Source organism: Centroberyx affinis, unplaced genomic scaffold (genome assembly GCF_046629955.1).
Source record: "Centroberyx affinis isolate AG114_WGS23_722 - 3 ecotype Tasmania unplaced genomic scaffold, CSIRO-AGI_Caff_v1 ptg002710l_1, whole genome shotgun sequence".
NCBI classification, from domain to species: domain Eukaryota; kingdom Metazoa; phylum Chordata; class Actinopteri; order Beryciformes; family Berycidae; genus Centroberyx; species Centroberyx affinis.
In genome coordinates, this window is record NW_027280884.1 from 47188 (window position 1) to 116041 (window position 68854).

The 68854-nt window shown below is 43.4% G+C and overlaps 6 protein-coding genes across 11 annotated transcripts in view; 1 reads left to right on the top strand and 5 right to left on the bottom strand.

The window, feature by feature from the left end:
- Positions 1-11729: 11729 nt before the first annotated feature.
- Positions 11730-15486, bottom strand: polr2c (RNA polymerase II subunit C). The gene is made up of 9 exons (XM_071535440.1): positions 15336-15486; positions 14280-14329; positions 13483-13551; positions 13316-13368; positions 13084-13212; positions 12871-12922; positions 12595-12763; positions 12423-12497; positions 11730-12327 (listed from the first exon to the last, which is right to left on the bottom strand). The coding sequence occupies exons 1-9, from the start codon at positions 15419-15421 to the stop codon at positions 12183-12185; spliced, it is 828 nt and encodes a 275-aa protein (XP_071391541.1). The 5' UTR covers positions 15422-15486; the 3' UTR covers positions 11730-12182.
- A 284-nt stretch (positions 15487-15770) lies between these two features.
- Positions 15771-22927, bottom strand: coq9 (coenzyme Q9 homolog (S. cerevisiae)). The gene is made up of 9 exons (XM_071535441.1): positions 22825-22927; positions 21597-21822; positions 21364-21499; positions 20982-21124; positions 20356-20440; positions 18036-18140; positions 17260-17415; positions 16540-16593; positions 15771-16444 (listed from the first exon to the last, which is right to left on the bottom strand). Exons 1-9 carry the CDS (start codon positions 22880-22882, stop codon positions 16409-16411), a joined length of 999 nt encoding a protein of 332 aa, XP_071391542.1. The 5' UTR covers positions 22883-22927; the 3' UTR covers positions 15771-16408.
- Positions 22928-23672: 745 nt separating this feature from the next.
- On the top strand, positions 23673-27706 carry ciapin1 (cytokine induced apoptosis inhibitor 1). Of its 2 annotated transcripts, none has more exons than XM_071535438.1 (9): positions 23673-23714; positions 25459-25621; positions 25794-25937; positions 26300-26379; positions 26577-26739; positions 26856-26932; positions 27042-27163; positions 27249-27330; positions 27466-27706. In XM_071535438.1, exons 2-9 carry the CDS (start codon positions 25465-25467, stop codon positions 27574-27576), a joined length of 936 nt encoding a protein of 311 aa, XP_071391539.1. In that variant the 5' UTR covers positions 23673-23714; positions 25459-25464; the 3' UTR covers positions 27577-27706. The 2 variants fall into 2 exon arrangements, with proteins under 2 accessions (XP_071391539.1, XP_071391538.1); XM_071535437.1 differs by having other exon boundaries at positions 23684-23850.
- A 498-nt stretch (positions 27707-28204) lies between these two features.
- Positions 28205-37538, bottom strand: prmt7 (protein arginine methyltransferase 7). The gene is made up of 17 exons (XM_071535434.1): positions 37365-37538; positions 36461-36497; positions 35984-36133; positions 35608-35716; positions 35223-35335; positions 34850-35079; positions 34579-34759; positions 34316-34443; positions 34059-34197; positions 33875-33958; positions 33705-33752; positions 32621-32710; positions 32373-32534; positions 32085-32159; positions 30964-31124; positions 30424-30520; positions 28205-29265 (listed from the first exon to the last, which is right to left on the bottom strand). The coding sequence occupies exons 1-17, from the start codon at positions 37457-37459 to the stop codon at positions 29107-29109; spliced, it is 2058 nt and encodes a 685-aa protein (XP_071391535.1). The 5' UTR covers positions 37460-37538; the 3' UTR covers positions 28205-29106.
- Positions 37539-37833: 295 nt separating this feature from the next.
- On the bottom strand, positions 37834-51107 carry exoc3l1 (exocyst complex component 3-like 1). Of its 3 annotated transcripts, none has more exons than XM_071535447.1 (15): positions 50964-51107; positions 48347-48519; positions 47969-48188; positions 46681-46902; positions 46317-46516; positions 45150-45368; positions 44718-44788; positions 44170-44287; positions 43544-43669; positions 42242-42348; positions 42003-42119; positions 41465-41735; positions 40473-40628; positions 39755-39888; positions 37834-39622 (listed from the first exon to the last, which is right to left on the bottom strand). In XM_071535447.1, the coding sequence occupies exons 1-15, from the start codon at positions 51004-51006 to the stop codon at positions 39436-39438; spliced, it is 2364 nt and encodes a 787-aa protein (XP_071391548.1). In that variant the 5' UTR covers positions 51007-51107; the 3' UTR covers positions 37834-39435. The 3 variants fall into 3 exon arrangements, with proteins under 3 accessions (XP_071391548.1, XP_071391547.1, XP_071391546.1); XM_071535446.1 differs by having other exon boundaries at positions 42248-42348; positions 48347-48525; positions 50964-51092; XM_071535445.1 differs by having other exon boundaries at positions 48347-48525; positions 50964-51092.
- A 4870-nt stretch (positions 51108-55977) lies between these two features.
- Positions 55978-68854, bottom strand: part of anln2 (anillin, actin binding protein 2) — a 16613-nt gene continuing 3736 nt past the window's right edge. Inside the window, exons 6-23 of one of the 3 annotated variants that reach the window (XM_071535443.1) lie at positions 68644-68736; positions 67064-67148; positions 63619-63959; positions 63299-63393; positions 62898-63027; positions 62002-62137; positions 61701-61889; positions 61412-61538; positions 61180-61228; positions 60976-61029; positions 60855-60887; positions 60730-60751; positions 60266-60372; positions 59402-59455; positions 58729-58815; positions 57760-57867; positions 57444-57592; positions 55978-57335 (exon numbers count right to left, since the gene is read on the bottom strand). In XM_071535443.1, coding sequence (XP_071391544.1) covers positions 57170-57335; positions 57444-57592; positions 57760-57867; positions 58729-58815; positions 59402-59455; positions 60266-60372; positions 60730-60751; positions 60855-60887; positions 60976-61029; positions 61180-61228; positions 61412-61538; positions 61701-61889; positions 62002-62137; positions 62898-63027; positions 63299-63393; positions 63619-63959; positions 67064-67148; positions 68644-68736 — 2025 coding nt within the window. In that variant the 3' untranslated portion in view covers positions 55978-57169. Of the gene's footprint in view, positions 57336-57443; positions 57593-57759; positions 57868-58728; positions 58816-59401; positions 59456-60265; positions 60373-60729; positions 60752-60854; positions 60888-60975; positions 61030-61179; positions 61229-61411; positions 61539-61700; positions 61890-62001; positions 62138-62897; positions 63028-63298; positions 63394-63618; positions 63960-67063; positions 67152-68643; positions 68737-68854 lie in introns of all 3 variants that reach the window. The other 2 variants (XM_071535442.1, XM_071535444.1) reach the window with 2 other exon arrangements.

Genomic DNA, 68854 nt, shown 5'->3' on the forward strand with positions numbered 1-68854 from the left:
GCCCACTTTACTAAGGCTACGGTCTCCATGGAATGCTGGCACACAGAACTAGGGCCAGTGGCTTTTATCTAGCGTTTAATATCTACTTTTATGAGAGGTAGATTTTATGAATATAAAATCTTTTCACAGCCTCAGTGTGACGATACAATATTGTATAAGTGAGAAGAATGAACAGTGCGTTTTAATGATGGGGCAGAGATAAGCCTAATGACAATTACTCAGTCTGTTGATTTTATTTTTGGATTATTTTCTACTATTTTTATCTTCAAGTTGTGTGCTTATACTCTACTGCCTTTTCCCCACTGAATCATGTTACTTTTCCTTTCATCTTATCTTAGAAAATATTCTGCTCTTGATCTGTCCATGTTGCATGTGATTGGTTATTTGTTCCAAATCCCGCCTCTTTCATGTGAGCATGCTCATAGCTGGATTGGTAAATCCTGGGTTGACAGAGCCAGTTAATGACCTCCTTCTCGAGACCGGTTAGATAGAATTGCTGAACTGAGAATATATTCATCATGAGGGACAGACAGAGGAGCATCATGGGTTTAGAGGCCATCAAGAAGGAAGGTGGACAGTCTATGATGCTGGGAGTAATCTACGCTCTGAATTTAGCATACCCAAAAGAGCTCAGATATTATTATGAATTTATTCAGAAGGTCCTTGTGCAAATGATATGTGAGAGTTCTTGGACTGAAGAACAAAATCAGTGTTGGTCTTTAAGTTTAGCCATATCACATTTAGCGGACTAAACCACTCAATAAGGCTCAATATAAACATCGACTGACATTTGTGTATAATTTAGACATTTGCAACCCTCTTGACACGTCTTGAACAAAGCACAGCATCTTTGTCTGGTATAAAATATGATATGTGACACATTGAACCTACAAGTTGACCAGAGAATCACTGAAGAACTCGTATGAGCATTGTGCATCTCTAATCCTGTGTACAAGGACATTGGGAAGGCTGTCATCATGTCACTGCTTTAAAGGGTAAAAACTACTAATAAGAACATTTCAGAGAGTAACAGAGAGTAACATTGACTTGTTTCACTCTTGTCTATCAAAACAACAATACTGTCAAATCTTGTAATTGATAAACAGAATCAAAGTATTACAAACTAGAAAAATTGGAAAATAATTCTGCACACTGCAAATAAAAGACTAGGACAAAAAAGCTTTTTTAGTTCAGAAAAACTAATTTATTGCTTAAACACCATAATGCCCAATACAGCCATGTCTCAGTAGCCATAGAACTCTATTTTATAAAAAAAAAAATATTAAAAACACGTCACAGAGCCATGCAATTGCTCTGGCAGCATATTTCATCATCGCGATGCACCGGTGCCGGCCGACTTTTTCCTCAAACAGATTAATAAGCCGGCTGTGGACACGTTTTCCATCTCAGGAAAGTAGTTCCGTAGCACTGAAAATAGTCCCCGGCGTAATGAAGAATTTGTTCCCATTAGAATTTGATTTGGTAATAACTACAATAGCCTGACTTTTTGTGGTAACAGTTAGCGATTTTTAAAAAAGAAACTATGTCTTTGTGAGCTGTATTTAAACGTTTTTAGCTTACAATTGGAGCCAATGACTTCCGTGGTGAAGGCTAAAAAGGGAACGTGGGAAGTTGGAAAGTAACGAGAGCAAACGCATTGTTTTTGTTGACGGTAAGAAATGCATTAAAAAAACACCAGTGTTATCCTTAAAGTGCCTAATTTAAAGGTGCAAGTGAAAAAAGAACTATGTACAAAAGAAGTAAAGTACGGTGGCCATTTTAGGACATCCTCAGCTGCCTTTGTCATTCGTAGATCTAATTGTCAAATTTAGATGGACTTGTGTCGGGTTTAGCTGTGTTTTGTCAGACTCAGATGGAGTTGTATCAGGTTTACATGTACTACTCCCGGCATTATAATCAAGCGCTTCCAATCCTTCCTTGATGAAGGATTGGAAGCGCTTGGTTGCAATGCCGGGATCGCCATCTAACTTTGACAAAGTACATCTAAACCTGATACAACTCCATCTAAGTCTGACAAAACACAGCTAAACCTGACACAATTCCATCTAAATCTCACAAAGTAGATCTACGAATGACAAAAGGCGGCTGAAGATGTCCTAAAACGGCCACCGTACTAAGGAGCAAACGGCTGGTGGTGGTGCGAACAGCTCCTGATGACTCCTGTTCCTGCTACAGAGGTGCAGGGTCCCCCTCACCTGCACCACTAGAGGAAAAGAGGACAAAGAAGACGGGGGCATTCACTCAATACTCTCTTACTTACAAGTTTGCTTGAAGGCTCAAACAGGCCGGTTCACTGATTCCTCTTGTAAGCAGTGAGGGCAAAGCCTTACCTGAGGACATAGAACAGGAGGTAAGCGGTGTCCTGTCTGCGCTTCAGGACCGCGGCCTCGTCTGTCCTCGTCACCCGGGAGTCATCCAGGGTCAGCCACTCCCCGCCGTGTCCCTCGATGACGTCACTGAGGTAGTGACCTGTGTGGGACACGCAAAACACAATGCAGATTAAACTTTATTTGGTGTGTTTGTTTATATGTGTGTGTGTGTGTGTGTGTGTCCCAGATCCATATTGATGTCTGATGTGTGTGACATTAATTACCGCAGTTGATGCTCCTCCCGAGGTGAGAGACGACTGCAGAGAGGCGGTAGCTGCTCTGGACACCGTGATCCTGCTGTAAAGAAACATGGTGAGTGATGAGGGGTTCATTTCCTTTTTAATAAGGCTCTTAAACTACTCTATCCATGAGTAACTATTCAGTACATTTTCTCTCAACAGTTCACTGAAAAATGACTGTTCTCTCTCTCTTATACATGTTTTCTTTCTCCATCTCTGCTGTCTCTCCCTATGTCTCTCTCACCACAGAAGCTCCCTGCTGAGATCTGTCTCTGTCTCCTGAGCTCTCCTGCTGATCGACTGATGCTGAGAGACACACCACAGAATCTTGTTTATTTGGAAACTTACAAACTAAAGTTGGGTGTTTCTAGTTAGATTCAATTGCACGATTTCTCTTACCTGTGCTCGGGAGGGGCTTTCCCTGGGGTGACACCTTGCTGCCTCCTGGGGAGCTTTGAATGAAAGAGCATCCATTTTGATTAATGTGATATTCAAGACAAATATATATAGGAAACTGTTTTCAGACATGACATAAGTGCACAGTAATAGGCAGGTGCTCATTCATGCTAGTAGACTATAGTTTCCTAAATCTATAAGTCCTGTATAAGCCAGTTTGACAGACAGCCATAAGCTCATTCAAAAGAACTAAAAGAGAAAAGCTTTTCAATCAAAGAAGTGAGAATAATCAATATAACTCCATTACATTGTTTAGAGTGGTTTTGGGTGGTATAACATGCATTTATGTTTATGTACATTAAATCATTTCATAGTTTCTACTTCTTGTGACATTACTCAGTAAATGTATATATAGTATGTTTGAAGTTATTATTGCAGTTGTTCCAATATGGAGTGTAATGAGTGTTTACCTCAGTACATCCCGCTGCTCCTCCAACAGGGAGGCCAGAGACAGGACTGGAGGGATGCAGACAGCATCATTCACTCTCCTCAGCTGTTTCCCATCGTAGCAGAAACGCTTCATGTGAAGCACTAGCACTCTATTAAAAGAGAGAGGACCATTAACACATACTATAGAAAGACAGTGTAGTTTACAACATCATGGGCAGGTTCATGTATGGGACTTACCTGGGTAGAGTGAGGAAGCCTCTGGACACTGTCGCCTGGTGGCCGTGGCACTGCCGGCAGGTGCACTCCAGTTCTGATGCCTAAGGAACGAGACACAGAGTCACTACGTTAGGTGTGTGTGTGTGTGTGTGTGTGTGTGTGTGTGTGTGTGTGTGTGTATGGAGAACTGAACTGATCCGCTGTATACTGACTTTGAAGTAGAGTGCCAGGCTGTCGGTCAGGCAGGAGGAGAGGTCCAGAGAGAGGTTGTTCTGCTCCTCCTCCTGGATGACTTTGTTACCACAGCTTTAAAAACAAACATGGAGGAGAAAAATACTTGAACTCAGATCATTGGACAGTTCTGTGAACCTCAGTGATAAGTGATGTACCTTGTTGTTTAATGTTTGATTCTGTGATTGTTCAAATAAAACATCATGAATATAGTAGATGCAGTTTGCTGTTGAGTTACCTGGAGCAGGTGCGGACAGACTGCAGCTTGAACTCAAAGTTCACAGTGGGACAGGTGTAGTCCGGTGTCCCCTGCTGCATCTCGCCCTGCATTTTCATGCCCATGAGGAAAAGCATGAGGAACTCATGGGCATCCTGTAAGAGATCAGCAAGCCATTCAAATATGTTTTTCACACAAATACTGCAGTAAAAAATAAATCATGAATGCTAGACTCATTTTTGTACCTGCTGAAAGTCACCCTCATACTCCTCATTGTACACGGCCAAGCTGCTCTTGACCGACCTCAGGAGGGTGCTCTTGCTGTGGAAGGAGCTGTCACCCTGCCTCGCCTTGTACAGCTCTCCAAAGTAGCTGGAGAACAGGAAATTGAGAGCAGAAGTATTTATGATTTACCTTTAATATCAAGGGAACAATCAGTCAAGCAATGAATCAGTGAAGATCTCTTGCTCTACTGTACCTCTGCAGCTTCAGGCTGGTTTTCTTGGGGCTCCACAGCGCCTCCTGCCCCATGACGTCAGCACAGAAGCTTGGGATGCTGTACAGGGCCTGAAGAGTGGCGTTCATGAAGCAGGTGTTGCCAACGTTTGGCAACCTGGTAGGAAAAGCACATCAATAAAAATAGAATAACTTTCTAATGTGTTCTGTTGCCCAAGGTGCATTTAGTGAACCTTGAAACCATGAAAATTCCTGGTTTGTAATGGCAGTGATATGACTGACTTATCTGAACCTCAGATATCCAAACTGTCCAGTCTACCAAATGGGCATGATGAACTAAATAGGCAGTGATGAGAAAATGAACTCTGCCAAGTCTTAGAGATGACCTCCGTCTAAAACGTTTTGCTTTTCCTATATGCTAATACTGCCAAGTGCAATTAGAATAATTACAATTTTCCTGCTTGGATTTCGCTTGCCTTGTACTAATTAAACCGGGAACGAATGAAGAGTCATGGGAGATCGATTTATTTTTTGTTTCATACCCCAGCATCTGCTTCTGGCCACTCTGGGTCCTGCTGGACCTGAAGGAGGATTTGCCTGGCCTGAAAGATGGAGGGAGAGAGAGAGAGAGAGAGAGAGAGAGAGAGAGAGAGAGAGAGGCTGGGTAAGAGAGAGGCAGACTAGCAGGGATGTGATCTGAGCAACACAAAAAAAGAATGGAGCCAGCACTGCAGGGATCACTTAAAACAAGCCACTTCAAGGGAAACCTTGACTTTTTGACTTGAAGAGTTATTTTTCTTCTTCAGCCAATGGACACAAAACAGGGAATCAACTAAACGCTTCAGTCAACTAAACAATGGCATGCTAGCATTGGCAGCATCATTCATGGAAAGTCATGAATGCTGACAGCTACCTCATTGGCTACCCTTGGCAACCAATTCCATAATGAATGAATGAAAGCAATGCCAACAAGCAGTATTTAGTGCGAACAAATATCACAGTGTCTCTTTAAGTTGGTTTGACCAAACAAATTGAATAATGGAAGGGAATGGAGCTCTCAGTGATGGTCGGATTCCTGCTGGACAGCCACAGTAAAAAATATATCATTAGCCTTAATTAGCCTGTGTCATATTCTACCTGTCGATGGAGCTGTTCTCCACACTCAGAGTGGTGGAGGTGGGAGAGGAGGAGGGAGAAGCAGTGGTGGAGAGGGGAGAGATGGCAGTTTTGAGGGAAGAGGTGGAGGCAGAGAGGGAAAAGATGGAGGCAAAGAGGGAAGAGATGGGGGTGGAGGAGGGAGAGACAGGGGTGGAGGGGAAAGAGGAGGAGGAAGAGGAAACAGTGGGGAAGGTGGAGGAGGAAACAGTGGTGGAGGGGGCAGAGGAGGAGGAGGAAGAAATAGCAGCGGAAAGGGGAGAGAGGGCAGTTTGAAGGGAAGAGATGCAGGCAGAGACGGAGAGGGGAGCGGAGGAGGGAGAAAAAGTGGAGGAGTGGGAAGAGGAGGGAGGGGAGAGGGGAGAAAGGCGGCGTCTCTTCCTAGGGGGAGAGGAGGAGGGAGAAAAAGCGGAAGAGGGGGAAGAGGAAGGAGAGGAGAGGGGAGAAAGGCGGCGTCTCTTCCTAGGGGGAGAGGAGGAGGGGGGAAAAGTGGAGGAGGGGGAAGAGGAGGGAGGGGAGAGGGGAGAAAGGCGGCGTCTCTTCCTAGGGGGAGAGGAGGGGGGAGAAAAAGTGGAGGAGGGGGAAGAGGAAGGAGAGGAGAGGGGAGAAAGGCGGCGTCTCTTCCCCACGGTGGATGAGGCATGGCCATCATCAACAGCCTGTTAGAAAGAACAAGGTGAATTTCAAACATACTGTAGTGTACCTGGGTACAATTATATGTAAAGACGAACAGAGAAGTCATTTGAATTTTAATCCTATTTTTGTTCAGTTGAAGAAAAAACACCTGTATTGTATTATACATTGTGTTGAAACACAAAATAAGTAATCACAGACAGAGTTACGGGCAGCAGAAAGTTTGCTTTTTAACATTGCTGCCAATGGTGAGAACCAAGTTATACCTTGCGGAAGTATGGAAGCCATGTTTGTGAAAAGGGCCTCGTAGGCTAATGAGAGACTTATTTGTTTGGTCTGGTATCGTTGCCCAAAGCAGACGGAATATGTAGATCTGTTTATGTCTCATTGGCCCAATGAATATTATCAAGGATTTAGTGCTTTCTAATGTTATTTGGAAGATTTTAGCTCTCTTAAACGAACAAATCACCCTTTTTTTTATTTTGTTATTATCTAATGACCCTCCTGTCAGCTGAAACACTGGTGAAGTTTGTATTTATAACACACGTCAAGCTAGCTAGCACAGCTCCATAGCAACTTTTTCCAAAACAACTGGAGTGAATAGAGATAGTTTATTTAGTTCCAAAAAGGTAAAAATGACCATAAATTAATCCAAACAGCATAATAGAAATGTTTTGAAGCCAAACCATTGCACTGTGGGTCCAAAAGTCCAATATTCAGGCCTAGTTTACTTTCTCTCACAGATTTTCCGCACTTCTTCTGCACCGCGCCAACCGTCACAACAGCAGCGAGCAGATGCTGCCTTCAAATACCGTCAGAAAATGTTTAATTGCGGGAAGAGCGCGCTTGAACGAGCCAATAAAATGATAAATACCAATGGGAAAGTCAAATATTACATGATAACCAAGAAGCCAAGGTGTGGCATTGTCACTTTTTGTTTAACTTCTGTTACTATGCATAACAACTATAGCTAATACACGTATTAAAAAATCAATTACAAAACTGTGAATATTCTCCTCTTCGTTCTGCTGTTGTAGCACAAAGTAGCTCTGTAGCATTTGGTTTCTAAAATAGTCACCAAAAAAGCTACTTTTGTTGCAGGGTCAATTTACTTATTTCTGACTGGAAAAGTATTTGAATACACACGGGATACATAGGCCTATAATAATTTACTGAGCCAAAGTTTCGCCCATGGTTTCCACACTATGTCTTCATCAGGGCATAATGTATGAATACACAGTTTTATATATAATATTTCACTGTATTATTAGATATTTTTCCTTCAGGTAGATTTAATTGGACGACTGAATGGAGGAAATGGATGCAGAATCATTAAGTTGTTATTAATTTTTAATTTAATTGTTAATTAAAAATCGTATAGTCACTTTTTACACACCTAACGCTAGTATTTACTAAATTGGAGTAAGAGTACTCAGGACAAAATTCATAATAGTCATAATAATATATTTCCTAATAAAGATACATTTTCGTTTAGGAATGGCCCCTGTTTAATAATAATGTCTAATTGTATGTCCTGTTTTATCCCTGTTGTCATTTTATGTGTCTCATTTTTTCTATTTTCATTTGTTTTTGTTTCTTTTTTTTATCTACTTTTACTGCAGCCTATGCTATCTATTTAATATCTTAATTATTTTGCAAAGACCTTTGTCTAAAACAAGTTTTTATTTATTTATTATCTAAACAGATAATATCGCTGGTCGTGGCTCTTGCAGCAGAAACCATTTTTTCGAAAAGGTCAAAAGCGTTCTGAAGTCAGAACAGCGGCTCGAGCTAAAGCGCGTGCTTCATTCAAACAATAACAAGTCCAGTGTCCGCGCGCAGTCGAGACGCTTATTGGGAAGCTCCGTGAACTAGCAACACTTTGACCTCACGGACCCATAAAATCCACAATAATTCATAATTGATGAAACAATAACTGTGTTTTACTCGGAACCGTCACATCTCAGTTGACACACGACATTTTTCTGAGCTGCATTTCACATCCTTCACAAAGTTTCTTACTTGTAGCTCAAGTTACACCGTGAAAACGCACAAGAAAGACAAATTTGTTCCACTACAAAGATGAAAATGAGTCAATCTTACCGGTTTGGAGAGGTTAGCCATGGTGCCGAGTCCCAGGTCCGGCTTTTGCGGTAAAAATTAAACAACAAACAACAAAAAACAAAAAACGAAAAAAAATTCGAACAATAACAAACAAAAAAGTCTACCAAAAAAGAACCAAATCAACGAATAAACGAACGAAGTGACAAAAAATGAACAAATGAAAGAATAAATGAATTAATCAGTGAATAAATGTATGTAGAAGTGAATGTAGTCGAGCGGTGTGAAGATGTCTCTTGAGTCGGAGCGTGCTCTCGGGTCAAGTCTGTGGGGACAAGTGATGCTTCTCGTTCCAAACAGCATTTAAACAGGGAATGTTGCTCTGTGGCATCACACGTGACTCAGCTGTTCTCTGACTCCAGAACTAGCAACACAGAACCATAAAATAACTACTGGACCTTTTTTTACAACAACGTCTCTTTTTCTGACACCTTTCATCTGTAAATATACTCACAATGGGCCTTTGGCGGTCTGGACTCATTTCTATAGGAGAGTAAACCACCTAAAGCCAGTTTGACCAACTTTATATTTGTGGAAGAGTTTACCCATTTTTTAAGGTGACAAAAATCTTCATGATATAAATTCATAGTTGGCCTGTAGTAAGTTGTATTAAACTTGTATAAAGGGGGGGGGGGTTTCTATATAGACTGGTAATTTTTTGTTTATTGTTATTGTTATTTTTATTTATTTATTTATTTTATTTGTTTATTTTTGACCAAACCACTAGGCCTCCATCACTGCTTACCTCCATCTATATATTTTACATGCTGATGATGTGACAGCATTTTCTTGCTCACATTTTCTACACTTGGTCACAAATCATTCATTCATTGTATTTTTGAAAATGACTCTTTGCAAAAATCAAGTCATCTTCCATGCTCAGAATCATTTCTTTTCATGCTCGGATGATCATGACAGGGAAATACCTTGATCTTTGTTACTTTGTTTACATGTATGTGTTTTTTCCTTCTTTCCAGACACTGATCCATTCCTCTCTACTGCTCAGCCAAAGACTCTCCTCTTTCCTGTTGGAGACACACACACACACACACACACACACACACACACACACACATAGCACACAGCATCATCATCAGCATCCTCTCCATCTCTCTCAGTCCAACTCTTTCTCTCTATCTGTGTCTCTTTCATAACGTAAATAAATCACACACACACACACACACACAGCAGCCAAGTTCCAGCAGACTGAGGAGCATTTTCACTGTCTGAGAACAGTTTGATTCATTGCTCCAGGCTTCACTTTTGTCAAAATCTCAAAGCACTGTCAAGTTTTCCTGTAATTACTGATGACACGTTTCTAATTTTGCAGGATTTTAACTGAAAAAATTGCAAGGTAATTTTTGTCCTGCAAGGACACACATCACCAACCCTGCCAATGGCCTGAAGGATGACAAGGATTTCATCGAGAGCAACAGGATGCACAGTGAGGAGAGTGTGCATATATGGAATCACACACACACACACACTTCTTTCATTGCTCCTATGTAGACAGTGAAATGAAACAAGGTATAATTAGAACATACGATTGCATCTCTTTGATAAAGAATTAGTGATTATTAATACTTTTCCAACTTTTTCCAGCTTTTCCAACCCAATCTATTTTAGGATGCCACTATGAGTCTTTGAAACAACTTTGAAACAACGTGGAATGAAGCTGATTTCTTTGCTGAAACAAACACATGATCTTTACAAAAATGCTTGAGTGATAATCTGGAAGTCCAGTATTTATCTTCAGTATCACGTAGACGGGGAACAGGCCTACTGCCGCCCAGGAGGAGACAACAGAACAGGCAGCTCATCTCCTGGCTCCACAGTTAACATCTCAAAATAGACTACATGACATTTATAGCTCTCACAGACTTCTGTGAAAATACACATAGAACATGTTTTACAAAACAACGCAATAAAATAGAATAGAGTTTACTTTCTCAAAGCACCATAATAAATAGGCTGGTAAAAACAACTCTAAAAATGGAAAAGCCTTCTACAAAATGAAGTGTAAAGGAAGGCAGTTAATATTGTAGCAATAGAGGAGGCATATCAGTGAAATAAATGGCATTGCTCCCTCTTTTAATTAAACTTCGGTACACACAGCACCCCAAAACTCTCAGTTCACTTATGTTACTGCAGATGAAAAGCAGTAACCTTTATGTCAGCCTTGCTCGGTGCAGGGGTTATGTTTTTATATTGGTGCATTATTGTCAAAATGCTACTTTAGTGAGCGAATGCCATTGTCTAGTCGTATTGCTTTCAGTAACACTGTTGTTCATGTGTAGACACAAAAGTTACCGCTATTCAGCACTGCAGGGGCTGCATATCAGCTACTGCACATGAAAAATGCTGTTTCCTAGGTCAGTGGTTCTCAACCAATGTTCATGAAAATAAATGACAAAATTTTCCCGTCATGGTAGATGAAGTGTGTTAAATTTCAGAATTTTATCTCAAAAACCAAATTTTTGACAGTATTTTGAATTGTGCCCTCATGTAAACTATTGCAGCCAATGGAAATAGAGCATCTTTAAACATCAGTTTTTGGCTTATGGAGCAATCAATCTTTGTAAAAAATTACATACATCTCTATGTTGTCTAGATGAAGTATGTAAATTCTCAGAATTTTGCCTTGAATACTGAGTATTTGACACTAGTTTGAAATCTGCCTGTAAATGCATGGACAGCTGTTATCCTGCACCCTGGTGGTTGGCTAAGTTCTAGTAAGAAGCCTCCTCTAATTATCCCACTTCTCAGGTAGTTCAACATGATCAACACTTGCTATTGGTGGCAAAGGTTATGAGTTCAATCCCTGGGTGCTGCAGAATTAACATGCTTATCAGGCATTGTGCTGTGTGGATAAGAGACTCATGATTTCAAAGATACTTCAAGGTTTAATGATAATTCTGGTCCGGACAGGTCTGCTGATGGACCCTCATGTATTTCTTATTTTTCCTCTTCCTCCTTCTTCTTCTTCTTCTTCCTCTACCTCCTCAAAATGCCCGGCCCCGACTCCCCGCTGCGCACCAGCTATAATCCTTCACTTGTCTTTGTCATCCATTTTGGGGTGAGCCCCATAGAATTAACTCCCCTCACCCAGTTTGTATTTTTTCCTCTTTTTTCAATATACATATAAAACAAATTCAAACTAATCTTGCACACTTTTTAAGCTTGGAATGAAAGGGAATTCATAAAAACGACAAAGAATTTCTTGAAAATGGATTTATTGTAAAAGCGAACATTTAACAAAATAATAATCTAATAGTCTTACGTGTTTCACTGACAGTAGCAAAATGAAATTCATAACAACTTGAGACAAACAAAGGAAAGGGCCAAACAACAGATTATCAGCAGAGGCCATTGGGACCAAGTGCTCTGTCCTGCTAGATGTATATTACAGAGTTAGTTCATTGCAGCAACACACCGAATGTTACAATGAATCAGTGCTGGTCTAGGATCAACTTTACCCTTCAGCTCATAATAGTAATTGAGACTGAGAATTAAATTTGATGTCATTTTGTATATGGAAATCTTGCCGGGTCAATGAAGTGTCGACCGGCGATCCTAGATCCAGCACTCCGGTGGTTAACAGGTGTTCGGTGAGGTGAGGAACGGGGGCCCCTTGGGTGGAAAAAAAAGACGGGACGGGACGGGACGGGACGGGCCCCCTCAGTTGATGGTGAGGACGTCGCTCTGGATCTCGTGGCTCAGCTGCGTCTGCAGGTCGCTCAGCTTCTTCTTGAGGACGGCCAGCGCCGACATGACGATGGTCTCCGGCCGCAGGGAGCCGCAGGACTCCACGTTGTAGTAGAACCTGCCGGGGGTGGGGGGGGGGGGGGGGTATTCAATTTAATACCATGTCATTAGCTATACAGTTTCCCCGTGCACGAAGCAGATTCCTTTCCTCACCTTTCCGGCTTTCCGTTGGGGTCGTAGGGAGCCTGGACCTCGTCCTCCTCGATCTCCGAGTACTCGCTCTTGGGCCTGGGAATCGAGACGGAAAAAACTCACTAAAACATCACGTCCGTGGGACTGCGAGGCTTTTCTATATATCATTCCGTCATTTTCAAAAAGCACGCACCACTCCTCGGGCCGCGGGTACACGGTGTGCCTCAGCGCGTTGTCCGGGTCGTACTCGAAGGACACGCCCGCCGTGGGGTTCCACTTGGCGTGCTCCTTGCCGAAGCCCTTCTTGGCGTAGGCCCTCAGCCGCAGCTCCTGGCCCTTGCGGAGCTTCACCACCAGGATGTCTGAGGTGCGTGAGAGGGGGGCGAAGGAGCGATAAAAGAAAAGAGTTGAACCAGTGTTTATTCGAAAAAGAAACACGCACCCAAGAAAACGAGGGGGTCGAACTTACCGTCCTGTTCGACGTAGTCGTTGGGGTCGTTGTCTCGACTCCTGGAGGTCACCTGGACAACACAAAGAAAACAAGGTCGGCTCTTTTCTGGTGGTGTAATCATGATATGAAACTGATTTTCCTGTTGACTGCAATGCTTTGAATATACAAGACAGGACAAGTGAGATCTTTCAGAGATTCTCCGTCCTACGCGGGGGGGAAGGAAGGACTCACCGGGATGACTCTGGGGTTGTTGGACAAGAGGTCGCGCGAGGTGACGTGGCGCGTCTGGTCCTCCGTGCACCGGACGTCCAGCGTCAGCTCGACGGAACACTCGGGACAGAAGTCATCGCAGGTGCAGTCCTGGAGGAGGAGGAGGAGGAGGATCGGATGGAAGGGGGTAAAAAAAACGAGGACTCTCACTGATAACTGTGATCAATTATGACTGAGGAGACGGTATACTTGCCCTGGAATACTGCATTTTGTCCACGATGTCGTCGCTGGTGAGAGGTATGAGGCCTGAGAACACACAAAAAAAAAAAACACCAACGTTGCTTCAGCAGGATTCAGAGGGATCCGGATTATATTCCAGCAGGTCAGATACAGAAGCCGTGCTGACTGAGCGGTACGTACCGACTCTGTGGGCGATGAACTCGTCATGAAGTACAGACGAGTTGGCGTCGATCTGGATCCAGTCGATAGCTGGAAGTGAAGTGACACAGGTGAAGTCAGTAGCTTCATCAAGTGCGGTCACACCGAACTCACAAACTCTCACAGATCCTTGTTCATTCATTCATTCATTGTCATCTTTACAAGCATGATGATGCTGTGCCATTCGTTCAGTTTGTTCATTTGTTCAGTTGCTAGTGTATGAGTTAGTAACTCCCTTGCTGTATTGGACTGAACGAAACATGTAGCCCCAAACTCATTTTTTACAAAGGTGAATCAAATGGACTGGAATTGATTCCCTATCGTCAGACAGGCAGAACTACTACTTTGTGCCATAAAGCAGTGATTCTCAACCTTTTTCATATCAAGGACCCCTTAATTTAGTCCACCTCGGGGCCACGGACCCCCATTTGATGAGATTTTGTCTCTTGGACCCAAATCTGTGAATATTTTTAATGTCAGATATGATTTTGTCCAGAATCCCATGACTATCTGTATTGTAGGCAGAGAGATAACAGAGAAACTATGATCAAAACAGTCATTCTTCTACATTCTCTAATTGTGTTAACTTCTTGTAAATGAAATAATGCTGAAGTTTAACATTTCATCAATTTGACTGGGGACCCCCTGGAACCCCCTCAAGGACCCCTGGTGGTCCCCGGACCCCACGTTGAGAACCACTGCGGTAAAGCAATCCAGTAGATTTCTCTCCAATTCCTTTAACTGTTGTCCAGTGTATGAAAGTGTGAAATGTCGCCTACCTATCGTGGCGACCTCTGACATGAAGACCCGTCGGATGGAGTTTGCGACCCTGGAGAGGACACAGCAATATATTGATAGAGCTATTTAACAAGACAAGTCAAGTTCACTCAAACAGCCATTAATGCTGCTGACAGATTAAATCACTTTTTGAAGGTTAAGCGTAGGGCTGGGCAATATATCGATATCTTGATATGAGACTAGATATCGTCAAGTGATGTCATTTTCTGAACTTACCAGACTGTTCTAACTGTTCTGTTATTTGCCTTTACCCACTTAGTCATTATATCCACATTACTGATCATTATTTATCAAAAATCTCATTGTGTAAATATTTTGTGAAAGCACCAATAGTCATCCCTACAATATTGTCGCAATATCGATATCGAGGTATTTGGTTAAAAAAAATATCGTGATATTTGATTTTGTCCATATCGTCCAGCCCTAGTTAATCGTCAGGTGTTTACAGGTGCACACTGCTTCACTCATAGTCCAATGTGACTACAGGTTTCTGGAAGTTACATTTAAGAGTTTTTGAGACTTTTTTCAATACCATTTTCACTTGGAATTAAGACTATCTTTAAGGCAGAATAACCCTGAAAGGTAAACAAAACAAGTAACGTCAGTGCACTGCGACATTTCACCTGCGACGTATCCAAGAAAGGCAACATTCAACTGAATTTACGACGTATTTAGATTATACTTAAGATAATTCACGTGTGTTTATAACATGTAGATATTTAACTGCGAACATTTCAAGATTTTTTGAGCAACCGCCTTCGTAATACAGAGTGCTGTATTATTTTCGGCTAGAGTCCCAGTAATGTACGTTACAGCTTACACTCAAGAGTACACACGACACAGAGTGCAATATTTTACGTTTCAGAAAAAGTCCTAGCTGCATATTTTTAAAGTGCTGGATAATTCATTGCTCGTGCAGTCAGTTAATTTAGCTATATCCTCGTCACATCACCGTGTGTTTTGGTACAGAGAGTAATGGCTGCTCTCTCATACAGCTACCGGTGAGTTGTTTAACAGACAACAGACTGAATACTCACGCCAAATCAGTGTTTTCAATGACAAACTTCACATTCTCGTCTGTCAGTTCTGTGATTTTCACCGTCGGTTGGTTAGCATACGGCATTATTAAAGACAAATAAGTACAATAAAGTACGTGCTAAAATCGTCCACACTCCACTACCGTGACTTCGACTTGAAGGCCTCCAAAGTAATATTTACCGACCGATGATTGGTCAGAAAATGTACATGCAATCAGTGATTGGCCACGATACAATAGGAGGCGGGTCTTTATTTAATATCCGGGTCACGGTTTACCTAGAAAGGCATTTCAAAATAAAAGCGCCGAATCTTATGACATTAGTGACTTGTGAACGGGAGGCAAGTTTGTGGTTTGCTATACCTTAACCTAAGTGAATTCACTTTTAATCTTCTAGTTTTTGGCATTATAATGAAGAATGAATAACAGACAAACAAAAATTGCAAGAAATTTATTTGGAAGCCATATCTTTAAAAACAAAATCACACCGGAGCATTCAGAACCAATGTTCCCTCTAAGCTGATAGTTTGGCGACCTACATCTAATAATTTATCACACTGACCAAATATATCTTTTCAGTCACCAGACATTTTGCTGATATAAGCGGGTGTGGAAGTTTTTATTACAAATAATGTCAGATGCAGGGACTTTGCCATAGCTTAGGGTTTCAAACCATTGAAATCTATTGAATGGCTATGATTTCATTTTTATCAGACATTACTAAACACAAACAAATGGTTAAATATACGGTAATGACCAGTTTATTGAAGTCTTTAACTGAACCAACAACAAAACTGCAGATCTTTACGTCCTTTCATACAAAGGGAAAAATGATCCGAACAGGGAAAGTGACATCTTGGAGGGGGAGAGAAACCAAAACAAAGCCTGGTCCTGCAACTGAATAGAAAGACAGACCTATGGCACACTAGACAGCCCTATCATGATGAATAACAGCTGCAAACCAACACATACAGTATCAGAAATAAGAAGAAATGCTGCAGCACCAGTGAGCAAAAAGGAAAAATTGATCTTCAGCTCGTCACACAAGCCGGTGGGACAGGATCAGTGTTTACATCATCGCCTCTGGTTCAGTCCTGTGAGGTTCTTCAGCTGTGAAACGAGGACCAAATGTGACGAGTCGGGTTTTAAAAAGGAGAATGCATGTAAATGATGAACATGACCACTGAGGAGGAAGAAAGACTCACCGTTACAGCGGCTCCCATCAGGCCTTGCACCACCGCCTCGCCGGTCGACTGCACCTACAGAACACAGTGGAACATGCAGGTTTTCAGCAGGTGATTTGGGTACGGGGACAAAACCTATTCAAAATCTGCAAATGATGAAGAAAGGTGAAGCTTCAAGCAATTCAAATTCTTCATTCTGAACCCCAAGTTTCTTCATGTTTCATTCTGAACTACCACTAATATTGGGGAAAGTGGGGGGAAAGCGAGCAAGAAGCTGATCCCAAATCAGCATTAAGCAAGGATAACAAACCTGAAGAAGAAACATGTCTAAAAACAACTTTCTGATGACCATACTTCATCTGTTCAACCCTTTAACACGACATGTTAGCACAGTGATTCTCAATCTTTTTCATATCAAGGACCCTAATTTAGTCCACATTAGAGTCACGGACCCCCATTTGATGAGATTTTGTCTCTTGGACCCAAATCTGAGAATATTTTTATTGTTACATATGATTTTGTCCAGAATTCCATGACTATCTGTATTGTAGGTAGAGAGATAACAGAGAAACTATGATCAAAACAGCCATTCTTCTACATTCTCTAATTGTGTTCACTTCTTGTAAATTAAATAATGTTGAAGTTTAGTTCAATTTGCTGGGGACCGCCTGGAATCCCCTCAAGGACACCCTGGTGGTCCCCGGACCCCATGTTGAGAACCACTGTGTTAGCGGACTCTACCTGTTTGGCCGTGCCGGCCATGTTGACTACGTCCTGGATGCGGTTGTCAAGGAAGTTCCAGGTGTCCTGGAAGTCTGGGGAGGAGTCCTGAACCATCACCAGCTCTGTGGTGTTGTAGATTCCCGTCAGTGCCGCCCGCTTGGTGTACCAGTTCAACTACGAAAGAGAGAGAGAGGGGATTATGGATTAGACCAATATACCTCCTCTGATATGATGGCTATGCTGCAGTTTGATTGATTATATATTTATTGTAGAATTGATCAATGCCAGACTCGACACAAGAATGCATGAATGTTAATTATCATTATTATCATAGCTTTCAATGGAGAGTTTTAGTGTCCCATGATGGTCTAACTGCTGTTTCAGAGGCTTTTCCACCTTGACAAGGATACAGTTCTGGGTGAAACACTGAATGCTTGTAATTTGTAACGGCCAAATTTAAAGATATCAAATATAAAATGCACAAAATATCGGCAGCTTCAGTCCAAAAGTATCAGCCTTCAAAAACCCATATCGGTCAAACTTTATTATACTATTAAGCATTTATTTAAAGAGCTGAATCACATCCTCAAGAGTGTAGAATGTGACGAGTGCTGAATGGAATAAGAAACAGAAAAGGCAAAGTAGTAGGGAGTGTGGGTGGGGAGGTGCCGGGGGGTGGGTAGAGGGGTAACCTGGGAAGTGGCGGGCCGGGCATTGTGGGGGTGGTGGTGAAGGGGGGACAGGAAGGTGCGAGTAGCAGAAGGGGGGGATCGAGGGTGACGGGACCCACTCACGTCTGTGGAGCGGTCCCCGGCGTAGTACCACATGTCGTCCACCAGGGTGGACAGGTGCTTCAGGCTGTCGGGGATGTTGTGGGGGAGGAGCAGGATGCTCATCGCCTGAGGAGAGAGGCACAGTCACGCTTCATCGCCACGTCCAGTTACATGTAGTGTGAGTTTTATGGGAGCGTATCTATGTTCCCAGGGTCCTATGTTCCCAGGGTCCTATGTTCCCAGGGTCTGAAGTTCCCAAGGTCCTAAGTTCCCAGGGTCCTAAGTTCCCACGGTCCTATGTTCCCAGGGTCCTATGTTCCCAGGGTCCTAAGTTCCCACGGTCTAAGTTCCCAGGGTCCTATGTTCCCAGGGTCCTAAGTTCCCAGGGTCCTAAGTTCCCACGGTCTAAGTTCCCAGGGTCCTATGTTCCCAGGATCCTAAGTTCCCAGGGTCCTAAGTTCCCACGGTCTAAGTTCCCAGGGTCCTAAGTTCCCAGGGTCCTATGTTCCCAGGGTCCTAAGTTCCCAAGGTCCTATGTTCCCAGGGTCCTAAGTTCCCAGGGTCCTAAGTCCCCACGGTCCTATGTTCCCAGGGTCCTATGTTCCCAGGGTCCTAAGTTCCCACGGTCTAAGTTCCCACGGTCCTATGTTCCCAGGGTCCTATGTTCCCAGGGTCCTAAGTTCCCACGGTCTAAGTTCCCAGGGTCCTATGTTCCCAGGATCCTAAGTTCCCAGGGTCCTAAGTTCCCACGGTCTAAGTTCCCAGGGTCCTATGTTCCCAGGGTCCTAAATTCCCAGGGTCCTAAGTTCCCAGGGTCCTATGTTCCCAGGGTCCTAAATTCCCAGGGTCCTAAATTCCCAGGGTCCTAAGTTCCCAAGGTCCTATGTTCCCAGGGTCCTAAGTTCCCAGGGTCCTAAGTTCCCACGGTCCTATGTTCCCAGGGTCCTATGTTCCCAGGGTCCTAAGTTCCCACGGTCTAAGTTCCCAGGGTCCTATGTTCCCAGGGTCCTATGTTCCCAGGGTCCTAAGTTCCCACGGTCTAAGTTCCCAGGGTCCTATGTTCCCAGGATCCTAAGTTCCCAGGGTCCTAAGTTCCCACGGTCTAAGTTCCCAGGGTCCTAAGTTCCCAGGGTCCTATGTTCCCAGGGTCCTAAGTTCCCAAGGTCCTATGTTCCCAGGGTCCTAAGTTCCCAGGGTCCTATGTTCCCAGGGTCCTATGTTCCCAGGGTCCTAAGTTCCCAGGGTCCTATGTTCCCAGGGTCCTATGTTAACATTAACATTAACCCTCCTATTGTGTTCGGGTCAAATGTGACCCATTTCAAGTTAAAATATTTCATAAATATTATCCAGTTTTTTTTATTGGAACAAGGCTTCAAAACAGCTATATAAATACAACAAAACCAATGATTATCATTTTATTTGATTTTGAAGGTCTCTAACCCTAACCCTAGAACTGGGGAACATAGGACCCTGGGAACATAGGAATGACTCCAGTTTTATTACATTAGTTAACACATATAATAGGGTTGGACCCATATATCGGTTTGCCGATACTGGCCTTTAATTAGAAATCTGATGTCTCTCCACCTCTGATGTGATGGATATGATACAGATCAATACTACACTGGTTGTCTATGGGAAGCTCTTAACCTGAATTGGTGCTAATGAAACATTTTGATCAGATTTTGCACAAGTATGCATGAATATGTTTTATTATTATCATTATCCTGGGATTTAGTGGAGAGTTTTAGTGTCCCATGATGGTCTAAATATTATATTAGAGATCTATCTATCTATATCTAAATATTATAATATTGTCAGCTCCAAAAAAATAAATAAATCTATTATCAGCCTTCAAAAACATAAATACAGAAAATACAGACACAATGCACAATGTACATCTAACCCTAACCTACCAAACCCTGTACCAGGTGATTCCACTTTACTGATTAACACCTTCAACCAGAGAGGAGGAACCAATCAGTGAAGTGAAATCAGCTGCTGTAGTGTTTGGAAGTGGTTGGAAGGAAAACCTGCACATTAGAGGGTCAAGTTCAGATGCATTACAAGCTTAAATGTCAAGAGGCAGAGATTAAATGAACTAGTTTAGAGATTATCTTAACACTCACATGGTGCACTGATGTCTAGGCAGAGTCACACACTGTTAGCTAGTGGATAAGGATGCACTGATACCACTTTTCCACTGCAGATACAGATTCTGGCTACTAAATGACTAATTCCTCAATTAGTATCGAGTAAAGTCTGTGATACCATATTTCACCCAGGTATCATCCCTCCCAACATGTAGCCACCCAGCATCATCATCATGCACACGCTGTACCTGAGGCCATGTTTCAATGTAGGGGATGTGCATCCTCAGTCTGGTCTCCACAGCGTCCCTCAGAAAGTCAGCAGTCTCCTTTGGTCTGCAACACATTCCACAGTTATCCCACTGTAAACCCAAAACCTGTGTAAATCCTGACATCTAATGGTAAAAAGCAAGCTACTGAAATCACAATCTGCTACTGGCTGATCTTTGGCGCAAAAGATCGGCCAATAGGCTTCTTTGATTGTCATTTTTGTTTTGTGGGGTATTTCACATTTTCACCATATATATAGCATTTTGTAAATACTTAATTAAAAAACACATTTCTTACCAACTTTTCAGTTATTCATCAGAATCAAACAGGAAAGTGCTTTCCTGACTTTATCCCCCAAGGAAAAAACAAGGGTTCAAACTGCAAATTCTCACATTTTTATGCAACGTTAGCTAATTTGAATATGTTAATGACCAAATAAATAAAAGTCATAATTCAAAAGGTGTTTGTATTTATGCCCATATTCAATTTAATTTTGATGGGATGAAATAATTTTTCCCCTCTATTGACTTGCAGTGCCTTGCCTGTAAGAAATAAGTGATATTTTACTTTTTTTTTAGCAGCATGGTGTGTGTGTGTGTGTACATACTCGGCCTGGCCCAGCTGGACCTGGTTGTGTTGCTCGGCCAGTATCTCGGTCAGCTGTGAGTTGCACTGGGCGATGAAATGTAGGACCAGGTCTCCGGCTCCGTTGTGGAACATCCCGGTGGAGGCGGAGGACAGGCCCAGTGTCTGGTACCAACACACACACACAGCAAATAAAGACCCAAGCAATACAGCAAAGTTAACACACACACACACACACACACTCTGAACTCTCCATTCACTCTCCAGACCCTTGTTTCACATTTTCCCTCTCATAAACGTCATATTTTTGACATTGCTCTACCGCCTTCTACTTTATTTCCTTTCCATTTTCTTTGCCGTTTCCTATTATTTTCACGTCACCCTCGTTGGTGACTCCGGCTCACCTCGGCCCCGGCAGCGATGGCCTCCATGGACCAGCCGTGCAGCGGGACGAACTCCAGCGCGGCCGCCAGGACTCGAGCCTGCAGCTGCTCCTCCGTCTCGTACTCCTCGCCCTGCTCTCCGCTCTGGTCCTGGTAGCTTCCCACAGCATCGGGGTGAGAGAACGTGACGTGAGTCGAGGGGCAAAAATCTGATCAAAAGCAACATCACTGAAACTACAGCTTATGGTCCTGACCTAGTGTTGGCCCTGGAAGCCTCCTCCGCTGCCGGGTCGGACGCCGAGGCTTCCTGGGAAGCGGAGTCCTGTTCGGCAGAGTGAGCTTGGTAGTGCTCATGGTAGTTTGTGGAGGAGGAGGGGGGTTTGTCCGATTTGGATTCGTCCTGAAGCCTCACGGCCGCCCGGTGGAAGCCTCGTCGCAGGCTGCTGCACTGGGGGTTGGTGGCTGTCGGTGCAGCCACCACTGTAGGGAGGAAACGAATTATTAGTCCCAGTATGTTCTGTGTGAGGGGTGTGCCAAAGTCCATTCAAAAATCTGGAAATTTGATGTTTTCTTGCTTATCTGCAAACACACACACCTCGTGGAACACGACTTATGACCTTTACTGAATCGATAGGGTGTTCTGGGAAATTCGGCATTGAAGTGACTCACCAAGCAGCACTTCATTTCATTAAAATGTCAACTTTTAGAATTGGTTCACACTGCACAATTCCGACCATGATGTATTTTGATGGAGAAGAAGTGGTGGGATTGGGAACCAGTTCTAAAAGTTGAATTGTTATTGAAATAAGTAGTGCTTGGTTGACTGTATCAATGCCGAATTCAACAATGGCTTTTCAAGATTCAGAAAAGGTCCTGAGTCACAGTTTATTAAATGTGTACTTTTGCCAATAATCACGGCAACAATACATTTCCAGATTTTTTAAATGGCTTTTGGCGTAGCTTGCCTCTCCATAGAGAGAGCGCGGACGTATCGGGGCTAGAATTCCACATGCACTTATCTTACTTTCAGACACAATTACTATGCCATGGCAACTTTAAAAGTAGAGATAAAACAGTTGAGGAGAGACATTCCCTGCATGTGAAAGCTTGCATAACAGAATGTAAACAGTACGCCTGCTTACAGAGGGGAAGACGCCCCCAACTTGCAGGAACTTGTTCATCATGGCTGCAACGCACGTTTAAAGTTTGAGGCTTACCGACTCAAATCACTCCGCCGACTAACAATTACCTTCAATTCATCTATCAAGGCGCAGCCGACATAACGTTACTGCTGTCTAATTCTGTCCTTCAGTATCACCTTCTCTGACAAGTCAAGTGACATTGCCTCGTGTGGCTAACGTCAACATTAGCTCGTTTCCAAGCCATGCAACAGTGCCGAAGCAATAAACTTTACCGGAGTAATTCGGGACGCTGCCCGGTGTTTACTGTAAGACAAACAACAAGTTAGTCCGCCTGTCTTACCGCTACCGAGCCCCCGAAGTGCCCTTCCAGCGCGCAGACCTCTCAGCAGCGCCGCCATGTCCAGCTGCACTGAGATGTTTTTTTTAGACACAAGTCGCGTCTTTTTCACGCGACTCGATGCCCTGTTGCACATTGATTGCGTCATTGTTGTGACATCCATCCCGAAGGGCACGTCAAGTCTGCCACTGTTAGCCAGGATATGACCAGAAACGAAACGATTTATATTTTCTAAATAAAAGCATCATTTTAAATTTTATTTGGAAGAATAAAAGCCATTACACCCCGTACATCCATACATTCTTTGACGGGGCTAAAAGGTGGATAGAGAGCTTTAGAATTTGAGTCACTGGTTGGGACTTTTAGAATTAACCCTTTTTTCCACGTGGTGCCATATTCCGAATATAATATTTGGGGGTCTTGCTTTTCTATTGAATTACCTGTACAATTATCCAAATTCCATAGACAGGCATAGACAGAGCTAACAATCACTTGTACAATTGATAGTCATATCTTTGGCAATTGCAATGTTGGAACCCATATATACAACTTACCCAATGACCCTAAAGGCTAAAGAAACTCATTTCAAAATGAAAACATACTGTATTATATTCATGCATGGATATCTTTCAAATGAGTTATCCCAGTGTTTAAATGTCTCCATGTAAAACGTTTTATGGATGACTTTCCGTTAAAAATGTATGATTTACTTAATGTGATTATCATTACGGGTAAATACCATATACATTCGTGCAAGTGGAAAAAAACAAACGTTGCAGCCAGGTTGCAGCACGTTCATCTAGATTGGCGCGCTTTTATTTCGGAGAATTTAAGCGGAAGTCGTGGTTTTCATACCGTCTAACTTGACGTTGGCGCTACTGTCGAGCTAGCAGGTCAGTCAATGAGTGCGGTCGGTCAAAATAGGTTTTATTCTATTAATTGAGCCGCCGAAAATATTTAACACACATTATACAAAGCATAGGTCTATTGTGTTGTTTGCGGGTAGCCGTGTAGCGGATTCTTCCAGCGGTAAGAGCCAATTTTATGTATGATTAGCATAGCCTGCTTGCTTCTGCGTCACGCTGTTTGCTGTGTGTTGTCTAGTGCTTTCACCTGTCAGTCGACAAGTTAACCCGCTAATTACTAGCCTAGACTAGTTATTTCACATCACAAGAACAAAGGTGAAGTGAGTTGCCATATGTTCCTTAGACCATGAAACGGTTATTGTATACAGTATTGTAATGCTAGAGGGTTATGTCCAGTTGTTTCATGGCACTGACTCGTGAGGTAACTATGAGTCAGCTAAGCGGGGTCTCATAACTTGAGGTCATGTTGTTGTATTATCAGCTCGATATTTTCTGTTGGTCTCTGGCAGAGTCCACACACAGATAGAGGAGCCTGGCTGTTACCAGGCTGTGACCAGGCCTGTGTTTTCTGTATATTGATGTTTTTTGTGCTTTTATATGCCGCACTCCACTATCTCCACGCGCACGCACACGCACACACCTCCACGACATCTAACTACAACAAGGACCACAATGGAAATAGGCTAAGTCTTGTCACTTTTTTGTGTTATCCTTGGTGTTCTTTTAATTGTGCATGTACATTGGTGTTGCAACCATGGAATTGTCCTTTCAAAGTGAATTGTCAAATACATAAACTAAACTAAACTAAAACCAGTTGTTTGTCCTTAACTAAGGGCATCTCTTCAAGTCTTTTGTAAGGTGTGAATAAACAATTGCCTAATAAATCCCAATAATACAGCGTTCACTGTGAATTGACTGATTTGTAAGTGAACTGAACCCTACTTTGCTTCCAGAAGCAACCTGAACCTGGTCTTTGACCTTCACAACCATTGAGTTTTATCAAGATAAATATATCTATATCTATATATATAGATATATATATCAATATATATCACGATATGGTTCATGTATGCAAAATCATGTTGTATAATCAAATTAATGTTCATCTCATTGAACCGAATGGTAATGTTAGGTGTGATGTCAAACAAAACTGAAGTTTTCAAATAATATTCCTACCATACCTCATTTTATGAGAGATTTTAAGTAAAATTTGCTTGTCGTCATCAATTCAGACAGCAGAAATGTGTGTCACGATATCAAAATATCTTCATATCATCACGATATGATTCCACTGAAAGACGATAAACGATAATATTGAATTATCGCCTAGCCCTAATTACAATAGTCAAAATGTATAATAGACTTTGCTTTGTAAAGCAGGGTTAGACCAATATATTGGGGCTGTTGAATTTCTTTTAAAATTGTATGACAACATTCCTAGATTGTTGTAATTCTTTGAAAATAATTTAATAAGTCTTGTTTTCAATGGAGAGTTTTAGTGTCACATGATGGTATAAATGCTGTTTCAGAGGCTTTTCCACCTTGTCAAAAATACATTTATGGAGGAAACAATTTTTGATGCTGAATTTTTTTTTGCATGAAAATAGTCCAATTTAAATATACTTAATATCAGCACTAAATGTTAGCTACTGGCAGCTTCGATCCAAACATATCAGTATCGGCCTTACACAAACCCATACTGCTCAAACCCTAATGTGCAGTAGTTTCTTTTTTTTTTGGAAATACTTAAATGATTCTGTACTTTCTGCAGGAGGCCATGGCAGACCTGGGCATCAAAGCAGGAGAGAAGGTGATGATGGTCTGGGCTCAGCCTTCAGCACCCACGGCCCTGAAGGAGCTGGCTGAGGGTCTGGGTGCCGCCGTCGGAGCAGAGGGCAAAGTGTCAGTGGAGAACATGGAGATGCTATTGCAGTGTGAGTGACTCAGCACCTGGTTTTTAAAGCGGCACTAGGCGAGATTTTAGCCTAAATCACACAGTGGGGCTGCAGCAGGGAAGAGCGTCCCATCTCCACTAATTGAGACGCTGTAGATTCTCCCTTTTTTAGCCAAAATTCAAAATCCTTCTATGTCCTCTCCTCTCCTCAGCCTCCCATGCAGGGTCCAGCTTCGACTGGGTGCTGTCCTCCCTCCTGGCCGACAGCTCCTCCATCCACGACTCTGAGACGCTAGCGGAGCTGGCCAGAGTCCTCAAACCCGGCGGGAAGCTGGTTCTGGAGGAACCAGTCACAGGTGAGAGAGAGAGGGAATTTGTATTGGATTTTCACAGTATAAACAAGAACAGCTCAGCCATCAAAACCCGTAAGACAAGGAGTACAGGACGTCCGGAAGTTACGCTTCCAGAGATGTCGGGAAGTGAGAATTCCGACTTCCTAGGAGGAAAACGCAACCCAGCGGCTCTTTAAGTCAGAATTCCAAGTCGGAAACTTGGGCAAGATTTCTCAACCCTGAGGTTTCACGTCATAAACATTTGACTTTTTTGTCATCCTCAAAATGCACAAGTTACATTTTCTTAAATCTTACTTAAAGGCCGGTCGCTTTAACTTCCGAGGTCACCCTGCCACCCTGATATGGTTGTGGTTTTTCTCTCCTAGGAGCCGAGGGCCGGAGCGTGAGGACCGCTGAGAAGCTCATGTCTACTCTGAAGCTGTCCGGCTTCATGTCGGTGGCAGAGGTGAGCGTCTAGTCTCTACAGAGTGGCTCCAGTCCAGTATTACAACAGCAGGGTTAAGCCTAGCACCACATGACGACTTCAAGTGCGGGTTTTAAATCGGGCTAGACTGATATATTGCTTTGCTGATATACGGAGCCAATATTAGGCTTTTATCCCTCTCTGGGGACTGAAACATCTCCTCCTTTTTCCCCACGCAGCTCGGTAAAGAAGAACTGAGTCCCGAGGCGCTGAGCTGCCTCAGGACGGCCACGGGCTACCAAGGCAACACCCTGTCCCGACTCCGCGTGTCCGCCACCAAGCCCAGCTTTGAGGTGGGATCGTCCAGCCAGCTCAAACTGTCCTTCGGGAAAAAAAAGCCAGGTCGGTTTTTTTTTTTTTTCTCCACGGTCCGTTCCCCACGTTTTCTCGTTTCCGTGAACTTGTCGCCGCGGAAGCTAATAATTTCCACGCGTGACGTCTTTTTTTTTTCCCCCCAGCGGAGAAACCCGCTCTCGATCCCGCCACCGCCAGCATGTGGACGCTCTCGTTCAACGACATGAACGACGACGACGTGGTGAGTTAAAGAAAGACCCAATAAATATCCGCGGGACCGCACCGGAACACCAAGATTTGACAGGTTTCTCGCCCCTTTCCTCCTCCTCCTCCCCTCTCTTCTCTCCCAGGACTTGGTGGACAGCGACGCCCTGCTGGACGAGGAGGACCTGAAGAAGCCCGACCCGGCCTCCCTGCGGGCGCCCATCTGCGGAGACGGAGCCGCCAAGAAGAAGAAGGCCTGTAAGAACTGGTGAGTCCGCCTCCGTCCGCCTCCGTCCGAGGGATTATTACAGAAAATACACAAACTGAATCTGTTTGAAATCTGTTTTGCGCAGCTCATGCGGTCTAGCCGAGGAGTTGGAGGAGGAGACCAAAGGAGCGAAGAAGACGACCGCGGTGAAGTCGGCCTGCGGAAGCGTGAGTAGTCGTTCGCGATTTGTGAATATCGTTACGTTCCTCACGTTTCAGCCTTGTGTTTTCCGTCGGTTCTAGTCGAGAATCAATAGGTCCCCCCCCCCGATCATCTGCGTTTTTTTCTTTTTCCCGCGGCAGTGTTACCTGGGCGACGCCTTCCGATGCGCCAGCTGCCCGTACACGGGGATGCCGGCGTTCAAACCCGGAGAGAAGATCGTGCTGGACAAGAAGACCCTGATGGATGCCTAAAAAAAAAAAACCCCACCACACACCACATCCCGCAACACGTTAATTTTACATTCCATCCACCCGAGAAGCCCCGAAATTCCCCGGAGACACTTAAAAAAAAAAAAAAAATGTATTCCCTCTGCAAAACTGTTGGGTTTGAAAGATGCGGGGGTTTTTTTCAGTTTCAGTTGAGTGTCTGGTTCCCTGGATCTCAGTGAGGCGGCTTCTGTTTGACAGGTTCAGTTTGAGCATCGCACTGCACGAAATCACTTCACACAAATCGCCTTGTTCTGGCTGCATTGCCAATCGGATAAAAAGAAAAAAATCGAACGCATTGTTATTGCAGTTTGACTTCTGCTTTTGCTAATTATGCCATAATTGTGAGGTAAATCTGGAGGGTTTATATTTACTACACAGAGCACTGACTGGCTGCATTTGTTTCTGGCCTTTTCATTATAAATCCTATTTACATCGGACTACTGAACGGATTATACAGTCAAAACTACACCATATTTCACATACAATTCCGCTTCACTTAAAGCTTATGTATATTTATCTGTGTAGATAGACATTTTGGGAAAAATATGTTTTCTTGCCTCAATGAGTGTTTCATTTTAGTACAATAAACTGAAGCCAAAGTAATGTGTACAGATATTCTATTTATTTCATTGTTGGTAAATGGTGACAGTACTATCATTTGATGGTATATTCCCCTATATGAACACACCACTCACATCCATGTTAGAACTGCATTAGAAACTCAAGCTACACTGAACTGAGCTTTAACTTTCTGAAACATTGTGAAATTACCTTTGGGTTTGACTTAAGTATTGGTCCTCACTGACCAATATCACAAAGTCACTGTATATTATAAACCTGCTTCTCTTGGCAAGAGTAACATCCTCAAACATAGGGCAACAATATAAAAACTTCTAAAACCTTTCTGTAACGACACGCCACAGTATTTGGCGATTCAATTCACAAGAACTCTCAGTCATTTCTGGTGCACAGTAGATGTTTTACACAACTATAATGAACCTAATAGGCTGCTTTAACGCGCCATTTTGCATCCCCACATGAACTGAACAAAATGCTTGCAAGTAGAGTTATACTGATATATCAGGCCTTAAATGAAAAAACTCTAAAAAAAACACTAAATGTCAGTGTGGTGCACCTCTGATATGATGGTTAAGATGCAGTTGATTGATTACATATTTATTGTAGAATTGATCAATGCTACACTGGTTGTCTATGAGGAGACCTTAACCTGAATTAATACTATTATTATCATCATCCTGGGTTTCAGTGGAGAGTTTTAGTATCCCATGATGGTCTAAATGCTGCTTCAGAGGCCTGACAAGAATAAGATTCTAATGACAACGGTCAGATTTAATATCAGCATATGTCGGCTATCGGCAGCTTCATTCCAAAAAAAAAAAAAACAGCCACCAGAAAATGATCACAAACGGAAACCGTGACATCAGGTAAAAAGCACAACGTTGCAGTCCAGGCTGTCCCTTTGTCCGCCTCCGGTCTTATGATTGTTCCGGATCACGGCGACTCGACGGCGAACTCCATCTTGATGTCTCCTGAGCCGGGCTGGAAGGTGAAGCTGTACGACACCGAGGCTCTGCCGTCCCCCGAGCTGTCCCACGGCGACCCGAAGAAGTACACCCCCTGCTTCCTGTGCCGGCTCCACGCGCAGTCGCCCTGCAGGGGAGGGGGAGGGTGAGAAAGAGTCGCACTGGTGTCACCCACTGGTTGGTGTCACCCAAGTCTCTCAATGCACCTACTACCAATTAATAGGATCAGTTATTAACACCATTTTCTAGTAGTATTTACCATGTGAAAGCTGAGAGAACAGTATTTTCTAGTAGTATTTACCACCTGAAAGCTGAGTGAACAGTATTTTCTAGTAGTATTTACCACCTGAAAGCTGAGAGAACAGTATTTTCTAGTAGTATTTACCACCTGAAAGCTGAGAGAACAGTATTTTCTAGTAGTATTTACCACCTGAAAGCTGAGAGAACAGTATTTTCTAGTAGTATTTACCACCTGAAAGCTGAGTGAACAGTATTTTCTAGTAGGATGTTTTATGTCTTTCCCATATTACATGAATGCAGCATGATTCACTCACTACCATTCCCCATCACACACTGTTCCCACAGACTATGCGGTTCTCACTATGTAATTTTGTAGCATTTAAGGCTTATAGAATCTTAAGTTATGTTTACAGGTGATGTGGTGTATAATTTGGTCAGTATTTACAATCCATTTCTTTCTTTGCTGTTTTGTTGAGTTGCATTGTTAACTGAATGGCCATTGGTTAGTTTATATAGCCTGGTAATGGAAGTCAGTTTATTTGCTGGTAATGTGGTTTTCATTGGTAGAAATCACACGCTCAATAATAATTGTACTCCTGCCTATCTTCAGTACATTCTCTGGAACATTTCCCTAGATGAAAATGTCTACCTACTTCTTCTAAAAATGTAACTGGATAGCAGCAGATTCATGTTGTGGAGAGAGAATATGAGTTTCTGCAGGGGTGGAGGCGGGCTGAAGTTTAGAGAAGAGGGCTTGTGACCAGATGGTTTAAATCCCTGGACCAGCTGAGAAAATCTGGGCAAGTGAAGTTAATAAAGAATGCTTCAACGACTGTCTAAATACACATTAAATAGATCAAATAGATTACCTAGATTAGATCTATAGATGGGGATAGATTACCTAGATTACAATAGATTAGTAGTCAGAAAATGAGTGTAAAAGTAAAAAAAAAAAAAAGTCTCGTCTTTGCAACCAGCATGGGCAAGATAGAATGATCGATGTGTTGAGGGGAAGAAGGCGGTGATGACTAGGCTCCTGTGGTACCTGCTCACTGATTGGTCCAGTCAGACCCATACTGACAGTGATGTCATCGGTCAGATGGTACTCCATCCACAGCGCAACGCCGTGGCATCGACCAATCCTGAGAAGAAACAGAGTGTAAACAACTCAGTGTTCGAGACTGTTATCTCTTTCTTTTGGTTGCCAAGAAGAAGTTACTCCTTCCTTTACCTTGAGTAACGCTAAATAATGAGGTAGATCTTGGCCTTTTGGACTAACAGTGCAGCTGTTTGGCTACAAAACACTTTGACTATGCTGAATGAGTTGTTTCGAGAAATTTAATGCCTGTTTATGGCTTTTCTGGGAAATCTAAACAACCCTACCCCGTTCACTTCAACTGTATATGCGAAAAATGAGATGAAACTCTGCTGTCTGTGTTTGGTTGTCATACAAACTTCATTGGATTTTCATTTTGGGGTCAACCGTTCCTTTAAGTTTCTTAAGTCTCTTGACATTTTCTAGTACATCTGAAAATGTGCCGTTTTAATCCATGACTCGGTGTATTGGTTTCAGAGGGGTGTGTACCTTTTTAAGGGAAGCGAGCCCTGGCTGGTGATCGGCTGCTGAGGGACGCACTGTGTGAAGTCAAAGGTCATGACGGCAGCGGGCTGGGTCAGGGCGCGGCAGGGGTACTCCCAGAGAGGGTGGGGCTCCGCCTCACGGGACTCGCGGAAATCCAGAGATTGCTGAAGGGAAAGAGGTGGGGGAGGAGGAGGATTTTATTTAAATGCAGGGTTTCTGAAAAGTCACAACAGATCTGAATCCCGTCCCTGCAACTGCAATTGACTTTCTCTGGTGTTCGTACCAGTTAGGAACACATGAGGAAATACTGTATTTCCTCTAATAGTGGCCGGTAGTCAATTAAAAGCCGGGTCTCCGATAATGGCCAGGGCCGTGGTCGACACGAACAAATAAAGGCCGGCCCCAAATACAGGCCGGAGAAAAAAACAAAGGAAAAAACAACGGTGGATACCGGTAAACTCCTGGTGCCTGTTATATAATGTAACTGTAGTTTGTAGTAACGTACAAGTGCCACAAGATGGCAGTATGCCACAAGATGGCTCGGCCGTCATCGATTACCGTAGTTATCGGTAATGCGTTGCAGTAACAAAAAAACGGCTACCTAACGAACCCCAACAGAAGCAGATCAGAAAACAAGGAGGCTTCGTACTAAAATATGAGCAAATATACTTATCAAACAGAGGGAATTAGAAATAAAGGCCTGTCCCTAATATAAGTCTGCTTCCAATAAAGGCCTGGTACCCTCTGCAGTTGAGGTAAATAAAGGCCTGGGCCAATATTAGAGGAAATACGGTAGCTGAATATGGGCATCAGTCCAGACTGAAGTTTGCCCTTTGTTCAATTGTTATGCAAGGCTGTTTCTTGATTTCAGACTTTTGGAACCCTGTACAACCTCAGGTCTTCTCGACTGAAACGTCATGTTCTTAACTTCAAAGTGAATAAAACAATTTTGCTTTTAACGGAGACAATGTGACCCTCATCTTCTACCATGGATTTTTTGAACGTCATGCTGCTGCACCTGCCGTTTGAGCAAGGACATGTCTTCTACATGATCATCGGGTATCAGCGAAAGAGATCTCACTGGATGTCAAAATGAACGGCTGGAAGAAAAGATGAGATTTTACCTGGACCATCTCGTCCATGGGTCGGACGTCGAAGCCCTCGCACGTTCCGCACGGCGCTCTTATCCTCCACAAATCCTACGAAACATGATCAGAGTAAGAGTCAAAACAGCAGGGATTACCTTTGCCTATCAAAACCTTTGATGGTGCGTCTAAATGAAGATGTGAAACTCCTCTAAAAGCCCATGAAAACCCTGAATGAGGAAGACTGGGGAAGTAAAAGATCTCTTTCTAGACCCTAGGCACGACACGCGAACGCGTCTCTTTGCCCGGGCGTGTGTTCCGTCTCACCCGGAACTCCACCGCCACCATGTGGAGCGTGGCGGAGCGGGGCAGGACGGTGGCGTCGGGCCGCAGCAGGCCTGCCAGGGCGGTGCGGCAGTACCAGAAGAAGAGCGAGTGCCAGGGTAAGAGGCTGGTGCTGAAGTAGGGCTCGCCCATCAGGACTGAGATCTGGACAGATACCATATACAGTCATTAGAAAAGTACTCACATTTTCTTGGGCTACAAAATTGAGAACTAATTAATTCCTGGTGTACCTGTTCTCCTCCCAGGTCGTTACTGGTCAGCTGGTCGGACCTGATCTCCAGCAGCTGAACTGCTCCTTTCATGGAGTTGGCTTCTAACACCTGCAGAGCACAATGCATTCTTTAAGGGATGAAGGAGGTTTAATCTACTTCCTGTAAAGGTTCAATGATGTTTAGATCTGCTGACTGGGGCCATGGAGGAGTTTGACTTCACCCTGCTGTTCAGGAAACCACGCTACATTTATTTAGTGTTTAGTGTGTATGGGGGCATTATCATCTTGGAATATGGGAATATCATGAGGGAACAGTGTTGGGAACATCACGATTCATGAGGGACCCTAGGGTGCTCCTGGATCCATGTTGCTTTGAAAACTCATATACATGTAGTGATTGCCTTTGTAATTGGCCGTTTTTCAACTCTGTGCTTTACAAAGAAAGTTCATTATTATTAGGATTACCTGCTTGCATATGACATGTATGGAAGCGTAATGCATTCATAATGCATTCACTAAATTTACCCTGTTTTTCTGAATTAACGAGATAATTATCTCAGAATTCTGAGAAAAGTTTTCATGGAATAGTCTGAACAACCGCAAAGTCCTGAGGTGCCTGTGGAAAGTCGACAAACTAATAACAATACCATCTATATACTTAAAGACACGAGTATCTCCCAATGTTTCAAACCAAAAGCAAAATAAAACTGGTTTAAACTAAACAGGCGGGACATGTTTGCTTCCATGAAATTGAGCTCTCAAGTAGGAATGAGAGTTTCTCTTGAGATTTTGAGATATCTCATTAATTCAGAAAAACAGAGCAGAATTATCTTGTTTTTCCATGAAAACTTTTCTCAGAATTCTGAGATAATTATCTCGTTAATTCAGAAAAACAGGGCAAATCTTTTTTTCTCAGGTGAATGCATTACGCTTCCGTAGACATGTTATCTCATGTTACATGTTATAAAGCATAGGAAATTTGCCAAAGACTACACTTGGCATATAGAAGACTAAGCAGTTCCATGTTGATTGGGGTCAGTTTTAGCATTTAGTAGCTTTGCCTATATTGGGATTGGACAGTATGTTAATAAGGGGTCGTTTACCTGCTCGATCACCTGTTTAGACATTCTGGAGTTTTCCAAACTGAACACCTGGATGGAGAGAGGTAAGCAGGACTTAGTGTGTGGCTATAATCGAATAAAACAACTCAACAAAAAGAGTCTCAACATGGCATTCGGTTTAAAAATGTGCCAACACGGTCCAAGCGGGATACCTTCTTGGCTCCAAGCATGCGAGCAAATACCGGCAGCAGGCTTCCATCGCTGACCCCGAGACACACGCTGTCTGCTTTCAAAACCTGGAACGAACACAGAACGCTTATTAACCGAGACAAAACCGCATCCATATCCGTTAACGTCACATAAAGTCTGAACCGTGGCTAAATCCCCTTCACTCACGCTGCGTAGTGCGCTGACGTAGCTCTCCGTTCGCCGGCTGTCGTTGAGTTCGCCGAATCGCGGCCGGGTCCAGACCAAGTGGGCCTGGCAGGTGCAACATGGCCGACAAGGAGGGGCCTCGGCCTCTGGGTCCTGTTGGCTGAGAGGATGGACAGTAAGTACTCTCTTATACTCTATTGAATGTTAAAGGAGGCACAGATTCGAACCGTATCTCTAATTTTGGGGAGGACACTTATATTGTCTAAAAGCTGGTGTACCTGTGTGCCTGCAGGCCGTACCACAGGCTGTAGTCATCATGGCAGACGGTCAGACTCAGATCTTCTCCCTCTGTCACCCTCCTCTCCACGGGCAGGAAGTAGACGCTCTGCATCCAGTGGTCGCGCCACTGAAACACACCGCACACCCAAGTCCTACGTTTAGAAACGCACAGTTCACCACCATTGTTGCCCGAGAGCTGAAGACCTCCAATATGGGGGTTTTCAGCTCGAGACACCCCGCCAACGTCAAGACATGAACCCACCGGAGCCGTCTTGGGTTGCGGGTACGTCCAGCCGGGAGCCATGGTGCAGACGATGCTTCCGCCGGGATCCATGTCGATGTCCCACCAGGACAGGACCACCTGGGCCCGACCGCTGGACCGAGCCACGAACCGGGACGAGTGGGACCGGGGGGCGCTGCTCACCGGCTTACTGAAGTCCACGCTGGGAGGAGAGAAAGAGGAAAGAAGAAGCAGTTATTTGGAACCCTACCCTCCCTTTAGTTGGGTCGGTGTGTTCTCTTCTCTTTAGTACCTGAACATGGTGCAGAGCGGGCCCAGCGGGGTGAAGCTGCGTGGGGGGACCTGGCTCAGCTGGATGTCGCAGACCGAGTGGGCCCCGGCGCAGCGGGCCACGGCGGGCGGCGGGGCCAGCCGCGCCCCCTCCACCTCCACGGGCTGCAGCTGGGCCCAGCTCCACAGCAGCTCCGACTCCACCAGCTGGGCGTAGACCGTGGCCCGGTGGGGCACCGCCTCACAGCCCTCCTGGTGGGGGGAAGAGGGCAAGAGTAGTGATTTGTAAGTAAAATTCCACGACTTTCCATAACGCTTCACCTAAAAGCGTTCCCTGATATTCCCTAAATGTCCCTCTCTGGAATACACTTCTCAACACACACACACACACTGACCTGGACCAGATTCTGGTGAGCGTGTTCATAGCTGGGCAGGGCTCCCTCTCCTATCAGCTCGGTATCAAACAGTTCTGTAACCAGGATGTTGGCCCTGGTTTGCATGTCTCCATCTGTAACAAGTCATGAATCCAACACATGATCTCATCGAACCTGAGTTTCTTCTCAGGTCTGACTACCCAGCCGCTGAGAGAAAATAAACATTAAAAAACATATATAAGAATTTATAGTATTGACGCTTCTGTCTGTAGACCTTTTCCAAGACACAAGTTCATGGAGAATCACATCTATATTCAACTATAGCGAAGACTAAGGAATACCAGTAGTCATATAATGCTGTATAATATGTAAATAACTCTGTGTTTGTGTGTTGCTTCTGTCTGACCTGGCCCGACAGTGACTTCAGTGGAGTGTTTGTTAATAATCTTGATCTTGTCAGAGAAGCCGTTCTTCTCCACAATGCACTGGGCCGCTTCAGCCATGGGCTTGAATACCTGGAGACAGAAAGACAGCAGAGTTTAATAGAAGTTGAACACAAAGTAATAGTAAACTTTGGGCCAATCACTAAGACATATGTCACATTGTGGTTGTTTATAGTGTGGGATGGGAATAACTGAAGAGGAGCTTTTGAAATGGACTTTTTTTAAATTTTATCATTCACAGATTCTTTAAGTGGATGTTGACCATGTTGATGCGATGTCAGATAAACTGAATCTCAGAAAACTCAGGATTTAGAAGTCACACAGCAAGACTAGCCGTACCTCCACAGCGTAGCAGAAGTCAGCCCCGGCAGTGAGAGCCATCATGGAGAGCAGCCCCGTTCCCGTCCCGATGTCCAGCACGATGACCTTCTCGCCCCGAGCCCGGACTCGGGCCACCGCCGCCCGGATGCCCTGGTAGTACTTCTCATTCTGGAGGAAGGGAAGCACATAGACTGTGTGGGTGGAGCAGTAAGGGACTGGTATCTGGTTGTTTTCCTTTGGTGTTCAGTCAACATCATAGATGGAATATAAAGTGGATATCAGAAGTCCTAAACCTACATGTGCCAAGTTGGTGGAAGGATGTGCACAAAAGAAGTAGAACATCTGAAAGTGTGTGTAGACTCTTGATACCCACTGCAAGCACACTTCCTCTCATGCAACAGTTATAGCCAAACCTCCATGTCTTTGTCAGGCCTTAATTTTAACTATATGTAAATTCTCTCAGGAGAGGTACATATGAAATGCAGCGACACTCACCCTATCATGATCATGCAGCATATCCGCATAACAGGACCTGAAAGATAAATACACTACAATCAGGTTTGGTAGAAAATGTATGCAGAACTGAAGAGTGGCTCCTCAAGATTCATACAAGTTTTAAGTCAAGTCAGTTTTAGCCATGTATGTGAGCATGGCAGCATTAGGCTATATTGCCAGAGTTTTATATGGAGTTTGGTCTGCGTTCTCTCCGTGCAACTAAATGTTACTAAGTTTGTTTATTTACCAGGCAAGTCATCGACTTTGAGCCAAAAAGTTGCTTTTAGACCTGTATATAATCATTTAATGACACATAATGTACACATAAACATTGTGTGAGCAAACACATGTACCCTATGAAAGCATGCATCCCGATACGTTCAATTATCTTGTATACACACAACGTCACGCCGAACTCCATACAAAATTTAAAATGACTTTGCTTATCGACAGACATATGCAATTCATAGAAAAGTATTCATCTTTTATGAATCGCTGGGCTCCACTCTTTCATTCGGCATACCCGATGTATCGATTGAGCCAAGCAGCACTTACAGAATTTCAACTTTTATAATTGGTTCGCCGATAATTCCATTAATCTTCAATCAATAACTTAACTTACACACCGCAGAGGGCGGTTGGGAGCAGCGGGAATTACTTTAAAAAACTGAGATTTTGTTGAAATAAAGTGCTGCTTTGTGAATCATTTGTATGCCGACTTTACCAGTGGTTCATAATGATTCGTTAAAGGTGTTCCACGACATATGTTAAAGTTGCCGTCAAGAAAGGTAACATTAAACTACCAGAATTTTGAATGGCGTGTCGTTCATTCCATACAGTGAGAACGGAACGTATCGGGGCTCGCGCAGCATGCATAGTAAGCTAGGCTAGTCGGCACTGCTACCTGGCTATCTCCTGATGATAGTCGTATTCCTCACTCTCCTCCACCCAGTCTAACGCGCCCGTGGCCGGGTTGGCCCGTCCACAGAAGGTCTTCATCCCCGCAACGGCACTGAACAGACTCCGGTGGGAAGAAGGGCTGGTATGTCTTTGTTTTTAGTCAGAATATCCTACAGACTGTAACTACATTGAATTACAGAAGCAGCGTTGCTTTCACGGGAGCAGCCATGTTTTCCCAACTACGTCACAAGCTCTTCTGGTCACGTGACTGGAGTGTTTATGATTCAGTATCTCTCTTTTTTGTTTTTCATGAAATGTTTTTTGTTGTTGTTGAAAGCTATATGATTTGGCTTTATCAAGGAAAAGAAAGTGAACACTACTTCTTATCATACTAGCCAAATATATAAAATATCTAATATATACACATACAGGCCTAAACATATTAAAAACATTTTGACCTCCACTAACAGAAAAGCTGAAAACCATTAATTTATTCGAATTTTTCAATATTTTTGCATAAATTTTACACCACCTGCAGGCATACCCATGTAATAATAATAATAATACTGAGAATCTTTATTTATAAAGCACATATCTAAAAGCAGAGTTTACAAAGTGCTTTACAGGAAGGCATAAAAACAAGAAAAATCAAATATATTAGGACGAGGTAAAAATAGGAAACATGTTCAAAAGAAAATAGGTTAACAGAAAAATAATACATAAATACAATAAATACACCAAAAATAGAATAAAAAAATAAGACGCAACATAAAATTGGATACAATGAAAAAACAATTACATAAAAGCAAGTCAATAAAAATGATAATAGTGAATTAGCAGCCTAAGTTCCTCAGGCAGGACACTTCACAGTCTAGGAGCCCTGATGGCAAATACATATCATAACATATACAACCAATTCAATCCCTTACAGACTGCAAAACAGCCATCAGTACACTATATCCACTGCAGCCTCTTATATTTTTTTTTTTACCACGCTGTAACTATCATCGAACTTCCCATTGAGTATAACCAGAAATGAGCACAAATGTGTTGCATATTGATTTTCATTTTACACCATTCCATCTGAATATATACACATTGACTCACCGGCTCAGTACAAAATAAACAAGTCATAAGTCAATTCAGCATCTCATAGTTTGTCTCTTCAACAGGAATACATAGAACTGGATATATCAGTTGCTTTGTGGTTGAATACACTATCTATTTGGTGAGCTATTGCCTTGTGCAGCTTTAATGTCCAAGGTAAAAGTTGGGTCCTGTTACATTATGTCTGTTGAGTAAGTGGCTGAGACCATTACACATAGCAACATACTGGACAGGGTTGGGACCATTCATGAATTGAATTGAGAATGTATGGTAAATTCCAAGTTGGAATTGCACCCAGCTCTAAGGAAAAAGAATTGGAATGACAGGAAACAGAATTGAATTCCATGAAATTCCACTTCTAAGACATGTAACCTCAGAAATGTGGTAAGAAAAAAAACAAACTAAAAACAAACATGGAATTTCACACAATTTCACTGAATTAAATTCAACTTCCTGAAATTCCAATCAAATTCCAATACTAGTTCCTTGTAGGTTTTTTCCAAATTCCAATTCCAATTGCAATTCCTCAGCTGAATTGGAATTGATGAGTTCATTCAGGAATTGACCCCAACCCTGAAACTGACTGAGTGTTGCTATGGTGATGAAGGAGGAGATGTTTAGGAGTTTTACCTTTAATTTTAATCGGACATGAAACAGAATTTTGAGAATTTTTGAGAATGTCCTAGCAGCTGAAGTTAGGGCGGCGGTAGCCTAGAGGTTTGAGAACCAGAAGTTTGCTGATTCAAATCCCTGGAACTGCAGGGAAAATATAGGTGGGGGAAAGTGAAGGAGCATAACCTCCTTCACCAGCTACTGTTGAGGTGCTCTTGAGCAAGGCAGTTAAATTTACCAGCAACTAAAGTCCTGCCGATCATAATGGAACAGTAGGGGACCTGGTCGAAGCTCCATCCGAGAACCAAGATCCACCCTGAGCCACAATTTCAGTTACAATTTCAGTTTCTCTGTAGTCACGCGCACTTGGCAGTAGGCAGGCAGAAGGACATGGTGGATGGAGGAACCAGGATGTCGGTGAAGATGGGCCGGTATCCCGCAGGGAGAGGGGGGGCGCTCTGCTCCAGCAAGTCCAGCACTGTCCCTCTGATGTCCCTGGAGACGTCCCCGCGGACGTCCAGCAGCACGGACACGTGCTCTTCACTGAGGACACAGCAGAAAGAACACATCAGCTCCCTGTTCAGGAATAATCCCTGGACTAGTCCTGACAGCTTAGAGCTTGATGTGTAGTAGCATAAAAAGCAAGTAAAATGGTCAGGGGAGAGCAGGGTTCACCTGATGTCGGGGTATTTTGCTGCTAGTCCAGACACCTCCAGAGTGAGCATGCCGGGGTCTTTGAGCCGGATGAAGTCGGCCAGGACGGGCAGTAAGGCCAAAGGGTTCACTTCAGGCACTGACCCTTCACCTTCCTACACAGAAAGACAGGTACACACAAGGGTTTTTGGATTGAAGGCACCACTAGCTGATATTTTGTGGTGATACCGAGTACTGAATTTGACAATTTTCATGCCCCCAAGTACACATATTCAGTGCTTCCCCCATAATTGTATTCTTGTCAGGGTAAAAACAGCATTTAGACCGTCATGGGACACTAAAGCTCTCCATTGAAACCCAGGATGATGCTACTACTACTACTACTACTATAGTAGTACTATAGTAATAACATTAATAGCAATATTAGTGCATACTTGTGTGGAATCTGATCAAAATGTCTTACTAGAATCAATTCAGGTTAAGGTCTTCCCATAGACAAGCAGTGTAGTATTGATCAATTCTACAATAAACATGTAACCAATCAAACTGAATCATATCAGAGGTGGATAACACTGACTGAACCAAATCTGATTTTTAACAAAAGGCCAATATCAGCAAACCTATATATTGGTCTAACCCCCGTATGAGTGTTGACACCACCTCAAACACAAACACCATGATACTGCAACTTTGGTTGGTGGCAGTTGTCGAGGATAAATACAATTTAGTCCCTCCTCACCAGGCCGTGGAAGATCTCTCTGAACTGCTGGTCGTCCTGAACCATCCGCTGGGCCAGCTGCCTCCTTTCCTCAGCGCTCCGACACACCAGCCTCTTCTGCATTAGTGCCCTGACGTACTCCACCACCGTCAGCCACTGGGACTCCTCCTGGAGACGCTGTGGGGACATGGTGGGCGATAGAAATAGGATTCAGCAGGTATACTTGACCGTACGTACAGGGTGTAGACCAGTGTATCAGTTTGCTGATATTTGGGGCCGATATTTTATTAAATATTGGATATCCGCCTGTTTTAGAACGCATCAACAGTCACCCTACAGCAGCAAGCAGTCTTCCAACAGAGCGCAGTAGGGCATGCGTCTCCAGAGCATTGGCAGTGAGGAACATATAGAACATAATGAGTTAAATATTGGACCTTTGGACCCTCAATGTACAATCGTTTGGCTACAAAACACTTTAGGATTATGCTGTTCAAGCTGTTGGGAGAAATTTGAATACTTCAATAGTTTGGGAGAATGCTGAGATGGAACTACTGTTTGGTGGTCCAATGAACTTCAATGGAGTCTTGACTGACACAGAGTTGAGTAGACAATGACTGAATATTCATTTTGGGGTGAACTATTCCTTTAAGGAGCTGCTAATCCATTTGAAAGAGTTTCATTAGTATGGCTTTCAATGGAGGGTTTTAGTGTTCATGAGAATTGTAAATTTTAATCAGAATTCTCCCAATTTTATACACAACTGTAATGAACCTAGTAGGTTGCTTTAACACGAGCCATGTTGCATTCCCACATGAATTGAGCTAAATGCAAAGAAGCAGTATTAGACCAATATTGGTTATCTTTCCGCCCATTGAGGTTTAACTCAACCAATGAGGTTATTTCTGCCTCCAGAGCAGCTCTGCCTCTGAGAAACATCTGTAGAACTAAAACTCCAATCCGCGCTGTGCAGATACAACTGTGCGCATCATAGAAACAGGGCAAAGCTGTGTGACCTGCCGGCAGGGGGGGCGCACACGACCGTACAGCTCCAGATGACGCTCCAGGACCTGGCAGAGTTTGGGCGTGGGGTCGCCCTGGACCAGCCAGGGTCGGGTCAGCAGGCCCGGGAGGAAAGGCTGAAGGTCCAGCTGGAGTTGGTCCATCACCAGGCGACAGGCCCGTCTCACCGCCCGGTCCAGAGCGGCCAGCGGGTTGGGGGGAGTCCGAGAGAACTGGCCCGCCGACCGGGACGACTGCTGCTGCTGCAGGCTCTCTGTGGACGTCCTGGATGAAGGGGAGGGGAGAGAGTGGATTATGAGGGGTCCAAGCAAGTAGTGCTGAAATCAGGGGGAGGGACCATGGATCGGCCCCAGTCCATCCATGTCACACACAATATGTATTATATGTGTATATAATATGTATATATTGGATGCAGTGTGCTGCATTCTCCATTTTCATTAACTTTGCAGGAGCCGCCATTGACATTATCCAAACACAAGCTACTGTATCTCTCTGTGTCTTGTCTGCTTTGTCACTCTGCCAAAATCTTACTTGAGGATGATGCAGTTACTGATGGACGCCAGCAGATAGTGGAGGTAGAACTTGTTTTTGTTGCTGCTCGGATCCCTGCGATGCTCTTTCCCAAACTCCACCAGAGCCTCTCGGAACCTGGAGGTAAAGAGAGAGAGAGGAGGAGGAATGGAGGATGAATGAGGGGGGAAAGGAAGACATATTGGAAGCCAATTTCATATATGAGAGTAAAGACTATATGAGAAATAATTGGCACATACACGCACCTGTTTAAAAGGTTCTCCATCTCATATAGTCCCATCTGTATAGTCTGGTCTCGAAGGGATTCTCCAATCATCAGAGCCACGCGGGCGTTTTCCTCCAGCATCTACAACAATCCAGACCAAAACCCAACCAATCAACACAGAGTAACCAGTATAATACACTTCATGACACATCACTACTCAACAAATCCACAGCATCACGGCATTCCAGTTCAAGCTCACCAGGTGCTGGGTTAGCCTGAAAAAACGTCCCACCCATTGGAGTTTCAAGACACTCCCAATGACCCTTTATCTCCCTCTCTGTGAGAGAACTATGTCCTCAGACTTGAAGGTGCTGACCCTCATCCCGACTGTCACAATCAGACGAGATCAAGAAGAAGCCAAAAGGACGACATCATCTGCAAACAGCAGAGACGCCACCGTAACGCCACCCAACTGGACACTCTCTAGACCTCAGCTGCGCCTTGATATCCTGTCCATGAATATCACAAACAGGAGAGGGGACAAGGGGCATCCTTGTCGGAGTCCGATGCTCACCTTGAACCGGTGAGACTTTGACGTGAATACAAGAACGTGAATACAGCTCTCACACCGAATGTACATGGACTGAATGGCTCACAGCAGCGACCCCGACACCCCACAGGATAACTCAGCGAACACAGTTGTAAGCCTTTTCCAAAACACATGTAGACAGAGCTAGCAGATTCTCCTGACCCCTCGATTATCTGTGGGATGATAAAAAGCTGGTCCACTGACCAGGAAGAAATCCACATTGCTCCTCCTGAATCTGAGGTTCAACAATTGGACAGAGTCTGCTTTCCAGCACCTTGGTATAGGATTTCCCAGGGAGATTCCATTACTACTATGAAAATGTGACTTTATTATTTATGTCAATTACAGGCCACCGTAGCTCAAGGGGTTGGTGGCTGTATCAGAGGCTTGTGTAGGAGGAGATACTGTAAGTTCTATCAGTGTTGTTGCATTTCCTTCTGGTTGCCAGTTATTACTTCATGCCACTTTAAGACTTTTTTAAGGTATATCAATGCCACTTTACATCATATTTAAGACCAATTTCAATGCCCAAATAATAGTACAAAAAAATGGCAGTATCAGAGTGAAACCAAGCAAGAAACCAAGGAGATTTCTTACTAAGAAAAAGAATGCACTTGAGTCTTGAGTTTAGATAATTCAATAGGTCTTTTTAAGGACCTGCAGACACCCTGGTATGAGTGTGTAGGTGTGTGTGTGTGCATGCACGTGCCTGGATCTATCTGCATACAGTACGCATGGCATGTTTACCTGTGTGATAATAGTCGGCAGGCTGGTTTGGTAGAAGCCTTCGTGGTCTGTGTCCGGCTCTTGGTCCCTCTGCCAGTCTGTCAGCTCCACCTCTAAAGCCTTGTGCATCCACTCTGATACACTCTTCTACAACAGCAACAACATGGACACACATACACACACTGTATTGAGTTAAATAACATAGATATCAACATGCTATTTGACACTTTATTGCATGTTTTACAGGGTTCCTACACAGTTACCCTACAATTCCCTACTTTTTCCAGACCTTCACTTCTTCAATTGACTTGAAAAAATGTCTTTGGTGTTGGGTAAGATTTTCTCTTTCCAACTATGCCATATTCTTCTTCACAGCGATAAATCTCAGAGTATGTGAGACGACAAGGGTCTAAAACTACTGAAAATATCATATGTTGTTTTCCCATACTTTTCCAAACCTTTTTATGCAATTTCCAAACTTATTAAGACTTGGGAATTACCTGAACTGTGTAGGAACCCTGCTTTTAGAGGCCTTTCTTCACCAAGATACAGCCTGTAATCTGTGTAATCTTCAACACACTTCACAAGCATAAAGATAAAACATACAGGCAGGGGGATTAGACACCGACAGTGTTCAGTCGACTCACCCGAACGCTCTGTACATATTTGTTCTGCAGCTGCTCCAGTCCCTCCATGGAGATGAGAGGTCCCAGCTCTTCTTTCTCCATCTCAGCCACCAGCTCTGCATGGCCCATCATGTCTGGGCTGCCGAAAACATGGCAGATCAGAACCCAGCAAGCGTTTGACAGGCTCCGATGTGCAGGAGGTGACCAAGTTCAGCACCATCCCGAACGAGCACAAAATTTTCATAAAAATTTGTATTAAAGCTGTACTAGGCAACTTCGCAGTTTGGTAGCCCCAGGTTGCAGCGTGAGATAACTGAATTTTTGAAGGTCTTGATGACCCAGAAATTATGTAAAGTTATGTCAGTAGTGTTTTTTTATTTTGTTATGTTTACTGGGATGTCCAAAGTCAAACCAAGTCAAGTCAGCATCCCTATCCCTAAGAGGTAAATTCAGTTGACAGCAGCATCCACATTAAACAGTTTTAAAACACAAAGAATTACACACGAAGAGAAACACAAAGAATAAAATACTAAAAACCCTAAAGGTCATGAACATTTGTGGTTCCTCACCTGTTGTAGATGTGCAGCACCCAGTTGAGCACAGCAAAGATCTCTCCACTCTCCAGCTCCCAACTGCTAACCTAGGTGACAAATATCACTTATATGATGTATACAATGAGGTCAACATGAGTTTGCACTGAGGAAGTCGTAGTGAAAAGGTGATAAAACTATGAACTCTAGCTGGTGATCAACACATGGGGAAAAAAAACCAATATAAGATTTTTATTACTATTTTTTTTAAATATACTTTATTGAAAAGAGCTTATTTTGGTGTAACATACTGGTGCTCTTTTGTTAAATATCTTTTACGAAAAGGGATCATTAAAATAATCTACTCTATTACAACGTAATGTAATCTAATCTAGTTTTCTAATCTAGTGTCCTTGAGGACCACTGCTGATCATGGGGCAGCATTGGTTTATATTTTCTTGGTTCACTGACCTGTGCCAGGTGAGCATGTAAACAGCGGTGGCTGGCCCTCAGGTAGGCTCCCGTTAACCGGTAATGCGGCGGGACGCAGTGCTCCAGCAGGTGGCGCACGGTGGCCAGGTCGGCCATGATACCGTGCTGGAGAGCCGAGAGGTGGCCCGCCAGGCCCGGACCACGCGTGTGCAGGTAGGACACGCTACGAAACCGCGTGGAAACCGCTTCCTCTAGTACCTGGAAGGTACGAATGGTGGGAGGAGTAAGACTGTAGCTTACAGCAACAAAAACACAGTACAGTTAAAACACTAATATGGGATAGCGATGCCGTTTAGATGCATTGTCATGATCTTGCTTCATTAGTTTGTTTGTCTGTCATTTTCTTGCACGTTCACCCACTATCATCTATAGATTCTGTTTACATTTTAGACATTTAGCCAGTGCTCTTATCCAGAATGACTTACAATGCAATGCAACAGTGGAATGAGCTTCAATTCATGGATCACCAACAAGCAACCACAAATGAGGAGTGCCAAGGTCAGGGCCTCAGTGTCTTTACAATGTTCTTGTGACCATAGAACAATCATGTAAGAATGAAGCGCTAGATCTGAAACATTGGTATATGGAGAAGATCTTGAACTGAAGAAACGCAGGAAAAACTTTAAATGATAGAAATTTGGTGGACAGGTGAAACAGACATAGGGTATAAAATGAAATGCCAACGGTATAAAATGAACCGCCAGTGGTAGAAAGAGACATGCCAATGGTAGAAAAAGAAATGCCAATAGTAGAAAATGAAATGCCAATGGTAGAAAATGAACCGCCAATGGTAGAAAATGAAATGCCAGTGGTAGAAAATGAAATGCCAATGGTAGAAAATGAAATGCTAATGGTAGAAAATGAAATGCCAATGGTAGAAAATGAAATGCCAATGGTAGAAAATGAAATGCCAGTGGTAGAAAATGAAATGCCAGTGGTAGAAAATGAACTGCCAATGGTAGAAAATGAAATGCTAATGGTAGAAAATGAAATGCCAATGGTAGAAAATGAACCACCAATGGTAGCAAATGAAATGCCAATGGTAGAAAATGAACCGCCAATAGTAGAAAATTAAATACCAATGGTAGAAAATGAAATGCCAGTGGTAGAAACTGAACTGGCATGTTTGAAGCAGCTGAGACTGACCTGGAAGAAGCGTTCTCTCCAGCAGCGAGGTCTCCCGGGGGGCAGGGGTCTGCTGTGGCCCCCGGCCCCTCCTCTCTCCTCCAGCAGCGCTCGGTCCAGGGCCTCCTCCCGCTCCACAATCCTCACCGCCGACACAAAAGGCGTGGGGTTTTGCCGGGCCAGAGCCAGACCACTGCTGACCACCGCCCACAGCTCCTTACCTGCAATGGTGTGGTGGTAGTTGATGTAGGCATTAGGGTTCAGCTGCTATGGGTTTTTGAAGTGATGCAGATACTTGGGTTCCATGATGACTACTATTTACTTAATTTCAGTCAGTTTCCAAAATTTTAAGATGCCTGCTCTCCAATCTATAACATCTCCTTACCCAGGGCCTCCACCAGCCGCCCAACGCCAGAGAAATACTCGGCCACCAGCTCTTCGTCCTCGGCGGTGAGGGCGCTTCCTGCCGTCCCAGCATGCCCTGCTGTCCCGCGGAGCTGCCAGAGGATGTCGTCCTGCCAGCGCTCCAGTTCCATCAGCCTGGCGTGGGCCTCCAGGAGCCGCCGGGACTCCACCAGGCGCTCAGTCTCCAACACCATGCTACGCACTGGCAGGAGGATGGAGGAGGGCAAGGGAGGGAGGATGGAGGGATGGGAGGAGGGAGGACATGGGGAAAAGAGAGGGGAGCTTCAGTGAATGAGGGGAGGTGGGGCAAAGAGAGAATACAATCTTCCAGCGGCACTACTACTACTTACAGGATTTCTGGGTCATGAAGTCCTTCAAACTTTCAAAAATTCAAGCAATTATCACTCGCTGCCACTCGAGGCCGCCAAAGTGCGAAGTTGCCTAGTGCAGCTTTAACAAAAAGGGTTCTATATTGTACCATAAAATGGTTTATACTTGTACCATAGCAGAACCCCTTTTGCTGCTATGAAGAACCCTTTTAGAAAGGTTCTCTATTGCACCATGCTCAAATGGTTCTGCATAGGATTTTTTAGGTGCTGTAGAGAACTATTTAAACACAACATGAAATGGCATTTCGAGAATGTCTTGCTTCTGGAACTTGACATATTGCTTGACATTGAGTGTTTGGGCATGACATAATGTGGGGTGGGTTGGACCATAAAGATGGAAAGTGACTCAGAAGAAATGGATGCTAGTAGGCCTCTAGTTGGTGATCATGATAGGGCATCACAACCACCAGTATAAACAAAAATCAGCTATATTCTCAGAATCGCATTAAAGCTGCAATAAGCGATTTTTCTGACCACTAGAGGGTGACAGAGACTGCAACACATTTGTAAATAAAACACAGCAAAGCCACTGCACTACAGAGGCCTGCAAAGGTCAAATGGGAGGATAAATGCTAATCTAAGATAGATTAGCATAAACTAAACATACCTGCTGAGATGTGGCACTGGTTACCAGTCTTGCTTTGCCAGAACTTCATCAGTTCAATCAATCCTCATCAGTTTGATACTACCGATGTATATGATAAATTTATGTCAGAAAGATTTATGTCATTAAAAAGGTGGTAAACTCCAATCTGTTAATAAAAGGTGGGTAAACTGCGTTAAGGCCCTAACCCTAACCCTGTTTTTTGTTGTTGCTTTTTTGAAAGTTTATTTTAAGGCATTTGACTCCAGCATTATGTCCAGACGGCATCGGCTCACCAGAGTAAAGTCGTGGCAGGTTGCTGACGGCAGCAAGGAGCTGACAGTGGTTGACTGACACTTCTCTCAGCGTCTCCAGAGACTTGACCCCCTCTGCGTTTCGGTTGGACTCCAGTCCTGCCTTCCTCAGGGCGTGGGAAACCTCCTTCAGCTCGGCCCTGGCCTCCCGCAGCTGCTCCAGACCCCAGCCCACCCCCTCCAGGTACGACTGCACCACGGACTGGAAGGGAAGCAGCGGTAACAAGCAGTATGACGCCATGTTGTATCATTGAACTGCAGTATCAGAAGCAGTATGGATTCAAAACAGTGACCGGCACAGGTTTCTTCTGCATTCATGTGTACTTTTTATTGTTGTTGGCAGGTGTGTATGTTAGTCACCTTGAGTCTGGAGTGTATGGAGGTGGTCCTCTGGCTCTCTCTCTTCCTGTACTGGCTCAGTCTCTCCAGATGCTCAGGCCGACAGAAAACACCTGACGCCCACTTCAGGGCAGCGCCGCGGGCCAAACACTCCGCCCGCTCCACCTCTGGCCACACCTCGGCCGGCGGCACCACTGCATCTGGACATGAGTCAGAAATAATCTCATTGGTTGAGTTAAACCTCAGTGGCCGGAGCCAAAGAACCACCGTTTTTCTGGCTAAGTAATGTTAGAATGAAGCCCAGTGAAAAGACAAGAGGTAAGAGAGGAGGAAGCTAATATTATGAAGCCTAGTGCTCTGCTACTAACTGAAAAAAATGCAATATAGCCAAACTAAGTTATCTAGGTTAGAGGTTCTCAATCCTGGTCCTCAAGACCCAGAGTACTGCTGGTTTTCTATCTTACCAGCTAGTTAATTGCATTCACCTGGCGTCTCAGGCGTAAAATAGATGCTGATTAGATGGCTAGAGTGAAAACAAGCGGGACTCCACTGATCTAGGTCAGCAGACTAGCCAAACTAGCCTATAGCTAGCTAGGAAAGCTAGTTAGCTAGCCTGCTGACCTTCCAAGATCATGAATATCATGGTCATGAATGAATGAAAAAAAGTCATTACCATTGTCTGTTTTATTTATATTTTGAGTTCCTTCGTTGCTATTCAAGTTTGCCAGTTAGCCAACTTGCACTCTGAAAAACAGTGGTTCCTTGGCTCCGCCCACTGAGGTTTAACTCAACCAATCAGATTATTTCTTCCTCCAGAGCAGCTCTGCCTCCAAGAAATGTTTGAAGAAGTAAAACTCCAATGTGCTTTGATAAGGTTTAGTCCCAGGGATCCATATGGGAACATTTTTGTTGTGGTTCATTTAGCATTGAATTATATAACTGTCCACACTGTACATGAGGAGATGATGATGTACATGAACAGTGGTGGGAGTTAAACCTCAGATTACAATAGTCTCATACATTCTCTAATTAGGAATAATTTCTAGTCAATTTAATCAAAGTAAAATTAAACTATCCCTTGTGTTGCTGGGATCCCTTTGAACCCCCTCACAGACCCAAGGGTGTCCCTGGACCCCAGTTTGAGAACCACCGTTGCCAATTTCCACCCCAACTTAAGACAATATTTTCCATTGCCTCAAAAAGTTTCCCATTCATGAGCTCCTTAAACAATATCAACCATATACAAATGATCATTTGGACTTTGAGCATGCTAAGCAGCAACAGCTTTGTTGTTAAGGGAATGTTATACACCATGCAACTTGAATCAGTCATTTCTCTCATGGAGGTAATCTTTTTTTTTTTAGCTTGGATAAATGACATGCTGTTGTCAGCTCTGTTAGTCATTCAGTCACACAGTCAGTCAGTCAGCTGTGCAACCATCAGTCTCACATGACAAAGTCTCTGTTTGAATTACACGTCTTAATTGGTCTTAATTGAATAATGTGCTGGTTAGTGACTCAGCGTTGAGTAATGTGCTGTGCTTGTGACTCAGCACGGGGCAGTTTCTCTGTTTGTGTGTGTGTGTGTGTGTGTGTGTGTGTGTGTGTGTGTGTGTGAGTTTATAGTGTTAGGCTGACAATACTGTAACAGTCAGAGGTTAGGCATGTATTGCTGAAAGTTCAGATTAGGGTTAGGAGTTGGCCAACGAACGTAGCCAACAAGCCATCCTCACAAAGATAGCCATTCAAGACTCTGTGTATGTGTGAGAGTGTGTACATGTTTGTATGTCTCAGTTACACAAACAGGGCCGCCTCTGTCTCAAGAGGTGGTCATGGGACACTCGGCTATCTCCTACCAACACAAAATCTGAGCCCCGAATATGTCAACATCAGCGATTCTGCCAAACAATACGCCATCTCTCAGGAGGGTGATCAGCCTAATACTGCAGCATCATGGTCCAAGCACACAGCAGAACAGCACAGAGGAAGCTATAGCAGAACAATCCCGCTAATTACTGTGCTAATTAGTGAACCGGTTCGACCGATATGTGTTTTTGAAAGTGGATGCTATTCAGTATATATAAATATGAGCGTTTTCCTACCAAAAAAATGACAAGTATTCAGTGTTTCCCTCAGTGTTTTCTTCTTATCAGGGTGGAAAAGCCTCTGAAACAGCACTTAGACCATCATGGGACACTAAAACTCTCCACTGAAACCCAGACTAATTCAATTCTTTTAGTGTTAGCAGCTCTTTAAGGCACCTATTCAATTGCAGGAAGAACTCTGAGATACGTTACTGCCTTTAGGTAAAGAACTAATTCACAAAAGCAATATCAAACAATTCTAGGAATAAATGCAATGTGCAAAGACAATAAAATGGATGTAGCTGTGGTCAGGAAGGAACCATCATATCAGAGGTGGACGACACTGACTGGCCGATATCTGATATTTCATAATAGGTCTAATTCTTACTGGATAGATATTGAAGAGTTCACTGACATGCTTTGTTTTGCCTCCAGCTGTTGAGAGACTTTTGGAAGAAGTGGGTGTTGGTCATTCAGCAATGTTGTCAGTCTGTGTGTCTGGTGTGTATGAGCGTGTGTGTGTGTGTGTGTGTGTGTGCCCATCTGTCCCGTTACCTTCTGGTTTGTCACCACCATGGTTCTGATCCCCGGCTGACATTGAAGTTCAGTTTTTCGTCTTCCGCCCGTCGACTCTCCTCTTTCCCCCCCCGAGGGCCCGGGGTGCAGCGCCGCGAGAGCTGGCTGGAGAAAGACAAGAAGGAGAAGGACAAGGAGGAGGAGGAGGAGAAGGAGAAGAAGAAGAAGAAAGGGTGGAGGAGAGAGGGCACATATCCATTCTACTGACGGCTTTCCTCTGTTCCCCCCTCTCTCTCTCTCTCTCTCTCTCTCTCTCTCCCAGACACATCCTCTGCTGAGAGGCCGGCAGGAAGGGAGGGAGCCGGAGGAGGGGGGGGGGGAGGGAGGGGAGGGAAGAGAATAATGCCGGAGAGGGGGGAGGGAGGGGAGGGGGGCAGGGCTAGGGAGGGCATAGGGAGATGTGCTGCGTTCAGGTCCTGTGGGGAAGATGGTAAATATGAACTCCCTACTAGAAAATACTGTTTCAGATGGTAAGTGCTACTTGAAACTCGGAAATTTGGTGATGAACTGATGATTTCTTCGGTTTCCTGAATTCTGACCTGGGAATGATGGATTCATTTCAAATAACACCAACAAAATTGTCTTAAAATTTTCATGGCAGGACACAACTACTTGCTATTTTTTTTTTTTTCTTTTTTAGTTAGTGGTGAACCCTATCCTAAGTTGTTGTTTCGAGCCTTCAGGTCACTACGGCGGGTTTTCCCACAGGACCTGAACGCAGCACTAGAGAGAGGAGGAGAGGGGAGTGGACCAGAGAAACAATCCAGATGGTGACAGGAGAGAGAGAGAGAGAGAGAGAGAGTGAGAGAGGGGTGGGGAGCAGTAAGTGGACCCGGTGTTCCACAGAACCACTTGGGAGTTGGAGAGTCTCCTTGACCAGTAAGGAGAAACCAATTAACCATGCACTAACAGGAAGAAACAATATATAATGCACAAGCCAGTAAAACCAGAACCCACGGTCCATGAATATTCTTTCACTGGGAGGCACTTTAAAGGTGTCACAGCACTCATTTTTTTTACATTCACGACTCGTTCTTCTAACCTTTTCGCGATATCCAAAATTTAATATCGCGATACTGTCCCACCAAAATATCGCGATATACGATATTATCGCCGTTCGGCTAAATTACATCAAATTTATTCTATTCTATTAATGATAATGAATAAATTTGATCTTGCTATTCAAGCACTGGAGGAAACAATGGCCATTTGGTGCATTATTTCCAGGAAAACGGGCAAAGGGAAAAGGGAACCAACTGGAAAGAAAAAAAAAGACAAATTTTTCACTATGATTATTTTTATTTTTTTCATTATCCTATCACTAATAGATTTTAGGTTTATAAGTGTAAAAGCTTGCACGATTGTGATCTAGGTGTGGAACGGCGGGCGGAAAATATTCCATTCGCGGAAAATATTGCGATATTTGCGAAATATCGCAATATATCGGCTAGGGTTGGGCGATAGGACGAATATATCGGCTATCGGAGTCCATCGCCGGTTGATTTTTTTGGCCGATTTTTGTCATTTTATTTTGCTAATTTAATGGTCTAATTTGGTAAATAATTAACCTGTAAAGGCGTCTTTCACAAAACAGGGCAGTGAGTGACTAAATGACAAGCCGTCTTTAGTGGTTGCTGTCCGATGATTGGTGCTGAAAAGCAACGTCAATTCATAAATCATATTTGAGAACTAGACCAAAAGCTGTATGTGCAGTTGTGCACCCTGATCATTTAATAGCATAATATATTATCCCGCACCTGTTTGTTCATTTGGAGGCTGCAAGCGGAGGGAGGCTCCTTCATCTGACACCATCGTCATCGTTTGCAAAGACGGTAAATTACTTCATTTAGGTCCTCCGGCTTGCCAGTTTCGTCCGGTTTAAAACCAAAATAATCCCAAATAGGGGATTTTGTATTCTTTTTGGCAACGAGCTCTTCCATGATTGTTCGCTGAAGATGGCGTGTGGGGAGTGGGGGACTCCCCCGCCCCCTGTGCACACACCTGCGCGAATATATCGGTAATATATCGCCGGTTGATGGGCTGACAGTGGCCGGTTGGAAAATTTTAACATATCGCCCAACCCTAATATCGGCCCAAGCCAAGCTCGCAGGGGGCCCGTTGCATTGTGGACGAACCCAGAAACAAAAAGCTTGTTTCTTTCTTTCGTAAACTTGGAGGAACACAGCGGACTGTGTCAGTGAACTTCTCCGTCTGATCCTCTGCAGCTGTTCGGGGCGGCCGGAGAGCCAGGCTGCTACTCTACCTCTGAGGGACTCTCTTGTTTATTTGCAGGGCCCAGTCAAAGTCCCCTGACCCCGACCCCCGCCGCCACCCTGTTTACGCCTCGCAAGGCTTCCCGGACCTACTTCAAAACACACCGAGGAGCGCGCCAAGCCAAACACTCAGTCTGGGGGAGATGGGGGGTGGTGGTGGTGGGACAACTAGAACCATTATTCCTCTGTTCTGGACTTCAAATTTCCTCATGTGCATTTCAATATTTATTCTTCTCTGACTGATCTTGGAATTCCAAGTTGGATCTCACAGATGTAGAGGATACGATATTGAGAAGTAAAGGAAAGGCGCCATGCGTTATGAAAAAGTATGACTGGTACCAATATGAATGCTTTTGGATTGAAGATGCTGATGTTATATGACACTTACTCAATATCTTTAAATTTGACCATTTTTGTGCCAAAAAATTCTGGGTATTCATAAGTATTCAGTGTTTCCCCCTGGAGGTTTATTCTTGTCAGGGTGGGAAAGCCTCTGAAACAGCATTTAGACCAGTGGTTCTCAATGAGGGGTCCGGGGACCACCAGGGGTCCTTGAGGGCGTTCCAGGGGGTCCCCAGCAAACTGAGGAATTGTTAAACTTCACCATTTCATTTACAAGAAGTTAACACAATTAGAGAATGTAGAAGAATGACTGTTTTGATCATAGTTTCTCTGTTATCTCTCTACCTACAATACAGATAGTCATGGAATTCTGGACAAAATCATATCTAGTAATAAAAGATATCTTCAGATTTGGGTCCGAGAGACAAAATCTCATCAAATCGGGGTCCGTGGCTCTAATGTGGACTAAATTAGGGTCCTTGATATGAAAAAGGTTGAGAATCACTGATTTAGACCATCATGGGACACTAAAACTCTCCATTGAAACCCAAGAGTATAACATATTCCCGCCTACTTTTATGGAATCCAATCAAAAGCTTAAGGGCTTCTCATAGACAACCAGTGTAGCATTGATCAATTCTACAATATATAATCAAACTGCATCATATCAGAGGTGCACCGCATTGAACAGACCAGATTCCATTTTTAAGTAAAGCTCAATATCGGCCTCATATATCGGTCTAACTCTAGGTCTGTTGAGGCATTTGTATCTCAGTATCAACCTTGTGTCTCTCTGCCACACAGGAACACGGCTTCCTCAAGAGCCATGTAAGGAACATGGCTGCAGAGGGTGAGACAGCAGGATGTTGTGCAGAGTGTATTCCTGTCAGGGCGGGACCGCATCGCCGAGGACAACAAGGCCGCTGACCCCGCCGTCCCAGTCCATCACCCTGACAGCCGGCCTCGCTGTGCGGTCAAGCAGTACTTCCACCAGACTTGGAACTGGAAATTTTGGCATTGAGTTTTGACGTTTAAGAAGTTACACTGATTGATCTCGTATGGGCGCTATAATTAAAAGGTCAAAATTTCAAAATTCGAAAGGCCATAACCAGAGGTGGAAAGTAAGTACGTTTACTCGAATACTGTACTTAAGTACAATTTTGAGGTACTTTATACTTTTACTCCACTACCTTTATTTGATAACTTAAGTTACTAGTTACTTTGCAGATTCAGATTACTAATACAAAATATAATCAACTAATAAATTGTGATGTATTATTATAGATTACTGTAAGCTACCCAGCAGTATATAAAGTAGTGGAAATCAGCCCCACCTTTTCCAGCTGCAACATTAAAGTGATGCTTACACATTAATGCATCAATAATTATAATTCAATAATATAATATATACTGTATTATTCTGAAATGGGCCATTCTGCATAATGAGTGCTTTTACTTTTGTTGATTTTGATGCTAATATTTTTGTACTTTTACTTAAGTAACATTTTGAATGCAGGACTTTTACTTGTAACAGAGTATTTTTATACTGTGGTATTTCTACTTTTACTTAAGTAAAAGATCTGAGTACTTCTTCCACCACTGGCCATAACTGCTATGGCACCGGTCCGATTTTGATGAAACTTGCAGAGATGATGCATCTTGTTACTGATTGGCCCAAGGGGTGCCTGCATCATTCGTAGGGGTCAACAGGTTTACCTTATAATTACGCAAATTTTTGAAGAAACCGCCACTCCGTATCCCAAAATTATCCACATTAGATACTGTCAAATCTCTAATGAATTTGAATCCAGCAAGCCAGTAAACCTAAACACCACCCAGAACCCCGAGCCAGCCGTAGTGAGGTGTTGGCTGTTTCTCCACAGCTGTGTGTGTGTGTGTGTGTCCAGAAAGCATAATGAAGCAATCCCCCCCTCCCCTTGTTGTTGTCATCACCTTGAGCTGCAGAACACTCAGCGCCACCTCCACCCACAGAGGGGCGACGGGAGGAACAGGAAGTCTAATTCTAGACCACTTCCTGTATGACATTCCTGACCCGGGCCGCCTTCCTGCCAGAGTCTCCCAGGCTCGGTATACACAGATCTATGGTCTTATCACACATATGCATACGAGGCCAAGTGATAGTTCCTTATATGCTAATGTAGATATATAACCACAGGAAGGGATGGGAAGCATCGGAAGACATGAAATCCATTTGTTTTGCCCGTTTGAGATATCCAATTAAATTTAGATATTATGCATCTATTTTGTCGTTGAATTATAGATAAAATATATCAGCTTTACTAGACCGACACTATATATATATCCATATATTTTGAATTTTCAAGCCATTTCATTCTATTTCTTATTTATTTATTGGTACCTTCAGTGAAGTGCATAGAAGGAGAGTTCACATGAATAACATTCAGAACAAAATGACAGACGGATAGGTGGAAACACATGGAAAACATCAGGAAACAGAACAGGTAGAACAAACCACATACACCGCAGCAACGTCACTATTATCCCTTCTTTTCCGTGACCAATATTCTCATCCGCTATATTATACAGATAGGTTTATAAAAAATGTGCAATAACACAAACCCTATGCTTTTAATCCATCGGGTTGAAAGTTGTATTGAGAGAGGACTTGGCTATTCCTTTAGAAAACAGGCATTCAACTGTATGTTCTGTCAAATGTTTAGAAATAACAGCGCAAAAATCTCTCTTGGCTTGGTCTGAGGAAGAAAAGCCGGCACTAAATTCCTCCCTGAACACCTGTGATACAACTGGTCCCTCTTATCATAAAGTTACATTACACCAAACGGAGCCAGTACATCTGACTCCGAGAACTGCTCCCATTCCAACACTAATTCACCTTCATTCTACACTTTAATGGTTTGTAGTGTCCTGGCATTTCAAATACATTCTTATGCTACTGATTAGTTGCGTAGAGTTATCTTCCTGTCCTTCAATATTTATTAGTAGTGTATCTATATAAATTTCTTTACCATTCCAGTTCAAATGATACAAAATAGAATATATACCTGAATAGATATGTATATTATCCTAATAGCCACAAGAGGAAGCTCCATCTCAGAGACTTACTGAAAGTGACCGATTCATATTGCCCAGAAAAGGCTAAAGCAGCTGATTGCCGAAAAACAAATGTAAAATAAAATCAGATTCCCGCAAAATCGCATAAACTAAAAATATCCCAAAGTAAATAAAAATGAATACCTATTAGTTATGATTGGATTATGTCTAATTTAAATCAGAAAACCAATAATAATAATAATAATGCGATAATCCAATAGGTATCTCCTCAAAATAAATCAAAATCAAATACATAAAGCTCTGCATTAGCTACATTGGTAATTGGGCTGTGCCATTTCAGCAGGAAAACAAAGCGGATACACAGGATGCTCCGCCTCCTGCTGCTGTGAAGGTGAGGAATCGAAACCCCGATGTTAGCTGGATCTAACTAGCTATCTAACTGGCCGTAAAATGAAAGCGGGTTATACAGGATGCTCTCGTGACTCCTGGGCATAGGAACTGGCTTAGTGATCTTAATTACAGTATGCTTTCCCTCATGTTCCCACTGCTGGAGGCGTTAGACTGCCGTGTTTCTGTGTGGGCCGGCGGCGTTCGGCTCCACGTGTGAAAGTCCAAAAGCACCTGGTTCAGTTTCTCCATCCAGTCCAACCGGTCTTGCTTGGTGTCGGCCGAGAACCAGCACCTGAGCAACAAAGACACAATTAGAACTCTAAAAGCATTGAGTATATTTCACGTTTTCCTTTTGGAGATCAGAAAACACACTAGTAGCTTATGCATTATAGTGACTCACTTGGCTAAGGCGTCCTGGCTGTCGCCCTGCTGCTGCGTCTGGACGTTGCTGACCAGCTCAAAGGTGAAAGGTCGAGCGCAGGAGTCCCTCTTGACGGGCTTGACGCACTGACTGGGGGAGCCGGACAGAGAGACGCTGCCCTCTGCTGCCTGGGAGGGCAAAATAAGGAGGAAGGAGGAGTGGAGGAGGTGTGAGCGATTCGTTTTCCATCCATATTCTGCATCTCCTTTGCGCATCGTGGCCTCCCGCCGCCACAAAAAAAAAAAAGCCAAGATCTTATATTGAGCCTGTTGCGGTTATGCTGAGCTACCCGTACCTTGGATTCCCTGTCGTTGGGGTGGTTCCAGTAGTACATGTGATATCCTTCCAGGACGAAGAATCGCCGATGCCACACCCCAAATCCATTGATCACCTCAAACATGGTCTGGGGACAGAATGATGGGGGAGAGAGAAGGATGGATTTAATGCAACAGCAACTAAAATACAGCTAAAATAGTTTCCGATATATGATACGAGGAAAGACATCAATTTTGTCTGGTATTACCACGCTCTGTGGAGTTTACATCTTTCTAGGAAAGTGTTACTGTAATGAAAGACTAAGGAGCTTCCTGTTTTCTCCGTTAAATTAGATTCAAGGGGTAATAAGAAAAGGAAAGACAAAGAAGAAAGAAAAGAAGAGAAAAAGAGTGAGAGAAAAAAAGTAAAAAATATTCATTTAGTAAGTAACTTAGAGGATAATTCTGGTCATTTTCAATCTGGGCCTTATTTTCCTAGTTTATTCCATCATGGTGATTGATTGTCAAAAGATTGCTTGGTCCTCTAGGTGTGTGTTGGACAGCAGTGCTCCTTGCGAACTAGAGGTTGCTAAAGCTCTACAGCTCTCAATCGTCACGATGGCAAATACAAGGGAAATAACGCCCAGGCTGAAAATTATCTTTTAATCTAGTACTGAGTCTTGGAAATGTTAAGTGTTCTAGTGAAACAAGTGAAAACCTCTGCTAATGTGGGGAGATAAATTCAACTTGTTTGAAAGATTTTCTTGAATTTATTTTCTCAATACTAGTGGAAAGATCTGCCTTACTCTGCCTCGTTTCAAGATATTGACACTTCTAGAAAATTCCCCAAATAAGTGAATGAAGTGCATTGGGAAGTGGAGTGGAATTACCTCACCCCAGTTGTTTTGGGAAAATAAGATTTTAAGACTTGATATGAGATTGCACGATTTTTTAAGCAGGACATTTTTTGCAGTGTAGAAAGAGTTAAGGAGAAAAGCAGAACTACTGACCAGGAAGCCTTGGTGCTGTACACTGGAGTGGCTCTTGCTGTCCAGTCGTAGGTAGATGTTGCCCTCTAGAGGAGACAGGAAGGGCACCTGCAGTCAGAGGAGGGAAAGAGCAGGGTCACACACTGCTACACTGGCATGACAGGAGTACATTTAGTGAAGCAGGCAACAGAAAACAGTATTTTGAGGATTTTCATTCAAAAATGCTATTCATCTATTTTTGAGGAAGAAGGCTACCTGGAATTCAATCGTTTGATACTTCAAAAACAAACCATTCCAGCATCAGAAATGTCACTACTTTGGTCTTAAGATAGCTAGTAACTTTAACACACTTTCATATGCATTTAGCAGTAGGTGTCACTTTGTTCTAATACTATATCACATTTTGGACTGAAACTTGTTACTTTGGAGGTGAAATGACTCTACTGTTAAAATAACTGAAGTTCATTATAGAACATCTACAGCAACATAACACATTCTTCATGATTTATGAGATAACTAGACAGGGGAAAGAATGAACTAATGAGGCAAGACCCGTTCACACCAAGCACACGCTCTCCACTCTGGGGCGGACGTTAAATCGTATGAAGCCAAGAGTCAGAAGTTAGTCGCTCCATAGGAGCAGAGGGAAATGGTGAGAGGTGAAGAGCTGACAGTGTTGTGAAAGAGTGAAAACCTTTTCCTGAAATTCATCTCCCAGGAGCCTCCTGATTTTGCCTTCAAGTTTCATCTGAGTGGAGAGAGCGAGACAGAGACAGAGAGACAGGGAGGGACAGACACGTTACATCACCAGTGACCCCACCCGTATGCAGAGACTTAAAACATTGTGAGGAAAAGAGCAAAAGGGACGTGTAGTGATGCCTGTAGCAAAGCTTACTGTAGCAAGTAGTGCACAACCTGGTGACAGTGCATACAGTATGTAAAACAAGCAGGTGTTCAGTCCTTAGGTGGTTCAAAACAGACAAAGAGAGGATGATGAAGCCTTATTATCACCAATGGATAGCTTCCCTAGGCACCAGTTAGACTGAGCCAAATACTGGTAGCAAAAAAATAAAAAATGGTGGGCACTTTGTAGCCATGAAACTGTTGAACTCTCATTATCAATGCTAACAGTTATTTTATGATAATTGTGTCTGAGGTCCACATGTCCAGCATGTCTGCAATTGCACACAACGCCAACCACACAGACGTCACAGAGGTATAAAAAAAGGCCTGAGAGACTGTAGTATTTTCATTAGGTCCTTGTTGAACTACCATGTCTGAAATGCCTGTGGTAGGAGCTTTTATAGTAAGTTACTGCTCCTTTGAGTTGTCACTGCAGCTGCATTGAGAAGACTGATTTCTTTCACATTTTCACTGATGTTGCTTGTGGAAGCATTTGGCTAGCTAGGTGAAGATTCATTTCAAGTTCCCTTGTTTTCTGATAAGGCAAGTTGTGTCATAAAAGTCCCAAAAAGTCGGTGTTATTCCTTTAATGCATATGAGGACGCCAGAACAGTGTGAGCAGCACCGGCCGGGTAAGACCGCAGCGCCAAAGTACCTTATCCAGAGGGAACTTGCTCTGTCCCAGTGAGGCCAGGGTGATCTTATGGGAGCCCACCAGAGAGAAGTTGCTGGAGCGACGGGGGTTTAGAGCGGGCAGGGCAGCTGGAGGACAAGGAAGGACAGAATGAACACTCATCACAAACTAGATGTGTTTTTATCTACAGTATTTGCACTAGGATCAGTGTTTTCCCTTATTCATATGATATCGAATTAAAAAAAGGTTTAATCGAAACAGCAAAATTCAATCAAATTTCCTGAATATCGCAAGAAAGTTTTTACACTCGTTCACAGCGGAAAATGTATTTGGACTTGCTAAAATGTTGTATGTAAAATATCTGTCCACCACAACCTCCCGGAAATATCATACATGCTGTCTACATAGCTGGTGAGCTGGAAAACTAACAGTGAAAACTCCTTGTTCTAAAACACATCTTGACCAAGAGAAAAAAAACAACTTACATGTCATACTGTTGTTTGATCTCTGCTGAAAACAAAAGAGAAGATTTAGATAATATATCTTTGAGGGATGCAAGATACATCCACTATGTTATTTGTCTGGGCATGAAATAAAACAGGATACTCACTGTGATAGTATTCAGAAGCTTTCTTGGGGTGACCTAAATGTGTAAAAGACAACCTAAGTGAATTACTGCGCTTCGTAAATCCATTACCCGCTCATTATTTGTCAGAAAATCACTCATTTACCCGCGACTTGGTGGTGGTGCGGTCAACGCTGCAGCTGTTGCCTGAAGTGTGTGACTGGATATCAGGAAAAACAGAGGTACATTAAAAAATCCACACATTACCTCAAATCCATCTGTGCTGTGTGTTTGACTGCATTTCTAACAGTGTAACAAAAGGATGAAATAACTGCCAATCAAATCAAAAAAATATGTGAAATGTTCTTACCAGGCTGTAGACCTCCACATCAATCTCAAAGTTGGAGCGAATATCCTTCCTGAAATATTAGGGATATATGAAAATTGAGAAAGCCTGCTGATTTTGCCTCTAAGGCCCATGGGTTTTGAAACTGAGAAAAATAGGCTCATGAAAAGAAGCACATTATTAAAACGTAATAGCGTTGTTGTCATATGAGGACGATTGCGTGTCCACAAGCCACAGCTGGAGAAGATCTGCTTACAGAGTGATGGAGGTGGGGAAGGAGATGGTGTCTCCGTTCTGGGCGTCGGCGGCCGTGGCCAGCGGGGTGGCGACGATGTTGCAAGGCCCGTAGCGGATTAGGACGAAGAAGTAGTGACTGGGCCGACCTTTAGGGGGAGATGTTAAAAAACAAAAAGACGTGGAGATGGACGTGCGCAACCAACCGTCTCTAAGGGACAGGTCAACCACCATATTTGTGTTAAATAGGTCTGATATATAAGAATGAAATGCTGTGGAAAGAAAGTAGAGACATTTCCATATTGTAGTACCTGTCCAGTTGCGTGAGGAGCAGACAAACTCCACCTTGAGAGGCAGCTGGACGTTGCCGATGCTGACGGTCCCTCTGCAGGGCTGCTGGGAGATGTAGTCCCTGTCTCCTCCTGCCGCCTCCTCAGACTCTGAAGTCCTCTCCTCCCTCAGTCTGGTCACCTCTGCCAGCAGGGCGGAGCGCTTCTCACCTGAGACAGAGAGATAAAACCCAAGAATAAAAAGGAAACATCGAAAAGGATAGCGTGAACATGGTTTAAATCTACGGTACAGAAAGATCCACATGAGGAGTGGTTCACATACAGGAGACTAGCAGGAGTTTCTCAGCTTCGGCCTCCTCCAGCGAGCCTCGTCCGTGCTCCTCATCAGTACAGCAACTCAGAGCCTGCAGGGTCTGGTTGATCACCGTCTGCAGCTTCCCTGCTTCTTCGTTTAGAGCCTGGACAACCACAGGATAACACTTAACCTCAGGGAAAACACAATACCAGGGCTTTATTCTGCCAAATTAGAAAGTCAATTTTCTTCTAAATTCAAATACTGAAAAACCTGACATAGTTTTAGTATTCATGAATGCTCACTGATTAGCAATTAGTGCAGTTTGAATTGATTGAATCAACAGCGTATTGGCCAAGAGTCCCAGAGGCCATTGCAGTGGGGATGACATAGTTAGATTTTCTCCTGAACACTAATTTATCTAGTGTGAAATCAGATTGAAGTTAGCCTTCTTTAATAAATTATTGAGTACTGACTGATACAAAATGTTGTGCTCACTCAACAACAGTATTACTCCCTGCCTGAAAACAAATTCACAAAACAAAACAGTGGCTTCAGTGAGTTCTCAGAAACTATACTAGAGATGCACCCATTGTATCTGCAGTATTGGAATCAGTGATGATCCAGCTCCCAAGTACTCTGACCAGTGTTTGACCAGTGCAAAAAAAAAAAAAAGTTATATGTTCTAGCCTGTTATGTAGCCAATTTTGTACTTCATTATTATCATTTATCATTAGTCTTTATTTGCTTGAGGCTTATTATGCATAATTTTATCAAATCATTAATACACATAATTAATACATTTGTAGCACTTGGATTGATATTCACAATGGCCAATCTACTTAACAAAGCACTCGGCACTATCAGTTGTAAAACAAATTGGTCTTGTTACACCTAAAAGAAACAGTTAAAATGTTACTACAAACCACGATTTTGTCCTTGGCGTTGATAGAGGGTTGAGGGCGGGACTTCTCCTGGGCTCGCCTCTGAATCCCAGGAGTAACACTTTGAATGGTGGGAAGCTTATTCTGTCTTTGTGTGCGATAAGCATCAATACTGTCGGTCAAAAACAGAACAACATCAAATTATAGATGAGAAGGTGAGAGTATAAATAGTCAAATTTAAAGTACGCTGAACAGTAGAAACACAAATTGAGGTTTATTATTGACTGGCCTGCCCTGTCCACTCAAAGAGTTACTGAATTGTACATCTTTATCTATAGGGTTATCCCCATCCCAAATGTAGAGAATTCAAGCCTGAGAATTCACTCGGGGTCTAATGTGAACAGAAAGACCATATGTGCAAAGTGCTGTGCTGCTGTGATTACCTGTATAGAGGAACAGATTCGGCAGGAGGGGTGGTGGTCTCTTCTGGAGTCAGGAGCAGAGATGAAGGATTGGACTGCTGGCTGGCTGCCAATCGCTGTGGGTGGGAAGATGGAACATTTAGATGGCCATATAATCCAAGATATAAAACCACAAGCATACTGGAGGGCACTCAATAATCTTTCTAAAGTGTAAGCAGTGCACACAGATTCTCAGCTGCAGCAATGTGTTTGTGAAGAACTGAAGAGATAATATGCTTTTTGTGATCTTTGACTGTATTTGAGTGAAAAACATATTTGTTTGGTGTATATATATATCTTACCAGAGGAGTGACCACAGCCTCTACAGACTTGCTGAGAGGAGAGAGGATCCCAATGGGAGGGAAAGTCAGCAGCTCGTCTCCGCTGGTTTCAAGCTTCTTGCTCTCGTCGCCCCCTTCCTCCTCTTTGGCCTCCTCTTCCTCCTCGCTTTTCTCCTTCTCCGACTCGGTGTCCGTCTTGTCCTTGTCTCCGGAGCAGGTGCCAATGCCACTGTCGCGGTCCTCGGTGTCTTCGTCGTGCCTCCTCTCGTCCTCCATCATGCCGGCGTACTCCAGCACCTCGCCGAACATCTGGTCGATCATCTCGGCGGTGTTGGTCTCGTCGTGAGAGCTCAGTTCGGTCTCTGTGGAGAGGAACATCACAATATGCACAAAGTCGCTTTCTGAAACTAATAAAGACACTGATTTCAACAACCATAGCTGGTTAGTTAGTTGGTTCCCAGATCACTAAGTATTCAAAACCAAGCACACTCTGAAGTATTTCTTTATTCCCTCAAGTCCACCTGTGCCATCCCTACTATGTGCTTTTGCCATTGGCTTCTCTACTTAATAACTTATGCCCAGATGCAGATTTCTCACCATACATAACCACCTGTGTTTCTGCCATTACTGAAACTACACCAAAAATGTGTCGCCTTTAACGTAAACCCAGTGTGTACAATTTACTTACTTACTTAATCTCTTCCCAATTTTAAGTATACTTCATCCATTTCTGTCCCACCTGCCCCAAGGTGTCCCCAACCAGCCAAAGTGCCCATGCCTACGTCTTTCTAGTCAACAGTCTTCATCTCACCTGACAAACTAGTCTCTCCCCTGGACTCAAAGGAGGTATTCGTCTCAGACAGGGTCGAGTCATTGATTAGCTCAGGCTCCAGGATGAAGGTGACTTTCTTTAGGCTTCCTCTGCCCTCTACCTTGTGAGCCTCTTCTGTTTGGTTTTCGTGTTTCAGCCCACCTGTGTTACCCTGCCTTCCATCGACTGCATCTTGCTCCATTTCTACTGTCTCCTCACGGGCTTCTGATGCCCGGACCTCTGTCAGAGTCTGCGCTTCATCATTCCTATTAGTGTCCGCTGGGTCAGCCTGAGCCTCTGCCACAGCCTGTGCTATATCTACAGCAATTCTATGGAGCTCAATGTCCCTTGTCTGTGTTTCTGTCATAGCCTGAGCTGCATCTGTATTATGGGACTGTCCTGTCTGTTCCCTGTCTGACTCCAGATCCATGTCTTCTTCTTTTATATTGACAGTCTGGGCTTCCTTGGACTGCTGACCTTTGTCTATGCTGCATTCTTCTATGTCTTTCTGGCCTTCTTTTATTGTAGGGAGTTGAGTGTCCACTGTGTGCACTTTATATCCTTTAAGGAGCTCTACATCTCCTTGGTCTCTGTTAAAGCTAGGCTGTAGAGATGGCCCCATGGCCCCTCGGTCTTTGACTGAGGCAACTAAAAAGCTGATTTCTGACTTAAAGCGTTCCTCTTTTGATCTAGATCTAATGTCTTCCTCAAGTTCCTGGGTTTCAGAAGATCCAGCAACCTCGGCATGGACATTAACCATAGGACATTCCCTATCCTGGACCTCAGACTGTTCACCGTGATCTGCAACATTGCTTCCTTTCAATTTTTCAACTGTTGATGATTCCCATTGCTCTTGCTCCTCTTCAGCGCAGCCATCTTCCTCCTGTTCTTCAGCTATGCTAGGCTGTCCCTCTTCAAACACCTTGTTGTGAGGGTATCTCCACAACCTCAATTCCTCATCTGTTGAAGGCTCAATCTCCTCTTCAGCATATGAAGAACCATCAAGCTCTTCATCTTCAACTGAAAGCAGCTGTGACCCTCTCTTTTCAATTACCTTTGTGTTGGACTCATTACTAAGAGCTGACTCTAACAAGCTTTGCTTCTCACCAATAGGAGACTCTGATACATGCTGATCCTCACCAATAGCTGACTCGGATACACTCTGAGCCTCACCAATTGGTGAATCTGACACACTCTGATCCTCAGGTTGATTGAAACCTAGCTCCTCCTCTTTTCCAACAGAAGCCTCCTGCTCTCTCTCTTCCCTCCCTCCTTGACCTTGTGGTGCTTCATCCTCCTCCCATTCCATTTGTAGCTGCCCTTCATTAGAGCTTTCTAGCTCTACAGATGCAGCAGGGGCTATGGAGTCACAAGGTGCCTTTTTACCTGTTGAAAAGTCAGTTTCACATCTCAACACCAGGAAACTGAGCTCCAAACTTAACAGCAGGTACTGAGTTTTGTTATCTATCAATTTTAACACACCAGGAGGTCTCAAAAGGTATTAGAAATCCTCAATGTAGGATTTTTAGAATAAGAAGCTCTCTACTAGTTTGTGGTCTTTTTCATTGAAGAAGACAAATGAGCCAGGGCTGATTGTTTTTGGGTTAGGGTTAGGTTTGAATAACAAAAATAATGTACAGATTAACACAGAAATACATATGGCATAATGGAGCATGCAAGGATGCACAAAAATTAAAAAATGTTCTAGAAATCCACTTTTTACTCCGTGACCAGTGTTGGGGAAAGTTACTTTTGAAACTAACTAGTTACTTTACCTTGTTACTTGCCCTAAATAGTAACTAGTCATGTTACTAAGTTAGTCTTTATTAAAAGTAACTTGTTTACTGTACTTTCACATTACCCACTTAAAATCATGCCTTACAATATACTGTTATCTAAAGAAAAAAGGTAGCTTTCAGTTACCTGGTTCCACAGTAAACTAGTCAGATCGCAGAGGAAGTGTTAACTGATCCGGTCTGGTCTCAAAATAAATGGCAGACAGTGCTCACAAGCGCTTTCAATTCAAATCTTAATATAAAAATGAAAGTATTGTGCTACATGATGTTATTAAAAGCAGACTATACTGTAGACTAGTGGGGTGCGGTGGAGGCTTGTAGGTTATGAACACAACAATAAACTGCAGAACTTGGAAATATTTGTATTACTTTGAACTGATGGAAGAAAAGGGTAAGAACATTATTATTAACTGTAAATTTAGCTTTCACTATCATACCTAATTTATAGGCCTACTTTAATTTGCATTAAACATTTAACCATTTGAAAGAAAAATAAAAGTAGCGAAATGTAAGTTTGAGAAAGTAACTAACTGATAACATAAATTGCAAAACGAATGCATTAAGTTACTCATTACCACAAAAAAAGTAATGTGATTACTCTAATGCGTTACCCCCAACACTGTCCGTGACGTAACAATTCTAGATGCTCCTGGCTTAATTTATACAGTCTGGGAAACTGTCCCTTAGCATCTTTCTCTGATGATTGATTTGACAGTAAGGCGATTAAAATACTATTCTAATGCAGTCTAAAAGTGGCTTGACTTATGTTTGTGCTATGGAGACAAAATGTATTGAATTTCATTCATTTTTTTTCAGGATTGCATGGGGGAATGCCGACTTCCTTTCAGAAGGGTCTTACCTGTCGTATTCCCCTGTAGCTTCTCTGCACCAGATGTAGGAGCTTCAATGAAGCTGCCATCTTTAATTTCTGCATCGCCATCTACCTGCTGGAAACAAAACTATTAGCACCAAGACTCAAGAATAGGTTGGAAAGAACTAGGACTGAAAAACAGACATGAATGTAATTAGGGACAGAGAAATGTAACAGACAGGGTGTATGTGACAAAACATGCATTTGCAACACTTTTCTCTGTGAAGTGGCCCGTCACCCGGTCAGTGACATTGTGTGGCACCACTAATGACCCCAATTTGACACACCAAACAAGACATTTACTGTTCATTACCACAGAAAAGATAATCCCTAGTCTTCAGTGACAAACCCACTGACCCAAAACCACAACACAAATTTAAATAGGTGCACAATTTAAGAAGTGACCTTTCTTCCTCTAAAGGAAAACTGGGGCCATGTAAATGGGTAATTTTGCCAACAATTACCAACAGTACTTTGATATTTTCCTCTTTCTCTGTCATGTAAATTGATTTTCTGCCAATTCCTACTCCTGCTGAAAGCAATATTTCCCATGTCCATTGGCACCAAGTGTTGATTATGTGTAACAGCACAAAGTGACCAGAAAGTATGGAGCTATCTGGCAGGAGACTCACATCCCAGGGCTGTAAGGGAGGCCAATGGACTCTCCTCCTAGATCTAGGAGCAACCCAGGAGGAGGAGAGCGAAGGGCCAGGAGGGGTCCTCGCCTGCTAACATTACACAGGCTGGTGTATGAATCAGTCTACGGCAGCAACTTACAGAATTTTTAATGCAGATTTTGAGGGCTATTGAGTGATTTCAATCTCTCCACAAAATGTGGGGAACCATTTTAATCTTCTTATGATGACCCACATTTAGATCCAAAACAAAATAATCATGTTTTGTATAATTAGATACGTTTCCATCCTACTATCACGTACATTTTTAGCGACATTTGTAAATGTAACAAAAAATAAAATTGAAACTTGGATACATTTCCATCAGCTGGGTTATAGTGAATAAACTGGCTTCCTGAATGTCCCAAATATTCTACACCAACTAATGTTCATACAACCACAATACGAGCTTTATACAAGGATGTGACAGCAAGTGTGACATTTATGGTACGTCTTGGTGGCCATACAGACAATGATTTTCCATTCTATTTATCATTTCATTATGGATAAAAAACTCAAGTGAGTGTGAAAACAACATGGATGGAAACACATCTAATCTGTATATTTATTCTGTGGTAATGTAGTCCTGAAGGAGCCAAGGTAATGCCTATCATGTGCGAATGATGATCCAACTAAAGGAATAAAATCATGAAGTTGCACATAGGTCTGGTATTCTATCACTATAGCCACTTGTTTATCTATCAGCATTTAAAACTGCCAAAGCTTTTAAAGAAGCAGTGGGCATCCTGGTCCATCCTGTATTAGGAGCGAGGAAAATCAAGCAAACTGATTTCTTAACTATTTCAAACCAAGTACAACAAGAAGTAACTGACAGTCATGGCACATACACATTTGAATGTTTGACAAGCAAAACCGGTAAGATGACAAACACACCTCAGCCAATGACGGGTCAGAGTTGCTCCTTTTCAGCCAGGCGTTCTCACGGATTGGTTGGGAGTGCAACAGGCGCAACTCCTCCTCCCGTTCCTGATTGGTGGAAACATATAAGACATCAGACAGAAACTCAACAGGAATCTTGAGAACGGAATGACTTCAATATTTGAGTATGAGCAGCACACACACGTCTGAATAAACACACAACAGG

What these genes read in the sequence shown, in the direction of transcription:
- polr2c (XM_071535440.1), bottom strand. Translation starts at nt 15,421, where the DNA reads ATGCCGTATGCTAACCAACCGACGGTGAAAATCACAGAACTGACAGAC. An exon ending in GTTCATCGCCCACAGAGTCG is followed by an intron (nt 13,369 to 13,482) that starts GTACGTACCGCT and finishes GTGTGTTCTCAG; the next exon opens with GCCTCATACCTCTCACCAGC. An exon ending in ACAAAATGCAGTATTCCAGG is followed by an intron (nt 13,213 to 13,315) that starts GCAAGTATACCG and finishes CTCCTCCTCCAG; the next exon opens with GACTGCACCTGCGATGACTT.
- coq9 (XM_071535441.1), bottom strand. Translation starts at nt 22,882, where the DNA reads ATGGCGGCGCTGCTGAGAGGTCTGCGCGCTGGAAGGGCACTTCGGGGG. An exon ending in ACTTCGGGGGCTCGGTAGCG is followed by an intron (nt 21,823 to 22,824) that starts GTAAGACAGGCG and finishes TCCTCCCTACAG; the next exon opens with TGGTGGCTGCACCGACAGCC. An exon ending in ACATTGAAACATGGCCTCAG is followed by an intron (nt 18,141 to 20,355) that starts GTACAGCGTGTG and finishes CTCTCTCCTCAG; the next exon opens with GCGATGAGCATCCTGCTCCT.
- ciapin1 (XM_071535438.1), top strand. Translation starts at nt 25,465, where the DNA reads ATGGCAGACCTGGGCATCAAAGCAGGAGAGAAGGTGATGATGGTCTGG. An exon ending in CATGGAGATGCTATTGCAGT is followed by an intron (nt 25,622 to 25,793) that starts GTGAGTGACTCA and finishes TCCTCTCCTCAG; the next exon opens with CCTCCCATGCAGGGTCCAGC. An exon ending in AAGAAGGCCTGTAAGAACTG is followed by an intron (nt 27,164 to 27,248) that starts GTGAGTCCGCCT and finishes TGTTTTGCGCAG; the next exon opens with CTCATGCGGTCTAGCCGAGG.
- prmt7 (XM_071535434.1), bottom strand. Translation starts at nt 37,459, where the DNA reads ATGAAGACCTTCTGTGGACGGGCCAACCCGGCCACGGGCGCGTTAGAC. An exon ending in TATCATCAGGAGATAGCCAG is followed by an intron (nt 36,498 to 37,364) that starts GTAGCAGTGCCG and finishes TTTATCTTTCAG; the next exon opens with GTCCTGTTATGCGGATATGC. An exon ending in GCATGCTTGGAGCCAAGAAG is followed by an intron (nt 33,753 to 33,874) that starts GTATCCCGCTTG and finishes CTCTCCATCCAG; the next exon opens with GTGTTCAGTTTGGAAAACTC.
- exoc3l1 (XM_071535445.1), bottom strand. Translation starts at nt 51,006, where the DNA reads ATGTCAGCCGGGGATCAGAACCATGGTGGTGACAAACCAGAAG. An exon ending in CCTGCCACGACTTTACTCTG is followed by an intron (nt 46,903 to 47,968) that starts GTGAGCCGATGC and finishes TCCTCCTGCCAG; the next exon opens with TGCGTAGCATGGTGTTGGAG. An exon ending in AACCTTTTAAACAGGTGCGT is followed by an intron (nt 42,120 to 42,241) that starts GTATGTGCCAAT and finishes CTTTACCTCCAG; the next exon opens with GTTCCGAGAGGCTCTGGTGG.